At 35.8% G+C, this 72089-nt stretch overlaps 1 protein-coding gene across 1 annotated transcript; it reads right to left on the reverse strand.

Annotated features, from left to right (window-relative positions):
- Positions 1 to 2869: 2869 nt before the first annotated feature.
- WASL (WASP like actin nucleation promoting factor) lies at positions 2870 to 57136 on the reverse strand. Its single transcript, XM_084229198.1, has 11 exons — positions 56846 to 57136; positions 30672 to 30806; positions 28992 to 29078; positions 27766 to 27862; positions 23881 to 23904; positions 18028 to 18196; positions 17096 to 17138; positions 15440 to 15593; positions 10251 to 10771; positions 7295 to 7403; positions 2870 to 3185 (listed from the first exon to the last, which is right to left on the reverse strand). Exons 1-11 carry the CDS (start codon positions 56960 to 56962, stop codon positions 3124 to 3126), a joined length of 1518 nt encoding a protein of 505 aa, XP_084085324.1. The 5' UTR covers positions 56963 to 57136; the 3' UTR covers positions 2870 to 3123.
- Between the last annotated feature and the right edge of the window lie 14953 nt (positions 57137 to 72089).

Consider the following 72089-nt stretch of genomic DNA (forward strand, 5'->3'; position numbering starts at 1 on the left):
CAAAAACTGAGTTTCCTGTTTAAAGCAAGCACTATCCTTGATATTGTTTATGAAGAACTATTTAAGTCCCACATGGAATGCTACATTTGGTTTTTACTGAAACTACCAGTAAACTCCAATTTCATTCTGACTTAGGAACCTCAGTGTTTTTGGCATGCGAAAGAGCCGGTCGCAGTTTGACCTTGCAGTGTGAAAGCTCTGTCCACCGCAGCGGCGGCTTCCAGGGAAGCTGCTGAGCAGCTGTCATGTTTCCCTGCAGAACAGGGTGTGACATTCCTTTGCTCGCCATGTTTATTAAACGGCACACTCCAACAATCAGGGCGTGCAGTTGGCTGAAACCTTCAACCATTACCCTTTACTTCTGTGTACCCTTTACTACACAACTGAAATTTTTTTAATCCATTTTAATCTCTTAACAATAAACAAATGAAAACACACTATTTTATACTATTTGGGTCAAATTAATTTTATTATGCTCCATGATGAATTGCCACCAGTGCAACATCCTATTCACTATACATTTCAAAAAAAAAAAAAAATTCACATACTAAATAAAATTTCAGTTGATAAATGGAAACGAATGATTGAAAGTCTTTATGAATCTCATACATACAATATGTGGCTAGCTGAAATTGTCTATCACATAGCATTTAGATATAAAAAGCCTCATGCTAGTTTGTTAAACGCGAAGGCTACTAGACAATCATTTAGCTGTAGTGTATTGTTGGAGGCTTTCGGACAATGCACAGGTACAGAGCTGCCCACAGTGCAGGTGGTAGAAGACTGAAACATGCAACCTTTACATCAAAGTGGATTTAGTCTTCATGCCGACTGAACTCCACAGCAGCTGCGTTTCAACCAATAGTAATTTAGACTTTGTACAGCAACAACAAAATGTCTTTTTTTAAAAAAGGAATAAACTCAATTACTTTTGGCAAATTTTATACACATCTTACATGTTTAAAATCGTGTTTCCACCTCCAAGAATTGATATCATGTGCTCAGAGCAGCTTCTGATCATTATACTAAAGTTAGCTGGAAAACCCTGAATTGCTTGGCCAAAAGTTAAAAGACATCTTAAATTGGCAATACCTTTAAGACATTTCTAAGATAGAGGTTTTTTATAACGTTGAAAGGAAAAATAATGGAAAATGTCTAACGTTGTTTAAAATATTTATAATGTTCTATTTTACCATTTGCACAAATTCCTAACTTCATTAGTTAGTAGATGTCCAGCCTCATCCACACCAGACTCACTGAGCTGAAGCCACAACAAAAATGATAGTAAGCAGAAAAAGGTTTCCAGCAGCAGAGGGCACTGTTTTGCAAAAAAACAAAAAGTCTAGAATCTTCCCCATGTGCTTAAATTACTCTTGCAAGGAAGGTAACATCTTTGAATAACTTAACTATTTTACTGCACCACTTACTGCTTTCAGCAACAAAACCTTTTAAATTATTTCTTATGATAACTAGATGCATGATCACTAGAGATTATGTGATAACTGGTTAAAATTCAAGCCACATCTTGCAGGTCCAGCCTGTCAAGATCATGCCAATACTAGATTTTGGTCGGTACAACAATTCTAGAGAGCTTAACTTTTAGTTGGATATTGTGACTACAGTAATGAAATACATTTGGAACTACATTCTGCTATGACTCAATGTGAGAAAAATATGTCTGTATTTAAATCAGATCATTTTTCTACCTAAAATTTAAAGTAGGTAGGTTTGATAATTAGGGCTATAAATATGAAACAACCACCTTCAGGCAGATTAGTGTATTGCAGAGAGGCAAGGAAACCCTAATTTTAATACATCATTTAGTATACATAACATATGTACAGGTTATAACATTTAATTATTTTTTTTTAAGTCTATCATTCAGTTATGTGTTCCAAGAAATTTGACATTGGGACAACCAATTTTTTAAGGAAAATGTGACCCCCTTCACCTGACATTTAAGAAAAACCTTGAAAAATTATCAAAATTAAGAAATAATAGCATAACAGATAGTATATACTGTCTCCAACTAGATTAGACTTTTATAGTTGGTATTTCTGAATACCCCAATGAATACAAACTGTAAAATTAAAATACTTAACTTTGTACATTTATAATGTTCTGATTTTTATAGTGTTTTAACTAGTGATGTAACCACAATGTATAACCTCCTTAAATTCATGTAGAACGAAAATTACCCCCCTCAACTCAAACTTAATTAACTTTTTCAGTTCGTTTCAGAATACTATCAAAACATTTTTCCTTTCGTTTTTGCCATAAAGAGCTTGTCACATTTGCTATAGCATAAACATAATTTCAATCAAAAAAAAAGAAAAAAAAAAAAAGGCAGCTTTTCCCCCCTGTCCACTTGTGTCTATCTGTGCAAGCTTCCTCTTCTTTCTTTTCCCTTAATAAACTTGTCTTTTTAAAAAGTAAAAAAAGAAAAATTCAGTCAAGTACAGGTATGTAAGGGCTCCTTATAATTCCAGCCTCCAAATACCACTGCTGTCTAATACAGGCAATACTGCTGTAAGGTGTTACTGACTATTCCCCAGTAGCATCTCCAAAGTGATTTTATGTAGAATATATTGCTAAAATTTATGGAACTGCATCAGTGTAGTGATGTCCAGAGAACTGTGCAATGTATAAGCTTCAACATTCATGTAGCATTGTGTTCAAAATGAAGGGGCTAAATAAACTACGGTTTGCATCACTTCAAAAAGAATGTAGTGCTATACTAGATTTTAATAAGAAAATTTAGGTACAGAAAAAGTAGGGTATGAAAATAGTGTCTTCCTTCTGGCATTATAACTAAATTACATTAAGGTTTTTGTCAGTCTCACACATAATATTTAAACTCCCTTGTTGATGGAATGGAAAATATTCACAAATTAAGTGAGCATCCTGGTGTAAACTTGCACACAATTAACAGGGAGTAGCTTTGTTATGAAAAACCTTTACAGATTAAATGAGGTATTGCACAGATTAATTAAAAAAAAAGCAAAAAAGGCAACAAAAATATACAGCAAATTGGTAGAACATTTACATGATAATTTTACAGAATCCATAGACAGAAAGTAGTGTTTAGTATTTCACCTTAAAAATATATATATAATATATAGATCAGTCTTCCCATTCATCATCATCCTCAAAATCTTCTTCATCATCTTCATCCTCATCTTCATCTATAAGAAAGTCATCAAGAGAAAGCAATGAAAACACATGTATAAATAAAATAACCATAATTCATGGGTGACAGCTCAATTATTCAATTTCTGAAACACAAAGCAGCTGAATCTTGGAGGAATCTAGTTACTTAAGTCAGTTTAAAATGAACCTAATACAGCTAAAGAGTATGATGGTGAGTTCAAGGTGAGTTCAAGATTAGAACAGGATCAGAAGGCTTGGGTTCTTGTCCTTAATATCTATGTAACAATTTTTAACCTGTGTGTTTCTTTATGTGCAAAATCACATCTGGGTTGGTGCCTCTGAATACTGGGCTCACATAAGGCAAAAAATCAAACTACCTTCTCCTATTCTTCACATGGATTCTCAAACTCCAAACTTAACTTTTTTTTTTTAAGATTTTATTTATTTATTTATTTATACAAGCACTGGGTACAGTCAGAGTGCGAGAAAGTGAGAGAATTCACCAGAGCCAGAGCAGAGAACAGAACAGGCAGAATGACGAAACACGCTACTGAGGGGAGCAGCGGGTGGCAAGAGAGGTCTGCGCGCCATGTGGGACCTTCGCCCGGTGGCCAGGGATCCAATCGGCGATGCAGAGGCTGTGGCAGCATCGCAACCCAGCAACCCAGCGCTCAACCCCTCCGCCACCGGGGAGGCCCCAAACTTTTATCTCCTTTGCCAACATGCTTTTTTCTAATCCTGACAACCTCAGTGAGGCCCTCACAATTACTATTACCATTTTCTCATTGTTTAAGCCAAAAAACCTAGAAATTACTTGATTGTTGTTTTTTTCACCATCCCATTTCTAATCCATCATCTGCTCTTTCTCATCACTTCCATGCTACTCGCATACCACCATTGTATCTTACTTGGAATATTGAAACTCTACAGTCCCATTTGTTTCAGAGCAATGGGGTGACACCTAAATTCTAAGTTTCAAAAATACCATGTTTCTATCATTCTTACAATCTTTCAGTAATTGACCACTGTTATTGAATACAATCTGCTATTACCTAACTCTATAAGAATGTGTAAGATTTTCCCAATTACAATCTCCCCCAAGCCTCTACCCAAACCCTCATAACATTGCCATCAATTCACGGTTTATAGTAACAACACCTTCCTTCTACCCCTCAAACATGCCAAGCTTCTATCTGCTTTACAACTTTTGCAGTAGCAATTCCATCTAGAAGAGCCTTCTCAACTTTTAGGGTCACTCAAAAATCATTTCCTCCAACAGACCTTTCCTAACCATCATATGTAAAATATGAATGCCTCTCATAACAGTAACCACTACCTAGAATTCTTGTTTTATTGTAGATTTACTGTCTTTACACTAGAATATGAGCTCTGGTACAGCAGAGTTATTGCCTGTCTTATCGCTGAATCCTCAGCACCAGAACAGTGCTTCACAGAAGCTTCCAAATAAACACTTTAGTAAATGAAAAAAATATTTAGATGTGATCGAATTTTATGAACATACTTCTATACTATACCAACTTTCCATAGCTACTAACCTTTAAAAAATATATACCTCATAAAAACTACAAAGATCAAGTTTGTACAGTGAGATAATAGCTGAGTAATCATACTTGGTAATGCTTCAGTAAAGAGTCAGTAAGAACTGGATATGTGGACACAGAGGAACAGTGTACAGGACAATCTCTTTCCTCCTGTAAAGAGATTGTTTGAAGGCTTCTACAAAGAAATACTTGGAATTCTGGCTATCAGAACATGGAAATATACAAAAGTGAAAGAGGTACAAAGATATTTTCCCTTAGTCCCAAGCCAAATTTTCACTTTAATAATGACAACAATTTCAACAGTCTTCTCTTACCATCTCAAGCTTCTGCCATATTTCTCCACAGTTCAAAAATGTCCTCCTCCATGCCAGTCATTGTATTCATTCTGAGAGACACTGAACACGGATAGACGAGGAAGAAATTGTCCCTGCCCTCAAGTGTCCTGAGTGGTGTGGCGATACTACTTTTGCTCAAATAAATGCTGAATGTTTTCTGACACCCAACCAGGTTGAAAAGGTAGAGTAAGAAAATGTGTTATCAACACTATCAATTTAGGTAACCGTATTTTTCTTTTTCATTTTTTTAGTTATTTGTTCGTTTTGTTTGTACATGCACTGGGTACAGTCAGAAGCGCGGGAGGGTGAGAGAATTCACCAGAGCCAGAGCGGGGAGCAGAGCAGGCAGAAGGACCGAAGTACACTGCTGAGGGGAGCAGCGGGCGGCAGGAGAGGTCTGCGCGCCATGTGGGACCCTCCTCCGGTGGCTGGGGAGCAGCCGGAGATCGAACCGGTGCTGCAGAGGCTGCGGGCAGCTTCGCAACCCAGCGCTCAACCGCTGCGCCACCGGAGAGGCCCAGGTAACCGTATTTTTCTATAATTATTACTATTAATTGCTATGTCTTGATAGAACACTTGAGCACCAAACAGATTAGAATGTCATTCTAGAAGAAAATGTGGTTACTTACTGATTTGACTAATGCAAACTAAGAGAATATGCTTTCAAGCTCCTGTTAATAACTGTCTTTAAAGAAAAGTAAAAAAATATAGCTCACATTGTTAGGATACCAATTCCAGTTTTAATTTCAGTGACAGGGAGAAACCTCTCTGGGACAAGGCCAAGGAAAAACCAGAGCAGGCCATCCCGATACAGCCTCCTTTGCTGTGCTTGATTCCTGGCTCTTGTTTGCCTGACTGCTCAGACATTCGCCCTAGATGGTCACCCAATCCTCCTTCAAATATTTCATCATTTGGCCCCTAAGATACTACGTTTTCTAGCCCTCAGGCCTTGTTACAACTCTTTTCTACATAAACCTACTTCTTCAGGATTTCATCCAGTTCTGTAACTTCTAATATTTTGGATATGTTAATGACATGCAAATTTACACTAACAACCCAGAATGCGCCTCTGAATTTCAGACTCATAACAAAATGCCTACTCAACACCTACATTTGAAAATGTATAACTATTTCAAATTTGAAAAGCATAAAACCAAACTCCTGATCTTTCCTCTCAAACCTGCTCCTCTACTCCTTCACTGAAGTTAATTAAAATTTCAACCTTTTAGTTGCTGTCAGGCCAAAAACTTTGGGGTCATCCTTACTCTTTTTTTTTTTTCCCCTTCAAATCCTACTTCCCGCCTATCAGCAAACCCAATATGATCCTCACATTTAAAATATATATAGTAGCTAAGTTTTCATGGGTGTTACTAACCTGATTCAAACCTCCGTTTCTTGCTTGGATCATCGCCACTACTTTGGGAAGAATCTTCTACCCTTACTACTCTTATCCTTGCACAATGACCTCATTGCTGTTCCAGTTTTAGGGACTTTGCACTGTCATTGTCACCTGAACAAATCTTTGAGAGTTTTCGACACCGTTCACTCCATTCCTTCTGGTCTTTTCCCAAATGTCACCTCACTTAGGCTTCATCACCCTATTTCAAAAACTCAGAGATCAGACAAACCTCTTGAATTTCTTGTTACAAGAATGCACAAGAATGAGATACAGGAATCTCAAGACTTATTTAAAGATTCTTTGCCAGGTAGTCTATTGGTATATCCTAGTATAAGAGACTGTTGTTTTCCTAAAGTTGTTCTTCTGATTTATAGTGATTACTAATTTTTGGTTATGGTGTCCAGACATCATTAAGCTTCTGACAGATTCATTACAGTGGAAACAACTTTTAAAAGTATACTCTAGGGCGTCCCCGGTAGCGCAGCAAGTTGAGCACCATGCTGCAAAGGCTGTCCGCAGCCTCTGTAGTGCGGGTTCGATTCCCAGCCCACCAGGGAGAAACCCACATGGCGTGGCAGACCTCTCCTGTCTAGCCTGCTGCTCCCCTCAGCAGTGTCTTCGGTCTATCTGCCTGTTCTGCTCCCCACTCTGTCTCTGGTGAATTCTCTCACTCTTTGGCACCTCTGACCTGTACCCCAGTTCTTGTATAAATAAATAAATCTCTAAAAAAAAAGTACACTCTAGAATCGATAAATGTTTATAGGATGGGGAAAGTGAGCAAAGAATGGGATATAAAATAAAACCAGTAACAAACTTTATTAAATACAGATATACATATGCAAATATACCTGAAGAATGAATGGCTTTGCTCCTTTTCTGCATCACTTCCATTAATGCACCCACAATTCCTGAAGTGGGTGCAGGTGTCGGTGGTGTAGATTCTTGGCCATCAGATACCTTGAAAAAGTAAGTCAGCAAAATTCAGAAATATATCACTAGAAAATTCTTCTTCTTTCTAGTAAGCTTTATTTTCTTAGAATTACTTATTTTGTAAGTAAAGGAAAATAAACAAGACAAGCAAGTCCAGTGCAGGGGCAACTAAATTAAGAAGAAATAAAGTGCTGCCTAAAGAGAGAACTATGAAAAATATAATTCCTCTCCTCCTTAATGTATACCGTTAGTATACTTCCAAATTTAGAATAACAATCAAATCCTTTCATGAATAATACTTGCCTGACAAATGAGTTTCATCTGTTCTTTTCAGTGCACAAAACCCTAGCTGGTGAAACGATATAGCTGTTCACACAGGACATTTTATTTTGTAAAGTTAAGGTAATATTTAAATTCCTCAAGTTGCTGGATGAGAAACACACTTACTATATAGCTAGGTGCAACTGAAAAGTTCTCCTAGAGAAACTCAGCTTTCCTAATAATTCAAAATGAACCTCCCTTCTCCCTAAGGACACAAGTTAGGAGGCTTTCAAAATGTGTCTACTACACCAAGCAACTAACTTACTTCTATCTACTACAAACTACATGGGGGAGGGGTAAGGAGAGGGGGTGCTGAGGCTATCAATATACAAGTTTCTCATTAAAATGTAAATTCAATACAAATTTATTCCTAATTCCAAGACTCCTATTTAACGAGAGAGAACATGGAAGTCCATAGACATTCAAGAAAAAAAATATTCAGAAAGTACCGTTCTAAGTAGACTAAGTTTTTAGACTGTAGATTAACTATTATTGGTATAGAAGCACAAAAATGAAGACAACACAAATGGTTTCTGAGCTTTGAATTTCAATATGAGGCTTTCAAAGATGTATAACAGCAGCAAGCAGAAATATTTAAACTCCCTTTAAGCAACGTGGTAACACAGCAGAGAGGACTGCAGGAGAACATCACTGTCATAATGAATCTTTTGAAGCACTTATTTGGACACAATACTATCTGAGGTTCTATGGACACGGAATTCAAAATACATGTAAGTGAATACTTATGTATTTCCTGCCAGCACTTTAAAGTAAATCTGTGGTTTATGTTAGTCACATTCATCACAGGGAAATTGATGATTTACATAAAATATTTAAAGAAACAGAGATTTCAACTGTAGAGGGTTTTTTTTTTTAAATAAAGTATTTATGGACTCAGACCTCATGTGTAACACAAAGGTGATTTACTGGTTCTACGCTCTGACAAGTCTCTAATTACAACCAAAGGAAAATGATTATTTAAGATAAAAATGACCTATCATGCTAAATTTAGAATGAAAGACATTTTTCTCTCTAAAAGAAATTGAGATCAATTTACAGGGTTTGTTTTACTGGGGGGTGGGGAGGCTGAAGGGTTGGAATAGGAAAAAGTGATGGGAGAGTAGTTAGGAAATACAACTCACCAACTTTTTAAATTAAGAAAAAGGACACAACTGAATTAATTAAATACAAAGCACCTTCTTACAAGCACTAAATGAGAGAAAAAGAAGTTGGCGGTGGAGGAGAGAGGAAACAGAAAAAAGAAACAAAAAGGCAGGTTGGGAATGGGAACCCTGCACGGTAGAGTGACGCAGGAACAAGCACCGATTCTAAGGGAAGAGCTAAAATCAAGGGACCCCCGTTAAAACTGCTGTTCATCTAGGCTGTGGTCATTTTGGCACTAATTCTCCCTGCTAGTTATTTAAGTTCTTCAATTGCTCTTGAGAAAGCTTGGGAAAGAGGACAGGGTGTTTACTCACAGGCTGTCTAAGTGTCATCCCTAATACATACCAAGAAAAAATTCAGATACATTTAAATACCCGAAATTTCTTAAGCCTATGATAAAAGTGTCCCTTTTGTAAAAGTATGGAAGAGGTATCTGTTATTTATATTTCCAGAAAGATGTACGTGAATGCAAGCAGGTTAGGCTGAAGGGTAGGGGCCTACCACTGATGCATCGATGCAGGCTGTGGCCTATTTTATGTAACCTCAAAGCCAAGGATGATTTTCACATTTTTAAATGGTTGAAAGAAAATCAAAAGAAGAGTGTTTGAGACAGTGAAAATCACATGAAATGCAATTTTCTGTAAATAAAACTCTACAGAACATAATCATTCCCATTCATTTATGTATTGTTGGTGGTTGCAGCTTTTGCCATGAGATAGCAGAGTTACACAGTGGCAAAAAAGGTCATGCGGCCTGCAAGCCTAAAATACTTACTATTTGGTCCTTAAATTTAAAGGTTAAATGATGACACCTCATCCAATTCAGAGAATACAAAATTATCTACCATCACTGTCAAAAATCTTTTTCAATTTTCGGTAGAGTCTGATTCTCTACTAGTAATTTCAGAACAGAAAAATTTAGAAAATGGTTTACTTTTCATAAAGTTACTGGTTTGAATTTACCGAAGTGATAACATTTGTTTTCAATTTTTTACTTCTCCATAGCTTAATAAAGATTTTTCTTTAAATTAGCTTTAATTTTAAAGGTAAAGCCTAGAACAATGAATTGCAAACATACTATAAAAAGTTCCATTTATATCAAGTTCTAGAACAGGCAAAACTACTCTACTGTGACAGAAATCAGATCAGTGATTCTTTCTGGGAGGGGGAATAAACAGGAAGAGGGATGAGGAAACTTTCTAGAGTAATATTTTGATACAAAATTATGGTTACATTGGCACAGGTATAAATTTGTGCATTTTATGGCATATAAAAATACCAGAAATTCATAGTGAATACCACGAGAAAAAGTAAAAACTTTTCAGAGATGTCTTGTAGGTTACTTAAAAATTCTATGACAGATAGGCTAAAATGAAAAGAGATTACTTACAGATTTCAGCTGAATACCCTGTCGTATCTGGTCTAAAAGTGCATCCCTTCCAGAGCAGGACACCGGTCGACTGTTCTGTTCCACTTTTTTTAGCTGAGCACCCTCTCTAATTTGATCTAGAAGAGCTGCTTTGTTTCCTGCAGGAGCTGGAACTTGATGGTCACCATCAGAGGGGAGGCCGGGAGGCGGGGGCGGCCCCGGGGGAGGCGGGGGCGGGGGCGGAGGGGGTGGTGCCGCTGACCCTGGCATTGACAAGGGTGGGGGCGGGGGTGGAGGCCCGGCTGGTGCTGAGGAGGGAAGGGCTGGAGGTGGAGGAGGATACATCCTATTTGGGGGCAGTGGGGGGACGCCCACACCCGGCCTGGACGGAGGCGGCGGCGGAGGGGCAGCTGTGGGAGCTCGAGAAGGGGGTGGAGGAGGGGCGCCTCTCCCCCGGGCAGGAGGAGGGGGGGGCCCTGAGCTATGTGGGGGGGGAGGCGGGGGAGGTGGCCCCCCCCTGGACGGTGGTGGTGGAGGTGGTGCTGAAATAAAAACAGAAAAAAAAAAGCATGCTTCTTTCTTCCCCCACAAACATACTGAAAAAGCATCTCACTTCAATACACGTGTGTGTGTGTGTGTATATACATATAAACTAGGGGAAAAAAGAGGACTCATCTTTATTTTACAAAGATATATGAGCATAGATATCTTACAATCCTACTTGGGAATACTCAGCTTAAAGATCACTTTCCTGTTGTTTCTTGGGAAATTTTTGGTTAAACTGCAGAATTTGATTTTTAGGAATCAGCGCCACCTCCAGAGGCAGGGAATAAATGCTTAATTTAACAACAAAAATATAACCATAAAATCAAACATTTTGGTCAATAAGCATTACTTTACACATTAATAAAAACTAATGGATACCTTCCTTCTATAAAGAATCAAGTACAGTTTTTTTTTTAATAAATTTACCTTCAGATTTAAATAGTATAATCTCACCTAATTTACACTTGTACTTTATAGTGTACTACATTTCTAAAATATATATAATAAGATATATACATATATCTAGTATGCTAAAAATGTAACATTCTATACACTATCACAAATAAATGTCCTATATTTCCAAAAGATGATCAGCAATTCTAATGATGGTATTAAGGGAGACTAATTGTTTCATTATATTTAGGAGACATTAAGTGATTTTAAACAAATTAACAGAATTAATATACTGCAAAATTAAAGTTATTAATAAAATATTATTTCAGTAGTATTGATATTTACATTCTTATTTTACTTAAGTAAAAATATGATAATAGGGAAATAAAATCTAAGTACAAATTTATTACATTTCTGGAGACATGATTTTACCAATAGTATAGAGAAAATGATAAAACAATGACTTCATTATTTCTCCACTCATTTAAAGACTGAAAAATTAACTATTTTTAGGAGACACCCTAAACTCCATAATAGCTATTTGTATTATTGATACAAACTTTAATATTTTATGGCTGGATATTTATACAATCTATACAAATAGACCTACTTTAATTACAAATAACAACAGGCTTATTGATGCTCAATAATTCAACACCAGACAGGAAAAAATATCCCTCACTTTGATTCAATCACTGGAAACATTAGAAAGATGCAGAAAGGCCAACAAAGGCATTGTGTTTTGGCATACAAACTTAAAATTGGAAATAATATATAGCAATAAACAAAAGCATGAATCCTGTTAGAGATAGGTTAACTCAAAGGGGAAGCTCCTGTGATTTACACAAGACATACTGGAGATCTGGATGTTGCAGCTAAGGTAATTTTTTTTTTTTACCAGATCCAAAATAAGGAGACTTAAACGTCTTAAAAGCAAGGTCTTTTTTTTTTTTTAAACATATTTTATAATAAAAGGGTAAAACACAGAAGATAGGGCACATATATATTGTGTATAATCCCTGAATAGGACAAAACTTAATTTTAATCAGCTTTAGATTTTTACTTCAAATAGGAATACTTATCTAAACTGGCATTTTTATGCCAGTTGTTTGTTAAGAGGAAAAAGATCCACCATATTCTACTACATTAGTCAACCATGGTTTTACTGAGGACTCTAGATCCATAATCTTATATGCAAAATGATAAATTTCTCAGTAGATAGAATTAAAGTTCTTTTGAACTTGCAATGAGTATATTTATTAGTATAATTTGGGGTCTAGCTAATACTCATTTAAGTAGACAGTTGCTGTGGCTCAGGGGAAGGGTGAGCCTAAATTCACAGTGAATAAATTATCATCTGCATCCAGTTTGGGTATGACACAATTTCAGCATTTACATTATCTTTGAAAAGTGATTATAAACTTCTCTATTATATTCATTAGAAGAACATCTATTACCAATTCTCTTTTTAGTCTCTAATATGTTGATATGAAAAGAAAAGCATGCAAAAGACATGCCATATCCCAAAGCAAAATGTGAAGGGACTAAAAACAGAGAGGAAAGGACAGATGGTGCAGTGTTAGTCAGGTTTACATGCACAAAGAAAACCTCCTAAGCAGACACCACATACACCACTCTAAGAAAATCTGATGGCCTATAGATTTTCAAAATTGTAAGTCACCACAAACACCAGTATCACAATGACAGTATGTCTGAAATTTTTTCAAAAAGAAAAAAAAATAATAAGCATGAAACAAAAGCTATAACAAATAAAAGCTGATTTTACTATAAATGCTTTGTTAGTTACAAAGAAAGATGAGGTTTACAGAAAAACTTGTCTTGATGTACACTATAAAGTTCAATGTACTTAAAAATAAGGATTATTTCAGATCAATATTAAGAGTAATTGGTAGATTACTCTAGATATTTGATTATAAGAAGTATAACCAGAAATTATAAAATAACACTTGAAATGTATTATAAAATTAAGCAAACATTAAAGCACTTTCATGTACTCTAATAAAACAGAAAAGTGCTATTCAACAGAAATTTAAATTTAATGGAATTCTGACAATTCTTTGAGTTATAGAACACAAGGTTTATAGTCTTCCCTCCTAATCCCAATGTAATATAAAAATGTAAGTACATTTTATATAAGTTACTGAAATAATAACAAGCATAACAAGCACTAAAAGTAATAATAAAAACAGTGGTGCTGGAAGAGAGGTGTTGTTTTTCAAAACGCCACGGAATTTCAATCAAATTATCTAAGTTATAAATGAAATATGAGCTATAACTCATAAAGAAATAAATTTTCTTTTTACTTTGGTATCTTATGCCCAAAACACTGGTTTAAATTGAGGGCAGAAAAACTAGCTGGATGTTAGATTTGGAGGTATGATAAATGAACTCTAGCTTCTTTCAAAATAAACACATCACAGCATGCATAATTTAGGACACTGGGTCAAATAATATCCCACATACATACCACTCCACTGTGGTGGACCTACAGAGCAGATTATTAGGAGTTAATGGATTTAAAAAATTGCAAAGACACACAAAAAGAAAAACAATGGAAATCACAAGCCTACCACTTTATATAACCTGATTACATGATTGTGTAAAATAAGTTTTAAGACATTCATTCAGGTTTTACAAAATGTATTTTTAAGACAACTTCATAAACTTCTCCCCTTCTAATTTTTTTTCATACTTCTAAAAAATGTTCTTCCTAGAAAACATTTCCTTAATAAACTACCACATCTCTCACTCTTCCTTTTTAAAAAATGTATCTTCTATAAAATCCTTCTTTGGTATCTAGTAAGGCTCTGCAACAGCAGTCAGGTTCTTGAGTATGACAAGAAAATAACATTGTTCTCAAAGCATGTTTTTCAATGACTACGTTTGTGTTTTGTTTGTTTTAGGTAATTCGACAAGGAAAGACATGCCTATCTTGATGCTTTTAAAACAGTTAAAGTAAAAATCAATAATAAAGTTTAAAAAACAGGCCCAAATTAATGTAGTCATCTCTTAATTACAGGTAGTTCAGGTGAGAGAGCAGTAGTAAGGACAGTCTAATAACTGCCAAGAGTAATTTATAAACTTATAAATTCAGAGAGCTCAGAAAGACCGAGCCTTCCAGAAGGTGATAGTGGGTGTTAACAGCACAGAAATAGCAAGGAATACAGAGCGTCCTCAGGACCTTCTATCACCTGCATTTGAACAGTAACTCTGACCTACTCCCTGGGAGCATTTAAAAGTGTCTTGTGCCCAAGATGTTTTTATTAAAAATCCCTAGAAGAAATTTGGAAATTTTCTTATTTTTTCAAAAAATTAGTAACACACTGTATTTAGTTAAATGAGTACATGTTTCCACAACAGCAATTGTGACCACCTAATGATTTACATAATCTGTTTCCACACCAGATTATAAGATTTCTGAGGGCAGAAACCATATCCTTTTATTAAACATCCTAAATAAAGATGAGTGCTGGGATAATGTTTACTGAATGTAAGAATAAATGAATGAATTAGGGACTAAATAAACATCAGCAGTGAAAAAGACACATGGAAGTCAAACACTTAATTTAAAAAGATAGTTAAAAAGAATGTTTTAATTTTTTGCTTTGCTATACTGAGCATGTAAAAACTAGGAAGAAGAAAAGCAGCCCCTAATGACTGAAATGGTTAATACATGACTGCCTTATTGGAAAATTTAAGGTTACTATATTTGTATTTTATTGTGATAATGATTAAGACGTAACTACAATACAAGGTGCTATAAGTAAAGTATCAGATCTTAAGCTGCAAGTTGTTTATTTATGCTCTTAGGTACCAAATGACAAATTTTATACTTAAGTCAGGAAAAAATATTTGTAATTCAAAATACAATACCATTTACATTCTGAAATTGTGTATTACTGATTAAATAATGATTATATTTAAGTGACTACTTACTAATAATAACTTGAAAGATGGCTTTTAAGATTCATTAAGTAAAATATTAGGCAGCTAAAATTTTTTTCTTCTAAAATACAATCACCAGACTCTGTATGGATTTTCATGAACTAAATATAAGATATTTTGTTAATATGCAAAACATTGTCAAATTATAGCAAAATAACGTAAAAACAGTATACTTGGCCAAACTAGCTATCTATAAATTCAAACAAGGTTCACATGAATGTGTATACAACTTCTTCCATGAAAGTGACCTCAAAAAATACAAAAGAAAAAGTGGATCAAAATGCCTAAATAAAAATAAAAGTTACCTTGCCTTCGCAGTTCATTTTTAACAGCTTCAACACCTCCTGTTTTTTCAATGAAGTCATATATAACTTTTGATGTTTCTCTGTCCTTAAGTTGTGCCTCTGAGATTCCACACATATCAAAAAGATTCTTCAATTCTGGATCCAAATTATTCAGCTATAACAGATAAAACAAATGCTAACTATAAAATCTACCCCAATTTTTAAAATTGAGCATAATGAAATTTAAATGCTAAACTTGCTTATAAAAAACAAAACAGAGGGGCCTCCCCTGGTGGCACAGCGGTTGAGCGCTGGGCTGCAAAGCTGCCCGCAGCCTCTGCAGTGCTGGTTAGATCCCTGGGTGCTGGCGAGGGTCCCACATGGCGCCCTCAGCAGTGTATTTCGTCGGTCTGCCTGTTCTGCTCCCTGCTCTGGCTCTGGTGAATTCTCTCACCCTCCTGTGCTTCTGACTGTACCCAATGCTTGTATAAATAAATCAATCAATCTTAAAAAAAAAAACAACAAAACACAACAGATAAGAACAAAGAATAGATTTTATATTTTACCTATTATCTTTTTGTTTCCCATCTTCAAAAGAGAGGTCATCTATTTCATTTAAATTTTTTTTTCTAAGTCATTCATGATTCAGATAGCTCGAAGGTTCATTTAGTTTACTTGTCCAAAATAAGATTTAGATGTAATCACTAACACCAAAAATAGGTAAATCAAAATTTGAATATTGCCAGATTTTTAAAAAATCTTTTTTTTTAAAGATTTATTTATTTTTATACAAGAACTGGGGTACAGGCCAGAGTTGCAGGATGGTGAGAGGATTCACCAGTGACAGAGCGGGGAGCAGAACAGGCAGACGGACCGGAAAGCACTGCTGAGGAGAGCAGTGGGAGAGACAGGAGAGGGTCTGCTGTGCCATGTGGGTATTTCCCTGGCCGGGTAAAAACTAAACGCGCACTGCAGAGGCTGTAGACAGCTTCATAGTGCTGCGCTCAACCAGCTGCGCCATGGGGGAGGCCCACTAATATCTATATAACCCCAACCATCCTGTAGAATGTCCAACACAAAAATGTACTAGATAAAATATTTGTGGAATACGTAGGTTTAACAAAATAACCAAAAAGATTTTTGACATCACAAATATTTCTCTTCAAAATAATTTTTCAAAACTCTGATTACCTGTCAAATGTGAAATACAGATTATTTTGGTAACCAAAATAAAGATATGTTGAAAACACTAATTTTTACCAGCCGTTTTACCTACCTTGTCCATAGTACTACAAATTAATGAAATGAACTTGCCATAAAAAACAGTAAAATAAAAAGACCAAGACAATTTAACAATTGCATATTCAGAATTTGATTATTTTCCAATAATTCGGCACATTTCCCCTGAAATGATCACTTATCAAAAATAATTTTCTTCTCTTAGCTTTTAAAACACAAATATTTTACTTACACCATATGTAAAATCAAAATCTTTGTCTTTAGAGACTTAGCCATGAATGAAAGAAAATTATATTTTCAAACCTTAGTGGTATGTTTAAATAAATACAAACTGTGAAAATACATTCAAATACACACTAAAATTAATATAAAAACCCACAAATCTCCATAAAATTCCTACATAGAGTAATAATGTTTATGACCTGAAAAGACACTTACATCAAAGCCAGTATTTGGATCCCAACCAACATGTCCAATGTGCCTAAAGTAGAAGGCAGAAGAATTAAAAAATAAAAAGCATAAGTAGCATTAAAAACATAATATATATGAAATCTAATCCATTCATTGAGTATTTGTCTGAACTAATAGTTCTCATAAACAGGGAAAAACTGTACAGGCACCCAGAAGATGAGAATTCTTTTCATCTTTCTTCTAAATATTAACATTTTTGTATAATCTTTCTAAGCATCCATTTCCTTAATTGTCAAGCAGTATAAAAATGCAAGCATTTATAAATAAGAGAGGACAGGAGTTTTATAATGAGCTAATGAAATAAAGCATACAAAAATGTTTGAACTATGTCATATAAGAGCCAAAGGACCGATGCCAGCTACAGACTGAATATTTATGTTCCATGAAAATTCTGTGTTGAAACCCAATCCCCAGTGTGATGGTATTAAAAATGAAGTCTTTGGGAAGTGACCAGGTGATAAGGGTAGTTCCTTCATTAATGGGATAGGTGTCCATTCATGTCCCAGAGAATTTCCTTGCCCTCTTCCAAAAATAGCACAGCAAGAAAATGGCAGCTTATGAACCAGAAAGTAGGATCTTGCCAGACACCAAGACTCACCAGTGCTTTGATCTTAGACTTTCCAACTTCCAGAACTGTGAGAAATAAATTTCTGTTCTCTATAAGTCACCCATTCTATGGTATTCTGCACTATAGTCCAAATGGAGTAGAACAATGCTTTTAGGCAATTTCCAAATATCATTCATAGAGAAAAGTGACAAATCGTCTTATGCCCAAGAAATAACTATTATTTCCTAAGAAATAACTTTATCTGATTTTTCTTTTCTGATGGGTGAAAAGGTAAATAAGCTAAGATTCATGGAAAATCTAATGAGCAGTAACAACGAAAGTACTCTCTTACTGGAAATTGCTTGGTGTTCCAATATCTGCCTTGGTTAATCTCTTCTTTTTAGTTTTTCCTTTTTTCTTTTCTTTGGTATGGGAGATGTTATTGACTTGTGGACCATAAAATCTATTTGTTGTGATTTCTGGATTTTTTATATCAACTGTTGCCATTGGTAGACTAGGACCTGCAAGTAAAGTTAAAATAATGTGAAAGCAAAATAATTTAAGACTGTTATTACTATAAGATAGTTATCTTATAATTTATAATTTGAGTATCTTCTGAAGTAGAACCACTTCATTACTATAGTTTAAATTTGAATGCTAATTAAAAAAAATGGAAAAAGTACTGTCCGATTTTCAAAAACCTATTAATAAATTCTTAAATACATTAGCATAGATAATTTCAAAGCAAACTAGTGTTTTTATAACATTTAATCTTATGAAGAATATGAATTTTCGACAAGAACTTAATTGGCTTGATCCCTTAAGTTTTGACTATAATAGCCTCATATCTAACACACTACTCTTTGGTAATGTGGTATCTATCATAAAACAACAGCAAAAGAAAACAGTCACCTACTTTGTTTTATTGCTAACAAAGTAATTTAGTTTTAACATTGTTCAAATTAAGCAGTACATTTAGGAAAAATGTACTTATGTTATTATCACTATTGTTTTTCCCCCAAACTGCCATATTTAAGTCCTGTAATATTTTCCTCATCAGTATACATACACTTTGACCAGCAGAAGTAGAGATACCAAAAACTTAAGATGGAGAAAACTTGCAAAATACTCATCTTCCACAGGATCAATATTAACAATACATATGGCACCTTCAGACATTATTAATAGCATCTTCAAGAGTGACACTAAATGCAGCACCTGCTTTATAATTCATATAAATATTTTTGATCTTAAAAAGCATAAGTCTGAATGAAATCTATTCAACTTAAAAATTTCTTAAAATTAATCTAAAGAGAAATGCATATTTCTTATATTCCATTTTAATAACTATATCTCTGACAAAACCTTCTATTAGATCAAGTTCCTCTAACACAATTAATGACAACTTTCAAAATATTGTAAAATCATCACTGTGCAGAAAAACATCAGGCCTAAGACTACTATTTCTAGAAAAGCCTGCTTGCAAGTTGGTCCTTACTGACAATCAGAGAACGTGGATTTTTAGAATGTTCCCTTTATGCTCTAATGTGAGGTTCAATATGCCTAAACTGTACTAACAGGACAGTTTATGCTCAATGACAGTTTTTCTTCTGAGAGTTTAGTCACTTGGTATGTGCTGGACAGGGAATGCCTTTGTGACTTGCCCCTAATAAACTGGGCAATGAGTCCCTAATGAGCTTCTCCTTAAGACAACATTTCACATGTGTTGTCACAATTCATTACTGGGAATTAAGCACATTCCTTGTGACTCCTATGAGACAAGACTCCTGGAAGTTTGTGTGTGGTTTCTCTTAGACTTAACCTTTTGTACATTTCCCTTTGTCGATTATTTTATATTCTTATATTGTAATAAATCTTTGCCATAAATGCCACTATATGTTTGGTCCTTTAAGTCTTTTCATCAAATGACCACCTGGCAGGGTGTGGTCTTGGGGACCCCAACACAATCACAGAAAGGCAAAAAGGAGCCCCAAGAAAGTATAGACTACTGTATATTAAGTGATTACTAAATAACATTTTGATGATAATTCTTCAAATTGCTGAAAATCTCAAATGTATCCTATTCATTAAAGTTTTCTAAAAGAAAATTATTTATGTATATAGGCAAATTATACATAACCCATTTTCTCTTGCTCAAGTCCACTATTAAAGATAAAATAGAGCTAAATCATGAAAGCCATCTGCCACCCTGTTGGACAAGCAAGCAATTTGGAAAGATACATATTTTTAATATCTCCAAAATTCAGCTATTTTCCCACACTAATATGTCTGTATAATATATAAATGTCTAAAAGTTTATTAATAATGTCATGCAAAATTCCATGGGAAACTGTTCACACTGGCAAAAACAAGTTCTTTTTGGGAAAAAAAAAAACTAGTAAATAATAGGGGTAAGATCTTTACATACTTATTCAGTGTCATGAGATACTCTGAAAATAATCTGATCAAGAATTAAAGGTCAGTTAAGTAATACACAAAACTTAATAGTAGATAAAGACTTAGATTTCCAAATCTTTTCAGATGTCAGCATTTGCTGTACTTTCACAATTATAAGGAACTTATTGAGACTACCTAGACTTCTGAATTGGGATCATACCCGTATTTTCATAGATTTACCTAGTAATCTGCTTCTAGTTCTTCTTTTTCCCTTTCTGCCCTCTTTTACAATTTATCTTTACCAATCAGCCACACCATTCACAATAAGATGGAGGGAATTACAATTTACTCTTATGTTAATACTTAATAGAATTAAGAAATGATGTACAGATTTGGGAGCAACAGATTTAGGGATTCTATACATACCACCATTCTGAAATAGGTGTCTAAAAGCAATTAAAAAAGCAGCAACCAAATTCACCATTAAAAATAATTTAAAAATAATTAACAACTACAATGAGATTTTAGGAAGAAACAAAAATATTCTTACGCTGCTGTAGCTTACATAAAAGCAATCTCATACTAAGGATGTTCTAAATGGTTGTAGAATTGGGTAAAGTTATGTTTACTAGTTCAAATTATTCAAGTTAGTGATCTTTTCTGAGAAACAAAGCTAAGGTTCTTATATGCTTGATTCATAATACACTAGAGAAAATACCCAGTCATCTCTGAAGAATATTCAAGAATGAAGAGACAAGAACAAAATTTACGCCTATATAGGAAAAATCCAGATTTTAAAGATATATAGAAAAAATGCATTAGAATGGAAATTAGAGAATTTTTCTAAGTCTTTCATTTTACAGATGAAAACTAAGGGCAAAAAGGGTCAGGTGACCTGCCTAAAGTCATATAGTTAGTGACAAAGGCAAAGGTGAACTCTGATATCTTCATTCCAAGCCTACTATCTAAGTAAATATTACAATTTTTACACAAAAGTCAAACCATAAGGTGATTGAGAATGTTAATTTTACAAATATTATCATATGTAATTGGTCTTTAGACCAAGAATTACCAAATCTTACAATCTGTTTATCATTCAATAAATATTAGTAACTTTCCAAAATTAGGCAAAAGGTTTTAACACATTCAAGAGATTAGACACTTGGTTATTTATATTGAAAATAGTCATTTACTTCAGCATTTAAGCAGTAAGTTTAGGAAATATGCTGAAAGCCATGTTCTAACGTCCAATTAAAAGTTTGTTTCAAAAGTGACACTAATAAAAGGATAAGCTGTATAAAGAGCAGACTCATGGTTTAATAAAGTTAAGTTTGTGGAAGATATCATAGCAGATATACTCTCAATTAATTTCTAATACAGTTTAATTATTCCATTTGTGAAATTACACTCATCCTAAGAACGTGTATTAAAATACAAAATGGAGACGGCTGTTTACCTTTTTTTTTTAAAAGAACAGTCAAATGACAAATTACTTTCTTCTGATCACTGTTACTGAAGTTTTTATATTCTCAATGAATAGCATTTCTAATTAATTTTAAAGCTGAGGGAACAAACTAAAGTCTTCCCCTTAATTACATAAAAAGCAGAGAACTCTCACCAAGGTAAAACAGTTGAGAAACAGGTGGCCCAGAGGCCTCTGATGTCATTCAGTCATGAAGCTGAGAACAAATCATTGGAAAGCATCTAAACTAAAAGGTGAGACTGACCAATAAAGAAAAAAGAAAGATGTAGGAATTAGGAGTTAGTGAGGAAGACACTGAATTGCATTTCAGGAATATGTCACTTTACATAATGTGACTTTTTAATAGTTACACTTTGAAAAGGTCCGCTGAACTGACGATCTAAGCAAGGATCTGAGGCAAAGCACCTGCATGGACACTGCAAGGTGGTTAAGGTGTCCATTGCCACCTAGTGGTCATGCACCAAATATGGAAAAGTAACTGTCAGCTCCTAAACAGCAGTAGCCACACAAGACAACCCAATGCTCAGCAGGAAAAAAAAAATCAGACTTTTATTATTATTTCATTCTTTATTATGTATGTAATCTATAAATACCACATTATATATATGTTATAAATAAGTAAATAAGAATACAAATTGTTGGCAATACATGCTATCTAATTTTGCCCTTATTTAAGGATACTATTTTCAACTCTCCATAAAGTTGGGACCACTCCACCAAATGGTTAAAACTACAGATCTAAATCAAAAGCAATCTCAAAGAAAGCACTAGATTAAAATCATGAGTATTTCCCTCAGTAGGATAATAAAACAGTGAGATACCAGTATCACTTAAAGAATATCCACATTCTATTTATTCATGGATTAGATGTCTCTTCAGAAAAACATTCTATATGTACTTAAAATATTAAATTAAAAAGTATCTACTATCAACTTGAATTATATCATTATTTGTACATTACACTTACAACCTTAAATTATTTTCTTCAAAGATGCCATCACGGGAAGCCTTCCCCACAACACTCCACATATGCTCACCGAGTGCAAAATAATTTAATAAATTCAAAGAGATTAACATACTGAGCACACATCAAGGAGAAAAATCCTAACACCACATTAAAAGTTCACAGATGATTGACTTCTAAATTACTTCTGCTTCCTTTGCCTCTGCCACATACATATTAACTGTGTAAACTGAGACATCCTACTCTCCCTAGGTCTGTACTTCATCAAAATCACCGACATAGCAAGTGGTGAAGGAGCCAAACTCCAGAGTTAAGACAGCCTGAGCCTAAATCCTGTTCCACCCTTACTAGTTATGTGGCCTTGAGCAAGTTTTACATCATTGTGTCCCAGTTTGTGCATCATAAGTTGGGGATAATAGCAGCTACTTCATAAGCACACTTCACTGTTGCTGTACAGTGCCTGGTAGATAGTAAATCATCCTTAAGTAGCAGCTGCTATCATTGTCATTGTTTTCTTGATAACTAATATTAAGTAGTAGACAAGCACTTTAGTTACTTCATTTAATTTCTGTAACAGCCTATAAAGTATTAAGGTTTCCATTTAAAAGTACTGTAAGTACTACTGATGGTAGACTTTAGTCTTTTAATCATAAGGTAAATAAATCAAAATTTAATAAAGCAATATTTGGTTCATGCTTTTATATCAAGAAAACAAATTTAAAGGCAAAATCAGAAGGTAACAGATTTGTTTAAAAAGCAACAGGAATATAGTTATTTCCATGTAATAAAGGGTCCTGGGGCAATGGGTCAGGGATAGTATTAAAATACGAGGAAAGCCATGGATCCCCTCTCCACAGAGAAAAGAATAAAACCACTTACACCTTTAAAATGAATGAATCTATAAATACTTCTAATGTCCATTATCAAGTCACAGAGGACTACGTACTATTACTATTAATTCTAAACATACTATCATAGTAAGTGTTTCATTCTGAAAAGGGCTAGTTTCGTATCACCAGTGTGAAATCTGAAGTAAGGAAAAAAATTAATTCTTAAAGTAGTAAATGAACAAATACACTAGATACAAGTTATCACCCTTAAGGAAGACATTAAAACCAGACTGTATAATTTCTAAATTTAATCAATTGTGAATACAGAATTAAAATATAAGTAATGGTAATCTTCATCATATGTACTCTCTCTAGAAATAAGTTAAAGTCTATTACATTTCTAAGCCTCACCTATCATGTTATTTTAAAAAACAATAAACTACAGTACTTGATGATAGATATTACATATTAGATATTATAATTAAATTATAATCCAAAGTCTTTTTGATCAATAATTATCAAAGAGCTTACCATTGGGGGGGTCTCGTCTTTTCTCTGTTAGAAAACAAATTCAAAGAAATATTGTTAGACATATATAATACAGTGACCAACATAAAAATTAATTCACTTAAACTATCTAATTTCTAAGTTTATGGTCAGGTGGTTACAGAAGGTTTCTCTGAGAAACTGACATCTGAACAGACACCTGAAAAAAATGAGAGAGAACAACGTATTCAAAGGTTCCACGGAGGAAACTGAAGGGCCATCATGAAGACTAGACTGGACTGAGTTAAAGGCAGAGCAGAAGGAGGTTAGTCAGGAGAACCAGGAACTGGGTCATGCAGAGTTCCACAAGCAGTATTTAAGCAATACAGATTGCAGTCCATACATAACAGGAAGTTCTTAAAGAGTTCTGAATAGGGCAAGTGACATGATCTGAATGAACTATATTCTGAAAGTTAATTCCAGCTTCTATGCGGGAAAGCAACAGCAGGGTGCACAGAGTGCATAAGGGAGACAGGGAGTTAGTGTAGTTCAGACAGTAGCCTGATTAGGGCAGTAGCAGCAGAGCTGGCAAGAAACAGATTCAGGACATGTTTTTGAAGGCAGAGACAATGGGACTCACTAAGAGAACTTTTGAGGGACCACAGTGAGCCAAAGTATCAAGGTGGAACTGAGGTGGGAAGTATCAAGGCCTTTCACTGAGGTGGGAAGAACAAGTAGAGAACAGTATGACTAGGGTTAGGGAACATGGATTAAGTATTCTGCTCAGGTAGATTAAGTTTGAAAGCAATTTTGATATTGGATGGGAGTAAACAGTTTGACAATCAGGGAGAAGTCAGTAGCAGAGACAAGAAAGTTTTAGGAGAAATCACAGCTACAGAACCGAATGAAAGCACAAAGGCAAGAAAGGTAATGAGAATACCCACAGACATCTGAGAAAAGGGACACACCAAAAAGTCTTAACCATTTAGCTTGAGTAAAATCTGGAAAATTTCTACCAATTCATTGCATTCATGCTCTTACATATAGTTTTGGGTTTGAGAATATTCAACAATTATTGAAGAATTTTAAAAAAGTGTTACTTGGGGCCTCCCTGGTGGTGCAAGGGGTTAAGTGTCTGCACTTTGAAGCTATCTGCAAATACTGCAGCACGAGTTCGATCGCTGGTCAGGGAGGTGACCCACACAGTGCAGCAGACCTCTCCTGTATCTCCTGCTGCTCCCCTCAGCAGTGTTATTTCAGTAGATCCACCGGTTCCGCTCCCCACTCTGTCTCTGGTGAATCCTCTCACCCCCACCCTCCATACACCTCTGACCTATATACCCCATTTCTTGCATGCATAAATCTTTAAAAACAAGTGTTACTTTCACAGATTTTCTAATACAAAAATTTCTAAAACTGTAAGAAAAATACCCATAAATGATTATATAGTAATTGGTTATAAAAATCATGAACTAAAATTAATAACATTTGATTGGGGGATGTTAAAAATCCTGACAATGAGACGTGTAAATGGATCACTCCATCTGGTGGTCTAATAAAGTAACTTTCTAAACATCTGAGATATCTAAGTCCTACCCATGTCAATCTCCAAGGTGACATTATCTCTGCCTCCAGAGAGGAAATACTTCCTAAACTGTTGATGGTACAGATAGAGAAATGATATTGAGATAAATGTAAAGCTCAGAGTACAAGTTCTAAAAAATATTTATGAAATATGATACCCTCTTGCCTTGACGACCATACAGGTGAAAAAATGAAGGGTTTGACTGAACAAAAAATAGAGCAAACAGTATAAAGTACTTGCTACAAACATTTGCAGAACAATGTTTAATCAAATCAAGGAATGTTTTAGTACCTCATTACTAGTCAGACTATTTTTGGAGTATAGTATTAAAAAATCTAGAACTCACATTTAAATTCTGGACCATTTCCTTAAATCTGAACCATTTGAAAAAGATGTAAAAATCTGCAGCAGAATGAGTCTAATAATCAGACTAATGAGGGCAGAAACTATATTATGTGAAGAAAAGAAACTAGTACTGATCAGCATAAAGAGGTGGAAGTATAAGAAAGACAAGATGGACTACTTTCAAGATTAAGTGGCTGTTGGGAGAAAAAGAAAACAGACTAATTATTTGTTACTCCCCAAATTGGACCCCATGCATCTCAGTTAAAGAGAGGCAAGGCTGGAGATTGACTTAGTATATAAGGTCATCCAAGGATGAATCAACTGCCTCTCTAGCTTTGTGATCCTTCTGCTTTCAAACACTTTACCTAAAAGCCTAGGAACTACATAATACAGAATTCTTTTACTAAGTCAAAGACTTAGTACCAATTTAAATGATGTACCAATTTCAAAGTCAATCATTCTATATTTTAAAAAGATTTTTAAAATTCTTTAATACTGAAAATATCACGTATTATGATGAGAAGGAGCCCCAGAGAGCCTCTGGCCTAGCACTGTAACATGTAACTGGAACTGGAACTGAACAGTAAATCACTCTATAGCACCAATCTTTTCCTAGCATGGGGTCAAGTGGCAAATTCTAAAGAAGCTAACAAACGATAATGAGACCTCTAATAATTCTCCTATTCACTCATTATGAATAGGCTATAATAAGATGGCAATATTGAGGCAACAACTTTGTTCATTTTATTTTCATTTTTACCCACTACCCTCTTGGAAATCCATAAAATATAGATACATAAAATGAAAAAAACGCTTTTACATTCCTGTTTTCCAGATTCAGTGTCTTCCTTTTACAGAGCTTATTCCTGCTATTGGAAAAGCACATTCTTGAGTACTGCGATCTCCAAAATTGGGTAACAAGTAGTCCTGGATGTACAGAAAGACTTTTTCAAGGAGTGAAAACTAGCGCATGGCTAGTTTTAAGGGTATCTATTTGCAACTCTCAGCTCCCATATATTATTTTTCCTAAAATTATTCTGCTTAAGATGATTTTGGAGCGGTCCACCTTTCTTAAGTACCCTTCCCTCCATTTCACAAGAGCAAAGTTTGGTATACTGTTGCCAAATGGTTCTATACCAGTGAATTTAAAGCTCTATACTACTCTGTATCATCTTTGTAACACATTAAGTTTCTCAAGGTTTTACCACACTGGGGATAAAATAGAGACAAAGCCTGTTTACAAATCTTATTTGAGACTTCCTTTGCTTCTAGACTTGCTTAAACTTCTGTTCCCAAAGTACATTAAGAATCATAAATTATGGGCCTCCCCGGTGGCGCAGCGGTTGAGCGCTGGGTTGCGAAGCTGCCCGCGGCCTCTGCGGCGCCGGTTCGATCCCCGGCTGCTCCCTGGCCACCAGAGGAGGGTCCCACATGGCGCGCAGACCTCTCCTGCCGCCCGCTGCTCCCCTCAGCAGTGTACTTCGGTCCTTCTGCCTGCTCTGCTCCCCGCTCTGGCTCTGGTGAATTCTCTCACCCTCCCGCGCTTCTGACTGTATGTACCCAGTGCATGTATAAACAAAACAAACAAAACAAATTAAAAAAAAAAAACAAAAAAAAAACCATGCCTCTATAAAAAAAAAAAGAATCATAAATTATGAATAATGCCATTAAAATGCAAATTTAAAAGTTAATATAAATGGAATGTTATAGGAATGAGTTCTTCAGTAAATCTGAAAAAGTTAGTTCTCAATAAAAATATTTCTTTTAAGGTATTCTTAGCAACCTGTTGTTGTAGAGGGTGAGAAAGTAAACATTTTAGGCACTGTGTGCCATACAGTCTTTGCCATAACCATGCAACTATATTGTGGATTTAAGCAGCACAAATGATATATAAAGCAACAAGCATAGCTATATTTAAAAAAAAAAAAAATTACGATAGTCTAGATTTGTCCCATAGTTTTTGACAGCAACTGTTTAAAGAAATTTTAAAAAAAGTTTACCAGATTTCCTTTGTCGTCGGCCCAACAAGTCTGTGACTGCTTTTCGGAATTTTTTTGCTTCTTCTTCATTGGCAAAATTAAAAGCAACTTGACAAGTCTGAAATATTTTCATCAAGAAGGTAAACAAAAATACACAAGTTTACAAAGAACTGATTTTATGATATGAATAACTTAAGGCAAAAAGCATGAAGAATGTTAAGATAAAAGATGACTATTAGAAAGGTTACCTATCACAGTACATAATGAACTATTAATCTGAATACTTTATCTTCAACAGAAAAACAAAACAATAAATTAAATTTGGTCCCTCACTTGAAATGTACAAGTAATTTCAACTAGAAAAGACAAAAACTGAAAGAGTTGGTGAAAGACAGGTTAACTTTACTAGTTTATGTTTTTTTAACTCACTACAAGAATTTAATTATTACTTTAATTCAGGTAAGCTTTTTAAAATGTGAAAACATACTGACTGTATTTGTTATTGCTATAATTAATGTTATTGTTACGATTAATTACATTTGTATCCTATCAAGAAAAATATGAAAAAAAAAATAAAACAGAGCAAGATAATTCTCAAAAACATAGATATATCATCTAACCCAACCTTTCGGTTTCATTTTAGGAAGTTGCAAATATGAAAACAAAGGAAACTAAAATCACCCATAATCTTCAATTAGTCAAATCCCTATGAATACATGGTATAGAACACCTCCTCACATTTTCCCATTCTTCTCCCCCCCCCCCCATTCTTCATTTCTTATTATATTTCAACACACTTTCTAGGTCATGAAAGACCTAGAATATTGTTTCACAGAATAATTTGAATGGTAATATAGTATTCAATACTTAAAAGTCATCACGGATTAGTGAATAAATAAGATTTATATTTTCAGAGTAAAAACTAAAGCTCACAGAGGTTAAAATACTTGCCCAAAGTAACAAGAGAGGTTAAACTATCTTTCCAGAGAATGGATGAAAAATAAACCTCTTTTCTACCTAACAAATTATATTGACAGCACTCTTTAATAGCTTTTTACTTTGACCCTTAAAATAGTAAAACATTAGCCATTTCTGCCTATTTAGCTACCACAGCTATGAAAAAGCTTTTTAGAAGTAAAATACTTCTTTGTATTTTACATAATATTTATATGAAAAGTTCACAAATGCTTTCTATAAGTGTAAAAGCAATTATATTAAACAGAACAATATAGAAAAATGTGACTTACATCTCCAGCAAAGGTATGAAAATATCCTCTAGGACTATTATATACAAAGTTATTGTATAGCTCTTGTTCCCATAATAGTTTCCCATCCTAGACAAAAGTTAAAAGAAGAATTACCAAAAAGATCATCTATAGGAATAAAACAAAGCGGATAACTTGTATTAACTGCTTAAATTAGTAATAGCTTTTACATACACATACACAACCTATTTGTAGTAACATCAATTTAATCAGTAAATTCTTATTAACAAAGCAATAAATACTGGGAGCAATAAATATTTATCCCAATAAATACTGGGATAGTGTTTCTTTCATAAAAACTACATATCAAATGAGTTTTCACTATGCTAAAATATAATCTCATTAGTCAAGAATTCCCAAATACAATTACCTGGTCAAATTCCTATCTAGAAAAATTACTAGGTCATAGTGTTAGCTAGAAGGAGGCTACTTTTGTATATGCACTGATTACTACTGGACAGCTCCATCAGCAGTATCTGACTGTGTGCTATCAAATATTACAGGTACACTTCATATTCTTTTCCTCAATTCTGTAAATGCTGGGAAGGAAAAAATATGCCTGTTCAATACTGCTTATTAAGGCTCATTGAATTTCTAACTTTTGCAGAGTGGCTTCAATAAACACTGGATTAAGTAGTACCAAATCATGTGCAGAAAGAGAGGGATGATTAAAGTGCACCAAGGTTAAAACGATGGTTAAAACGAGCCAGGGATGACTGTCGTCATAAAAGAAATATAATTAACCTTAGCACCAAAGGAGGCTAATTACATGTATTCAGCACTGGCTATCCACAATTAGAAATAAGTGGTTAAAGAATTATAATCATTGCCCTATTCTAAAATGCAAGGTTCAACCACAATTTAAAAATATTTAAAATACATTGTTCACACATACATCATGATCACCACAATAGAATTCCTTTCTTCTCACAGAGTTTTATATATATATATATATATATATATATATATATATATATATATTCCTTTTCTAAAGAGTGCTTATAATGGGAGATGAGAACTATTTCAAAAGGTTTAGGGGTTTCTTTCCAATTATGCAAATGTTCCTTGTTCTCCTGAATCACCGCCATAGTAAGCCTCTGTTATTATTAACAGGAGTATGCACCATCTCTCATCTCTCCCAGTTGTGCAGGCAGTGGATATTAAGAAGCACTCATTTACAAAGTCTAGCAACTCAAATCTCATTTAATTTTAGGGACAAACTGCAACAAATTCAAATGATCCATCGCATTTTACAAATAGATAAGCCAAGGCTCAGAGGAAGTAAAACAATTTGACTACAAACTATCTGACCACAAGTATTCTCCAGGAGTTCTAAGTCATTTTTGGCTTTTTGTAACTATAATCCCATTATACTTTTGCTATATATAAGCAAAGGCATAAAAAACAAACAAACAAATAATAAAAAATCTCCATTAATGTGTGATGGCAGTAAAAAGATAAAAATAACAAACAATTCACATTCTGGCTTCGGAACTGATGTAATTTGGTCACAACGTCCATGTTCCCATACCTAAAGTCAAGCTTCACTCGCCTAATATTAAGTATAATTTAAGTATTACATACAGCATAGACAAATCTATATGTAATTATAATTGAGGCAGAAAAATGATTCATTTTTAAAATGAATCAAGCAAAACTTACCTTGATATCAAATATTCTTAAAAAATAAGATCTCTGTGGATTGTCCTTAACAAGACAAGCAACACCACTGCACTTCTTTGACCACATACAGTTCCGATCCGCGGCATATAACTGCACCACTGCTGAAGACATAGTCTGCAAAATGTAAAATGTAAACCCATTAGGTTCAAAATAATGCTCAAGTGACCACAGTCCTGCTGATATCTTGCCTATAACTTCATAAGAGAGATGGCATCAGAAGCAATTAGTAAAGCTGCTCCTGAATTCCCGTTCCACAGAAACAAGGAAATAATAAGCATTTGCTGCTATTTTAAGCCACAACTTAAAATACAAGTCACAACCCATTTAATTTTTATTAGTATTATAACCTTATTTTCCATGAAAAATCTAAGGTTAAAGAGGATAATCTAATATCACACAACTAAGCAGCACAGCTGAAATTTTAATACAGGCAATCTGTTATTTCTGGTCTTGTATTCTAACTCTCAGATAGTATGGTTTCCCAACAAACTGAATATTTAAGCAATGAAGTAGCAGTAGTAAAGGCTGATTTCAATATGGCGTAAGCCACTTTAGTAGAAATGAAGTCAACTGAAAAGCAAGACTGGGTTACTAGTGATAGTGATGGACCCTTTAAACATGTAATTCGGGAAGATGAAGTCTAGCATTCCTTTATGAGATATGTCAAAGCAGAGGAGGAAAAAAAGTTGGTGACTTGCACATGGCCACACAGCTTGAAAGTTATACTATTTTAAAAACGAGTTGAGCAATGATTGTTCCATTTTTCCCAAAGGATATATACTAAGCTAGTACTCTCTTAAGTGCATAGGTGAGGTCCTTCAAGCATTAAGGCTTTCCAGTATACCTGGACACCACCTCCCTGAAGACTGTATCGTGAAACAATGGACACTTGCATTAAATTCTAAATTGAGTTTCTTTAATATTATAGTCTAGAATGTAACTAACTAATCTAGTTTCTGTAAAAGTGACAAACACATATTGGGATAGCATTTACAAATCCTCTGAAGGTAATAATCTTGTTTTCTAATTCCAGTAATCTCATTCTTAAGCTAGACACTGAAGGAAATAATAAAAAATAAAACAAAGTTGTTAATATAAATATAAAAAACAGAAATATATAACATATATACTAATTATGTTTTTTAATTATAGATTTTAAAAGAATTTAAATGATCAGAAATAGGAGATAATTAAGTAATTATGGTTTATCAGTTTAGTGACTACCAAACATTATTTGAAAATAGCTTACAGTGAGATTGCAAGATATTGCCTGGGGAATGTCCTCCTTCCATGAGGATTCCAAAAACTATTTTATATATATGAGTCTTTTAATAATAAAGCCCAAATGTAAGATCAGTGTACTATGGGGGATCAAAATTTCATAAAGAATTTCCCAGATAACAGTGCACCATGCTATGTTTTTTAACTTTGCAGACCAAACTCATCTTTAAATTCCACGGACAAGCCACAAAAGAACAGGAGAATTTCCACAAGAGCCATTAAAAAAATTAACAATATCACTTTGAAACTAACATGATGAGTTTAAAAAGGAGATTGAATAATGTGGGTAATGCCTTCTGCCTGCTAAAAACATATCTGTGTTGGGCCTCCCTGGTGGCGCAGTGGTTGGGCGCTGGGTTGCGAAGCTGCCCGTGGCCTCTGCGGCGCCGGTTTGATCCCTGGCTGCTCCCCAGCCACCGGAGGAGGGTCCCACATGGCGCGCAGACCTCTCCTGCCGCCCGCTGCTCCCCTCAGCAGTGTACTTCGGTCCTTCTGCCTGCTCTGCTCCCCGCTCTGGTGAATTCTCTCACCCTCCCGCACTTCTGACTGTACCCAGTGCATGTATAAACAAACAAACAAACAAATAAATAAACATGCCTCTATTAAAAAAAAAAAAAAAAAAAAAAAAAAAAAAACATATCTGTGTTCTTCTTCAAGTATACAATCTCAATATTATAGCTCCTTAACCCCAAGTCCTTAAAACTTCAGAAGAATTGATTTTGTATATGTCATCCAAAGGTATTAAAGACCAAGTTGAAATAAAAATCAGGTAAGAAAATTCATTTTCTAAGGAAAATTCATTTAAGTTATGGCACTTTTAATATGGTGCTCTAAAAATGCATTCATTTCTAAAAGAAAAAGTGATCAGAAAACTAGATACCAAGGAAATGATCTCAAAATTCCCTTTCTTTACTTTTTAACCAGAAAACACAAATAGCTGACAAAAGGGAAAAAAGTGTGTTATTAGAATCTGATATTCCATTATGGAAATCCCCTTGCCAAGGATCAAGTATTAACATTGGGAAGCATTGCCTGAATGTATATGTGAACTTAAAAAAAAAATGATTAAAAAAAACACTTAAAATCCACATACAACATTGACATAAATTTAAAAGGAATTCTTAAAATGCACACCTAAGAAATAAAAATCTATGAAATAGTTCTATAATATTCCACACAAACATAGCTGGCACTATAAACCTATTTTAAAGAAATTTATAAAATTTTAATACTAAAGAATCCAAGTAAGCATAAGCAATTTTCTGTGGCTGGATTTTTAAAATTCTACTACAGTCTTATCAATCTAAGTATGTCCATTTTATTGGCAAAATCTGAAAATAATATACTTTGGTACCTTATAGCCTTTTCTGAATTTAGAATTCAGAAAAGAGTATACACTAACATTTAATATATAAAAACAGTGACTATCCCTTAAACCCTAGACTGACAGTGGCTTAATTAAGTTTTTTAAAAACATTCCTTCCATTCCTTTAAAGTAATTACAGCTAATCAACACCATTACTTCTTGTCTTTCATAATCAAGAAGATATTATTGAAAAACAACCAAAGAACAAGAGCTTAGGAAAGGAAATCTATCCCTTATTACTCATAATATTAGGGGTAAAATCTGTAAACTCTAAGAGGAAAAAGTACTGTATCAACTTTTTCAGAAACAGAGCCCGTCTTATGCATTCTGGTGTTTCAGTATTGAGTTACCGCAGTAACACATTCATGCTCAGAACTTCCAAGGGCAGGAATAAGATGGAGGATGAATTCTAGGATGTGGATCCTTCCCACTGTCCTTTAGTAGAGCACTGCTCTCTCTCCTGGGTTGACTATGCAACAGACAAGTAGTATTTCTCTGAGTCCCTCGGTCAAAATGACTATATTTTCTTTGTCTTTTAAGTACCTTTTTGTGTGTGTTGTATAAATCTTGTTACATCAAAAATCTCATTCTGAGAGTAATTGTTTTTTTAATTTACTACCCACCAAGTAAATAGACTAATTCCCTCAAGCTTAACAGTTTTGCAAGTCTGTGTTCTCATTTCACGTACACTTAGCCCCATGAAAGCAAGTATTTGTGAAATCAAAAACTACAGTCTGATTTCCGTGACAGTATTTTAATGACTAGGAGAATGCCTTCAAATTAGGATACATACCATGAAGTATATTTAGGGGTATCATACCAGAAGCCCTAAAGTAACTCAGGAAAAATTAATATTATATATGTGTGCATACATATATACATAACACATATACATATATATATGAAAAAAGCAGGGAAACACGGTAAAATATTATAAACATCTGACAACTCTGGATAGGATATATAGGAACCTGTATATATCTGCAACTTTTCTATAAGTATGGCAATAGTATAAAATAAAAAAACATAAAGCACAAATGATTCATAAAAATGTCAGCTCTTATTAGTCCCTTTCCACAGTGATGACAGTACTGGGAAGGTAGTTCTCTTCTCAGTATCATCACGACTTCCACATACTTTAGCTACCATCACACTGACCCAAATTAAGAAAACTGCCACGTTCTTCTGGTTCCCCCTATTCTTACACCAACTCTGTTAAAAGGAACTTCATACTGAGTAAGACTTAACTCTCAAACATCCAACACTTCTATAGCTTAATTCCTTCCACGTTTTCAAAATAGAGAACAAAAATTTTAAGTCAGGAAAACAGATGCTTTTTTTGGTATAGAACCAATTAATAACAGGGACAAGACTGGAAAATACCAGGACTTGAAGATTCTAGCTTGACAATCAACTGCCTACAAATACAAGATGAGTTAAGACTGAATAATTATCTATAATGACTATTATTTTAATTATATAAGTACACAATGATGTTAAAGGAAACAAATTTGAAAGGTTTATCTTTAATAAATATTCAAAATAAACTGAGTGTGGAAAAATATATAGCTGAGTCTTTTTTATAATCACAATGACTTACATTAATAATCAAAGCACTCCAGTGTGTGTGTATGTGTGTGTGAGTGTGTGTGTGTGTGTGTGTGTGTGTGTGAGAGAGAGAGAGAGAGAGAGAACACATTTCACTATTTCTTTTTTTAAAAAAAAAGATTTATTTATTTATTTATTTATTTTGTTTATGCAAGCACTGGGTACAGTCAGAAGCACGGGAGGGTGAGAGAATTCACCAGAGCCAGAGCGGGGAGCAGAGCAGGCAGAAGGACCAAAGTACACTGCTGAGGGGAGCAGCGGGCAGCAGGAGAGGTCTGCGCGCCAGGTGGGACCCTCCTCTGGTGGCCGGGGAGCAGCCGGAGATTGAACCTGTGTCGCAGAGGCTGCAGGCAGCTTCACAACCCAGCGCTCAACCACTGTGCCACTGGGGAGGCCCACATTTCACTATATTTCTAAAATCAAACCTGGGAAAACGCATCCCAAGTTTTCTTATTACATAAAAGCTTAGCTTTAAAAATGTCCCTAGATACTCTGAGGTAATATAACGAAATGCCACATTATGATCCTGAATTTTGCCATGAAAAATTCTAAAAGGAATTACATATTAAGAAAAAGATACAAGAATTTTCTTGAATTCTTACAATTAATTATATAACAATCTCAAGAAGCAATTTTACAGAAAACCTAAAAAACCCAATACAAGCACCAGCAATTTTTAAAAACAGAGACAAGACTCCAGTGTGATGAGTACTAAGTAAAAAATCATTCAGGGAAAGAAAATGCGAATAATTCACTCTTGAAAGGAGAGATTTTCATATTGGTAATTTCCACAATGAGAACCAGAATTAGGTAGAAAAAGGTAGATTTTTTAAAAAAGATTTTTTTATTTATGCATACAAGAGCTAGGGTACAGGCCAGAGATGTGGGGGGTGATTCACCAGAGACAGAGTGGGGAACACAACAGGTAGACAGACCAAAATACACAGACGAGGGGAGCAGTGGGAGAGACAGGAGAGGTCTATCTGGCCATGTGGGTTTCTCTCTGGCGGGCTGGGGATTGAACTCATGCTGCAGAGGCCGTGGATTGCTTCATAGTGTGGTGCTTAACCCCTTGCACCACCAGGGAGGCCCAGAAAAAGGTAGATATTAAAAAAGACTGCATCAAAGACAGAATACTCCACAAGAAAGAGTTAATTTTTAAAAAAGCAAAACTGGAAGAGGAGGAGGGAAAAAGCAGTAAGACACAAACAGAAATCCAAAAGCGAAGAAAAATGGAGCTGGATTAAAACTGCTGTCTCAGGGGCTGAGCACAAGCAATCTTCTAGGTCTTAGTAGTTACTTAAGAAAACTACCGTGTCATGCATATTCATCTGCCAAATGTTTACTGAGTGCCTTCGATGGGACATAGATAACGTGGGGTTGGAGGGGAATGAAAGTGGGGTCAAATATAAAAATGACTTAGAAACACATGGGCCTCATGAAATGTGTCCTAATGGCCAGACATTAAATTATCACAAACGTTATACAGGAAAATCCAGTATGCAAGGAAAATGTAAAACCCGCCTAGTTTGGGAATGCTCCCCTCGGTGACACTGTACCTAAAGAATGAAAAGGGATGACTCAGGTGAGCATGGGAGTAGGTGTGGAGGAAAGAGAATTCTAGGTAGACATAGCAACAAAAACCCACACAGGAAAGTGCTAGGGAAGTTTTAGGAATCTGTGGGGTATAGAATAAGAAAGAAAATAGGGGTAATGAAAGAAGTTACAGATATAATATTAAAGTAACATCAAACATGGCCCAACTCTATGGTTTAGAGAGATAGTCCTATACAGTTTGAAAAAGTTGACTGGAAATGTGTATATTATTATAAAGCACAAATGATTCATAAAAATGCGAGCTCTTATTAGTCCCTTTCCACAGTATATTATTCCTGTAATGGAATGCCTGATGGATGCTGTAATTCCTGTAATGGGTGCTGATGCCTCTCAGCATCCCAGTTCTTATAATACTCTCCTCCCCCCAAAGACCTTAGGTTTGTCCACATTACTTGTTTTAACCAAAGGGACCTCAGCAAGTAGAAGCAGAAGCTTGAAATGCACTTGCACGTAGTGGCTTGCCCTCTTGGAATTACTGCTCTAAGACCATTGGTGAAAGACCACATGGAGAGCAGGGCCCCAGTCGGCCACTGTGTCCTTAATGAGTCCAGTTTCCATGACACATGCCAGCTACAAGCACTGCACGCATGAGCTTAGGTGACAGGAGCAAACCGACCACCCAGTCATTCCACAGAATCACAAGAAGTAAGTTGATAGTGCTTTCAATTATAAAATTCTGAAGTAGTTTGTTCAAACTGATAGGTAACAGATGTTGGGGGTTATTTTAATATACTACTAAATATATAATGACCTACTATACATGATTTTAGTTCATTCCTCCATTATATACAATATATATATATCTGATAGATAATGTGTATATCTACACACACACATATACTAGAAATTGTTTTTAAAATTATCAGTGAACAAAAAAATTTTAACTGAAAATCAAAACAATTTTAGAGTCCATTCTCATTACCAACACATTTTCTTTTCTTTTTTGGAACCATTTTAAAGATGACATAATATTCAAAAACTTTACTAAAAGTTGTGCTGGGCAACAGGTTAAGGTCACTCTAAACAACTTAAGGGACCAGGTCAATTTACTTGCCAAAGATCTCGTATTGCTGTTCATTTTATATTATACATATACTGGTTATGATACATCTCAATTCCTAACTTATCATAGCGACATGTTAATCTATATGATACTGTGATTAAAATTATAGATCTAGAAAATTGTTAACCATGTGGTACAGACCTATATAGCATTACCTGCAAACAGTCAAAATTATGGCTAAAATTACAAATGGCAATGCTTAGTGTAGTCTTACTTTTCTATCTGAAAGATAATCATATACAGATAAAGATAAGAAGGATGCCGATCTTGTCACAGACTGGTAATATCTGCAACAGATGAGGACACAGTGTTAAAAATTAAAAGCACAGTATATAGGTATGGCTTGCTCTGTTTTTCCTTTCCCTGTAGCTTAAGTGAAACTGCTAAAAAATGTTTTTTCTTCTCTTTTCTTTTTTGTCTCCTGATCCCTCTGCTTCTTCTCTCTTGCAAGGTCAAATGAATTATGGTAACAACTGTAGTTTGGATCTAGATTTTCAATGAATGAGGGTGGAAAGAGGTCCCTTAAGATTCTCACCTCAGCTCACCAAAGTCTGATACTGCCAGCTGACACCCAAGCTACTACTTCCCTGTACAAGTCTGGGATGAGAGGATGTAAAGGTAGGTGCTTTGATCCCTGATGGGATCTGGATATTCCTGAATGTTAAGAGAAAATGCCATCTATCATTTCATTGGGATTTTGCCCAATCCCATCTAAATGACCCTCTAAGAACTATATATTCTTAATAAAAACTTATTCTTCTGATCGCATTTGGTTCAGGTTTCTTACCTCACTTGGGGGGAGAGGAAGAAAAGGCTGGCAGTAGTGGTACTTGTAGAAAATAGAAGACTGCCAGTGAAAGAAAAAAGAGGATCTTTATGAAAAGAAAAATTTCAAACATTTATGTCCTAGGAGCACAGGGAGATTTACCATGGAGTAATTTAAGCTTAAGTTTCAGGGACTCTTCCTTGGAAGAGCACCTCACAGGCCTGAATTGATGCCCTTGGAACATCTGTACGGTAGCAGCAACCCCAGCCTCATGCTGAGGGGGCTCTTCTCTGGTTATCCCTCAAGATGATCTGGGATTTCCATCAAGGATGCACTGACTCTGTATTGCCCAACCTCAGCAATAACCTGTCCCTCCTGGACTATATGGCACATCCAGACTCAATCTCAAATCCCAAATGAAAAGGGTCTGAATGAGTGCTGTCCAGTTCCCTGAAGGGAGTAGGAGGAGATGGTATATACTCTGACCAAATTTCATGGACGCTTTGGAGCAGGGCACATGGTCCAGACAATTCAGATTAAAAAGCTGTAGTTTTCCCCATGCAAGAAACACACTCTTAGCAAAGTGAAAGAAATCATAGACATGCCATTACCAGTGATTGGTTTTTAAATTTTTCTTTCAGCTTCACAGCTATCCATAAGAAAAAATAAGTAAATTTTGACCAAATACACTTGAGTAGGAACCTTTGGCCTAGGACATAGTTTGCTAAGCTCTGTACAACAAGAAAAATCCTCTCTATAGAAAATATAGGATTTTCATGTAAAGAGGCAATCCGTGAATGTGGCCAAAACAGGTAAAAAACTATTAAGGAGATGTATCAGTCAATTAATAACAATAATACATTATAATAAACTGTCTTCTGGATTTTATGATGTTTACGGCATTTTTTTATTTAATGTGATCTTTTCCATACCAACAACCATTTTTATACTTAATTTTGAAATTTTTCATTTAAAGAGAGTACCTCTAAATTGTATAAGCTTCGGGCAACTAAACCTGGATCAGTCTGACTTGGGGTGAGAAAATGCTACGTCAGTTAGAGCAAAACAATTTTGCTAAAGATAAATGAACTACCTAAGCCAACATATTCCTTTTGCCAAACCAAACTTAATGCAGTACACCTTTTTTTTTAACTTACAGTGATCTTACTAATTTAACAATTTAAAAAAAAAAAAAACACTGAATAGTCAGGTGGGTGGAGGGTGAGCTGTGAGGTCTTTTATAGTTAATCTTCTATTCAATATAAAAATGCTTTCCATAAAATTTTTAATAGATGAATGTTTTGATGTAATGGGGAGCTCACAACTTTAGGGGAAACTATCTTATTGCTGAGCAGCTCAGTTAAAATATTCTTAATGCTGAACTTAAATCTGTTTTCCTAACAATTCCCACACATAAGTATTGTATTCTTAAGTCATTCATTTAAATATCTGTTGTGCATTTTGCTGTGATAAGCACAATGCTAAGTACTGTAGCTCCAATGATGCAAACCTGGAGATGTGTACTGCCCCCACTAACTACAGCACGCTTATTTCTATGTAGCGGTAAAAACATTTTCACTTCCATAGAGATACGGTCCCAACAACTCTACTTCTCAGTATACCTATTTTTCAGCTAAAATTTATCTTGCTTTTTCCTTATCTGACTTGATTTGTATGTAAAGTCCTTGTTACAGTCTGGTTGTCCCTGATAAAACAGAACAAATGATATTTACAAGTGGTCTTGTCAGAGCAGAATTTTAGAAAAATGATGGGGGAAATAATTTGTTCCCGGGGCCTCCCTGGTGGCGCAGCAGTTGAGCGCTGGGTTGCGAAGCTGCCCGCAGCCTCTGCAGCACCGGTTCGATCCCCGGCTGCTCCCCGGCCACTGGAGGAGGGTCCCACATGGCGCGCAGACCTCTCCTGCCGCCCGCTGCTCCCCTCAGCAGTGTACTTCGGTCCTTCTGCCTGCTCTGCTCCCCGCTCTGGCTCTGGTGAATTCTCTCGCCCTCCCGCGCTTCTGACTGTACTCAGTGCTTGTATAAATAAATAAATCTTAAAAAAATAAAATAAAAAATATGTTCCCAATGACAAAAAGAATTGTATGTGCCGCCTCATCGCATCTATCACACTATATGCAGAAGACACATGGAACTCTTGTCTTCTCTCACATCTTCCGTTTCAATTTTGTATTCCCAAAAATGAAACACCTTTTACCCTTCTTTTACCTGGCTAACTGCTCACTTTTCAAATCTCAGTTCAGAGCATCACCTAGTGGCTAAAAAATAAAATTTAAAATGAAGTAGCCCTGTAAGTAATGATAAAGAGCCTCAAAATGCATATGTGGAAAAAAGCAAAAGGTAAAATGTACATACAAAGTGAATGTAAAAATGAAGGGTACTGTATGCCAACATTTGTCACCACCACACAACAAGAATAAATAATTTCGATTTTCCTAAATATGCATGAAACTGTCTGGAAGGTGAACAGAAAACTAGTAATATCTGTTAGCTGTTCAGGAGTTTTGTGTGTGCACATGTGTTTTATCAGGCAAGGACTAAGGTAAACGTATGACAGGGTGGAAGGTAAACATCTCATTTTCCAAATTTTTTTATTTTAAATGATGTGATATAGTAACTTTTCAAAAAGTTAAGTATTGATTTGAAAAGTACACCTAAGAGAAAGGGGAAAAAAAATTCATTCAATTCACAATATGGTATAAGTCTGGGAGAAAAAAGATTATCTTTGATTCAGACTGTAGCCCAGGAAGAATTTCCAGTAGCTTTCAGAAGACTTCCCTTTAAAATTTAAAAATGAAATTGCTAAAAATAACACTGTAGTATCTAAGAGCATTAAGTAATAAAATAGCAAACTCTGACTACCACAGGGAAATATCTTATGTCGGGAATGAAGGCCAAAGTCTGTAGTCTCTTTTACAAACTTTCTGAGTCTTTTGAACTCTTAAACATGATCAAGCAAGCTTAAAATTCAATCTAATTTGTCTTCCACATCTATTATTCTATATGCAGCAACTCATAATTTTCCAAGTTTTTAAATACAGTCAGAGATGAGCATATTATTATTATAGACAAAAGCACATTTACTTTGCCTGACTTTCTTATGTACAGTCAAGGTGGGAGAAGATATGCAGATAGATAATCTGAGACTATAAAAAGTTGAAATTCAAGGTACAACCTAAGTGAAGTTTTTCAGTACAACATTTGAGACTCTCCCATATATTTTATGTAAGAACTAGATATGGAGCAAAAAAACAAACAAGCAAAAAAAAAACAAAACAAAAAACGGCAAGAGCCCATATGAAAATATCCATAAGCTAGTCAATAATTTGAGAAATAAATTATTCAATACCTAGGCTTTATACACTTCCTCAGAAAGCTCAATTTAGTTGGTTCTACAGGCAACTTTTATACAAAATGTCTGAATCAGTATTTCTAATTCTGGTTATCATTAGTGAAATTAAATGAAAACTGCAAACTCCATGAAGTGAGGAAACTTTATCATCAATAAATCACGAGCATGAAGTTTGAAGGAACGTGAGGATTTTATATACCATACTCTGTAAAATCCCTCCATGTATTATTAAAAGCAAAAACAATCTGAAGATTTTCTTTTTTTATGGAAAGAGGAACTTGTAGAGTCGAGTGCATATATACATTTAATAATTTGAATGTTTTATATTTTTTATAAGTGCAAATTATTTGAGAACAAATAAATAAAACTATTTGCGTCAAAGAGACCTTTCACAAAGTTATTCTCCTTTCCAGGCGTGCCCCATATTTGGGTGGCTAGTCAGGTGGGAGGGTGCTATTAGGTTCAAAGTCCTCTTCCTTCTGCCCTCTGATGCTGTACTGTCTAAGGCAGTCATTAGTCATACACAGTAGCTACTTAAATCTTAAGTTGAAAATCTGGATCCTCAGTCCATATTAGCCACATTTCATATGCTCAATAGCTACACGTGATTACAATACATATTGTACTAGTCTGCACAGACACAGGATATGTCCACCTACATAAAAAGTTCTGTTAGGGCCTCCCCGGTGGCGCAGCGGTTGAGTGCTGGGTTGCGAAGCTGCTCGCAGCCTCTGCAGCGCCGGTTCAATCCCCGGATGCTCCCCGGCTTCTCCCGGGCCACTGGAGGAGGGTCCTGCATGGCGCGCAGACCTCTCCTGCGGCCCGCTGCTCCTCTCAGCAGTGTACTTCGGTCCTTCTGCCTGCTCTGCTCCCTGCTCTGGCTCTGGTGAATTCTCTCACCCTCCCGCACTTCTGACTGTACCCAGTGCTTGTATAAATAAATAAATAAATAAATAAATAAATAAATAAATAAATAAATAAATAAATAAATCTTTTAAAAAATTAAAAAAAAAAAAGTTCTGTTAGACTCTACTGCTCTGAAGTCCTAGGGAAGAGATTTTATACAATTACTTTCCAATTACTTTCCAGAATAAGACTTAAAGTTTATAAGGTCAAGAGTAGGACAGAATTAGGATCATTCACTAAGGAAAAGTCATAATAAAAAGAATTAACAAAATCATATTTATTCATAAGATGTCTAGTTAACTTAGAGACTAAATTTGAAAGGCATTAAGTTCAATCAAAAAATATTTCTTAATGTGTTGAGAAAGATAGTTAAGGAATGCTCCCTATCTCCAAGGAGTTAATGACCTAGTAAGAGAGAGATGTGTAATAAAAAAAAGCTTTAACAAATTATGCTACAAGTACCAAATGAAAGTAGAAATAAAGTTGTTCTGGGAAGGCTGAGAAGAGAACCCTGTTTTTTCTAAATAGGGTCAAGGTGAAGGCAGAGAATTAGGAAATGTCCCAGGGAATAGTAAGAGAATTGAAAACACATTCTGGGATAGATTCCACCAGTTATAAGCCGTATGATTTTTAGGAGATTACTTAACTTTTCTATCCATTTCCTTATCTGTAAAATGGGGATATAATATTACTAACTTCATCTTGGGTTATGAAGATAAAATTAGTTAATGCTGCAAAATGGTCTGAACAGTTCCTTCATCAGCAAGATTATCAGAATTAAATAACATAATGAACAAAAAAATGCTCAGAAAATTGCACAGCATTGTTGCACTCACTGAATGGTAATTACTGATATCAGATTTATCAATTGTTGTATTTCCAATCGGATCATCTTAAAGCTGTACTACTAACTTAAAGAAACTAGGGATAGGAGGACTAGTATTTTCTCTGTTCCAACTAGTGGGCACTGCCTCCCAAGCTCTCATCTCCTTCCGCAATACTTCTAATGTTAAAGACCTACTGCCTCTTCTCCAGAGACAAACATCTGTGCTGACTCAAGTCAGTTAAGATTCTCTCCCAGGAAATTAGAATTCCAAACCCAGTCACAAGCCTGCATGGTTGAGGAAGAAGATGTCCAGGGTTAAGAAGTACCACCCACTCCTATGGTTCTCAGTTTCCCAAGCTCCAACAGGTCCTTAAGTTTTATTGTTCAATTCTGTTTCAAATTCCATGGGATTCTCTGGTAGTCAATAAATTTCTTTTTGCTAAAGCCCAGTCACTCTAGTTTCTGTTATTTGTCCAAAAAAAACTTAACAATACACTTGCAAAGTAAATGTTTATATTCTGTATATTCTCATAGCTCTTTAATAGCTTAATGGAAATCAATGAGAAAGGACACCATATGTATATGCTATTATACAGAACTATATGAGATCTGAAGTTTATACCTACCTTTGGCCTGAAGCATTATAAAAGTCTAAGAGGAATATAATGCCTCTATTTTATTCCCCTTCATAAATTCTATGTGCCAATTTTCTTTTAACATATAGATTCATGTTTAAAATTGTAATAGGTTCCAATTTGACAAGAATCAGTTTAAACTCTTTTGCAAGGATTCAATTTCTTTCTTAACCTGAAGCAATTAACAATTTTATTCTTCATCTCCAATTAATCCAATATATCTGAGAGACAGGAGCCAAATAATCTGCAGGTACCTTAAAATACCATACTTCTCATCTTAACTTACATAGTGTTTGTTTGTTGTATTACAATATTATGTCTGAAACTTTTCAAATTTTACATACCTAGAGTTTGAAATATCATGCTCTTGATCAAGACTTTTCTGTATTTCCTCAAGCATACACTTCTTTCCTCCGTATTCCTTTAACATTTCATTTATACAGCCAAAGAAGCAGTTATCACTGACTGACTTGTTATTCGTTCCTGTGAGGGGGCTGCTCACTGATACACCGTCCATCCTCTAAAGACAAGGCTCATGTATCCTTCAACTATGTGCTCTTAGCCCAGGCCAATATTTTATTGCACTCTGAACTCACTTATTGGCTGAACTAAAGTGAAAGAGGTATCTTTCTTAAAATCATACCATTACATTATCAAATTTAAAATACCTTTTAGATGGGCAGATTGCTAACCTGTGGTATTAAAATAAATTTCAAAACAATGATGGTTCTTTTCTTGGCATTTTTAATTAACCATAAACATCTATATGACCTGGTAAAAATCCTCAGGTAATGCATCCCCATTCCCAATATTTTAAATGCCACAAACCACAGGAATTTGCTTCCACTACAACCGCCACCCTCAGAAAGGGGGAGCAAGAGTTTAAGGACAAAAATAGCACACCAAAGTACATTTAAAGAGAATGTACTTTTCCCACTATTTTAAAAGCACATCAAGGCCAGTAAATAAGACAGGCACAGAAATAAGAACATAATTTTTAGCACATTCAGTTAACTAAACAAATAATTTTGTGGTTTTCGAATCTGTCTTAAAAATAGATGGTGCTCCATCTTTTGCATATCATTATGGTACATACACTGTATATAAATGTAATGTACTTGTTAATTGCTCAATAAATATTAAGTACTCCCTCCCATCACTGTGGTGTTAAGAAAACATAAAGCATGACTTTAAACTCAAGGTATTGGCCTTTAAAGAGAAGAAAAGAATTTGAAAACTGGCAAGACATGCAATGACAATAATTCGAAAACATGTAATATTGCACAGAATTTACACCCGATTCATACTTTCTCTAATTGCACAACGTTAAAAACTTTACTTGCATCTTCTCATTTGTATCAACCCCAAAAGACACCAACTTCATATAAGAAGAAAGCAAAACTGGACAGATTTAGGAACTGCCCATTGTGATAGAAGTAGCAAGTGATGGATGTGGGTTATAAATTCAATTTCTCAGTCCAGAAAATATTTAAGTGTTCCATTAGCTTCTAAACAGGAGAGGCAGAATTTTAACTGCTTTTCTACCATAAAAAATTTAACTGACAATTAATTAAGTTTGTAAGAATCTCTGAAGTTAAGTTTTGGTCACAGGAAAGGAAGATAAATAGTTTTAATAGCTATTTAAAGGTCCTATAAAGCCAGCATGACCCTATTAACAAAAAAATCCTGATAGCAAAAATACAACAAAAGATCACTATCTTTTATGAACATGGATTAAAATCCAAATATCGAAAAAGTCAAATACAGCAATCCATAAAAGAATCATCACAACCACATGCTAGCTTTAACACAGTATATACGCAATGTTTAACATCTAAAATCAAAGCACTTCACTATGCTAAAAGAATAGAAAAAAAATCGTATGATCATCTCAACAGCTGCAGAAACACCTGACTATAGCTTACAGCTAAGAGAAATGAACAGCAGCTATGTTATAAGGGATGTGGATAAACTGGGAATACTGTGTTATAAGGTACCTTTATTACCATGAAGCAATGTAGTGATACTTGAAATTGAACTTTGATTGTAAAATGTACACTGCACACCGTAGGGCAACCACGAAGAAATTTTTCAAAGAAATATAATTGTATGTTAAAGAGAGGAGAGAAATGGAATCATACAAAATACTCAAAAGAGTGCAAGGTGAGAAAAAAAGTAGCAAACACATGAGAAAATAGTTTACAAATATACCAGTATGAAACCAATCATATCAATAGCTCCTTTAAATGTTCTGAATATAACAATTAAAGACAGTAAATTGAAAAAAAAAATCCCCAACCATATGTTATCTACAAAAAACCCCTTTTAAACTATAAAGATAAATTAATAAGAGAATAAAAAATAAAAAGAATAAAAAATACTGTGCTAACATTAATTGAAAGAAAGCTAGCATGCTGCAAGCAAAGCATGCTTCATAGCTAGGAAAGTTATGAGGGATCAAAAGGGCATTACATAATGATAATGAGATTAATTCTCCAAGAAGACAGCAATCCCTAATGTGTAGGCATTTTAACAACAGAGCATCAAAATACATGAAGCAGAAGCTGATAGAATCGCACGGAGAAATAGATGAATTCGCTAATTTAGATGGAGACTTAAACAACCCCTATCAGTAACTGACATATTAGCAGGCAGAAAATCAGTAAGAAAAGAGATGAACTCGGGCCTCCCCGGTGGCACAGCGGTTGAGCGCTGGGTTGCGAAGCTGCCCGTGGCCTCTGCGGCGCTGGTTCGATCCCCGGCTGCTCCCCGGCCACCGGAGGAGGGTCCCACATGGTGTGCAGACCTCTCCTGCCGCCCGCTGCTCCCCTCAGCAGTGTACTTCGGTCCTTCTGCCTGCTCTGCTCCCCGCTCTGGCTCTGGTGAATTCTCTCGCCCTCCCGCGCTTCTGACTGTACCCAGTGCTTGTATAAACCAAACAAACAAACAAATAATAAATAAATAAATAAATAAATAAGACATGCCTCTAGAAAATTAAAAAAAAAAAAAAAGAGATGAACTCAACATCACACATCAATCAAGAGGCTCTAAGTCCACACTGACAGTATACTTCATCCAACTACAGCAGTATATACATCCTTTTCCAGCTCACATGGAATATCACTGACAGACTACACTCTTGGCCATAAAACACAATATATTTGAAAGACCAGAAATCATACAAACTATGCTCTCAGATAACAATGTAAAAATCAATAAAAACTGAAAATTTCAAGATATTTTGAGAATAAAAGTACTTCTAAGTAATACATGGGTCAAAGGAGTCTCAAGAGAAATTTAAACACATTTCATCTAAATGAAAATTGGTCCAATGTAGTAAAAGCAGTGCTTAGGTGGAACTTTATAGCACCGAACGCATTTGTGAAAAAGAAAATAGTAGTACCGAGTAGTACTAAGATATACTTTAGAAAACTAGGAAAAAAAGAAGAAAATCAAAGTAAAAGAAAAAACAGAAATCAACGCAACTGAAAACAGGAAATCAATATTAGAATGAAAAGATCAATAAAATTGATAAATTTTTAGCCAGACTAACAAAGAAAAAAAGAAGGAAGACACAAGTTAGTAACACCAGGTCATCATTACTGCAGACAAAAAAGGATGGCAAAGGAAAATTAACTGTATGTCCATTCATAAATATGACAGGTTAGATGCAGTGCACCAACTCCCTGAAAGATACAATTTACCACAAGGAAAACTAGATAATTAGACGAGAACTCTATCTACTAAAGAAACTCAATCATCCTCTCACCGCCCTGGCCGCCACACACAACCATCTGGCCTACACCCCAGTTCTTCTATGGAAAAAAAAAAAAAAAAAGAAACTCAATCAATAATAACCTTCCAAAACCGAAAATAGGTCCAGATGGTTTCACTGATGTTTTTCACTAAACATTTAAGAAAGATGATATAAATTGTCTACAACTCGTTTAAGAAATAGAAGCAGAGGAAATGAAATACCCCTTAACTACTCCGTAAGGTCAGAATTACCCAACACTAAAACTAGATAAAGACATAACGAGAAAGGAAAACTATGGATCAATATTTCTTAGACAGAAAGGCAAAAATTCTCAGCAAACTGAACCTAACAATATATAAAACATTATACTTCTATGATCAAATGGGAATTGTCCCAGGTACTCGAGGTTGGTTCAACATTCAAAAATCAACTAAAATAATCCATCATGTAGAAGGAAAACTTTATTATCATATAAAAAAAAAAGCACGTGACAAAATCCAACAGTCATTCAATGTAAAAACTCAAAAAAACAAAGAATAGAGAGGAACTTCCTCAGTCTGATGAAGAATATCTATAAAACCTAGGGCTAACTTTATACTTAACAGTGAAAAACTAGATGCTTTCTCTCCTAATTAGAAACAAAGCAAGGATGCCCTCTCTCACCTCTATTCAATTGGAAGCCCTAGCTAACACAACATAAGAACAGGAAACAAAAGGTAGACATATAGGCCTAAAAGGAAGACTGAAACTCTCTTTGTTTTTGGATGACATGAATGTTTATGTAAAAAATCCCAAAGAATGAGAAAAAAAAAGTCCGGTCTCCCTGGTGGCCTATGGGTTAAGTCTCAGCGCTGTAACTGCTATGGCCTGAGTTCGATCCTGGCCAGGGAGCTGACCCACATATGGTGCAGCAGACTTCTCCTGTCTCGCCCATTGCTCTCCTTGGCAGTGGATTTCAGTAAAATCCACCGGTTCTGCTCTCCATTCTGTCTCTGGTAACTTCTTTCACACACCCCCCCCCCGCCACCCCTCCCTCTGTTTTACACCCCAGTTCTTCAATGCAAATAAATATCTTAAAAATAAAGAAATAATTAAAAATGACAAATGGAAACATGTACTTGAATGTTCACTATAGCAATGTTTTTAAAGGCAAAAACTTGGAAAGGGAAAATATCCACTTTTACAAGTTATGTTCTTCAGAGATTATGCTGAAGTCCTAACCCCTGTATCTTTGAATGTGACCTTTTTTGGAAAGAGGGTCTCTGTAGATATAACCAAGTTAATATTAGATCATTACATTGACGCTAATGCAATCACAGGTGTCCTTATAAAGGAAAAAAGACATAGACAAGTAGTAAACACCATGTGATTGCACAGGTAGAAAATGACTGAAGTGGTGATATAAACCAAAGAGTTTCATAAATTTTAAACAAAGCTAGCAACAAGACATGAGATAGACTCCCTCAGTTCCTACAGAATCAACCCGGCCAACACCTTGATTTCAGACTTCTAGTCTCCATAAGTGTGAGAGAATAATGTCTTTAAGCCACCCACTTTGCAGTTGTTACAGCAGCCCTAGGAAATAAATACACTTATCAACAGAAATTAATGCTACAAGAAACTCATAAACTGCAGAATGTTGTAATAAAAAATGATACAATATATAAAAAATACGGAGTAAAATAGATATGGAACCATATGAAAGACAAGGGAAAAATTGCAGAAAAATATGTATAGTATTTTTTTCTCTCTCTCTTTTTTTTTTGTAAATTAAAGCGAACACCTATCTCCCTCCCTTCAACTCCTCACTGAAATTCATCCTTTTCAATTGCTGGTCAAGTCATATATGAGCCAGACAACCTATCTCTGTAATCTCGACCTGTGTGACACTTCATAGATTTATTTCACTTCTAAAAGTTCAATAATCAATTCTGTACAAAGGATTTCAAGAGTTCTAGTCCTTTAATGCCTGTTATCTTGTCATTTCCACTAAGAAGTTCTGTTGTTATCTGGAATTCAGTCAACTACCATTTTGCCAAACTTTTCTTCAAATGTTTCTATAGTCTTGGAAGGGCAACTAGATTTTATCTACTGTGAACTTGGACTGACTTGTAATGGCTGCCTGCAAGGATATGTTGAGTATTCAGAAATCAAACCTAGACTTAGGAAGAATAGATGCTGTGACAGGTAGTATCTGTCATGAAAAAAAGACCAAAGATTTAGTATTCCTCAAAACCTTCTTTTTGTTCCAGATGCTGCTACAACTCAGGTTACTTGGGCCAGGTCTACTGAGATGATGAATAAGAAAGTGTTTTAATAAACACTGTAAAAATATTATAAAAATAATTTCCAGTTCCTCTCATCTGGGATCCTTTCTATCTTGACACCTTTTGAATCAAAAATCTATGTGATTTCTTACTATTTTCACACTAAAGTTTAACCCCAAAGTCTCAAGTTCAAAGTCTACTAAAATCTTCAGACTTTTTGTTAACTGTCACAAGCAAACATCTTTCTCAGTTCTAGACAAGCACTCCATGCAAATTTTCTACTCCAAACTTTTGCTCACACATTTCCCCATACCTGAACTGAGATGCTTCCTTGATACTGACATACTTAAGGTCCAAACAATTATATATCAAATCCAGTACACAGAAGATCTATTATTAAAATCTTTATATATAAATATATATTGACTTGTAAGATATATTTTTTTCTGTATGTGATTTTTGTCTTATTGAGATCTTGGCAATCTTCCTCAACATTGCTTATGTCCATGATATTGGGAGGTTGTCGTATTCTCAGGAAGTCTTCAATACTTGATCATGATGATCTTGCATTAATAAAAACAGAGGAAATTATTTGGGTTTCTAACTAGCTTTATGCACTGCAGACAGATCATTCAGTTCCTTTACCATTATGAAAAATGCTTAACATGTATTTAGGTATCCCCTGATAATTTCTAGCAGCAAAAATTAGTTACCAGACTGAAAGGAAGCATTCTTTTTTTTTTTTTTAATTTTGGAACCAAAGCTATGAATAAAAAAAAAAAAAAAAGCTTCACCTCTATTTTTTAAAACTGTAAAATGTTAGTTTTAACTTCTCCAAATCCAATAAATAAAGTTGAACTTTAAAGCAAAACTTGAAAAACATTTCCTTATCCTAAAGTTACTGTGTATTTAGTCTAGGGAATTTTCAACTTTCTCATACCATTTTTACAGCATTTTATGTTCCTGGATGTCTTTCATATTTTGTTTTTGTTTCCATTTATCTGGTCTTTCACAAACACTCCTTTTAATGAAACGGATTCCTACAGAAATCTTCAGGTCAAGTTAAAAATAAGTTTTAAAAAACCTCTATGACAGAGGAACCAAGAGATTAAGGATATTGGGGAACTATAGTCAGAGTAACTGAAATATGAAGTAACTACAAATTTTTCATTGGATTCTGTTTTCTGAAGAGTTGTTTTCCAGATTTGCTTCTTAAAACATTATTTTGATATATTTGATAAAAAGTACAATTTCTCAGCAACACATTAAGACCAAAGTGAAAATGACATTTTCTAGTGAATTTCACTCTCCCATATTGATATGATAGTGATACAGTCTTGTACTACTTCTAAGAATACTGTATAGATACAGTAAATGAAAACAGGATATATTTTTGTTATATTTATGAATAATATTAGGCATGCAAACATCTTCTAATTACTAAACAATACTTAATATTTTAAACACTAAACTAGTCACACCAATTAAGACATTTATTTATAGTTCAATATATATATATACACATATATAATGTATGTATGTATGTATGTTACTGTGGTCAAGAAGGTCTGAACTTGTTTTGCTTCCAGAATCTTTATAATTAAAGTGAACTTAATTAATATTGCTAAATTCTTGTTTATTGGATCAAAGTTCTGACTCCTGAATAAAATAATTTGTAATGCAACTCAACTCTATCTGATCATATTAACTCTCAAGTTTGAATCAGTCTCTAAAATGACTAAGTCAGCTCACTGTAAATACTGACTAACACTTAAACTAAAAACTTAAGGAAAACACTTTAACCTTAGAAAATAAGCAATAAATGCAACATTCAATTATGGTATCATTCATACAATTTCATGTAAGAAATAGGGTTCTAGGTGGAACTGGTTAACATAAGAGAAATTCTTCAAATAACTTCATCTTCATTGAAAGGCACCATACTTCTACTAAGTCAAAAAAAAAAAAAAGCCCAGCAAGTACAAGGAATAATAAAAATAAATCAAAATTAGTTGAGAATTGATTATTCTGTTACTAACATCTTTTAACTCTGTTTCCTTTATTTTTGTTTGTTTGGTTGTTTGTTTTTGGTGGGACCCTCGGTGCTGCAGAGGCTGCAGAGCCGCCCAGCACTCAACACTGCGCCACCAGGGGAGGCCCCCTTTGGTCTTTTTAAAGCTGAAAACCCTATTAAATTATGATGTCCCAAAACAGGTTAGAAATGGAAATTTGCAATGATGATTTCAGATTACCTAACTTTCATTTAGATATATACTATCCGTGTCTCCAATGTGCAAAACAGACACAAGCCAGTGTTCACAGAAGGGCTACAGAAGGGCCACCTGCTACAGAGATCTGAGAAACTACACAGTCAGAATGATAGCAGGTTCAAGCTGTAAGACTGACATTATTTTGTCCAAACACTCATTTTAGATTAGTGAAGAGAGGGTCTAGAAGGTAGATATTTTTGTCCACATTTACAATTGATGGCAGAGCACGGACTCAAACTGGGGAATTCCTAACCTTATGCCAGTATCTCTTTTTTCCTCGTAGTCAGGAATCAGGAAGGTTAAAGTTGTCCAGAAAGTCCCCAGAGGGACCTAATAACTGACTTTATTACATTATTAAAATGGTTAGAATTTACATAAATCAAAATAAATACAATATAAAGTTCAAAATTTTACACTAAAACCTTCCTGCCAGTAAGAGGACAGCTAAACTGAGTAGTGAATATCATTAATGACAATGGCCTTGCACATGTTTCTCAAAACTCCCAGAACACTTTGTATCAGGTACGCTAAGTATGCTACATACTTTACTGCATTATTCTCTAAAATCTTTGACTAAACCCACTTCACAAACCAAACACTAAGGCTCATTGCTGTTAAGAAATATGCCTATATTACAGAGCTAAGAGTAATAAGAAACAGGATTTATAACCCAGATCTGCTGATACATCTAAATCACATCACCTCTTGAGCTTTTAGTCCACCTTGTATTTTTATACAACAGGTCCTTGAATCATGCCATTCATTCTAAGTCCCTTGTTAAACTCTAAGGGGAGAAAATAACAATCCCAGCTGATTTAGAAGGAAATTACGATTCAAGAACCTCTTCTTTTGTTATGTCTTTTTGCTTAAACAATTTCCAAGAACCTATCCCCATTATTTGGGGACTTTACTCCTATCTTTCCTCTGTACAAGACTGCCTTTTCATCCTTGCACATTCCAAATTCAGTGAATTTTATCCTGTTTTCTCCTTCCACTAATATTACCCAAGGTGAAACAGTTACTGGCCATGCCTTCCCACCAATACTCCTTACTTTAGGCAGTCATCAAAAGAATGATCCCTCTGGTTTCCTGTCCCTTACTTAAGAATTAAGAACAGAAACAAAGTAATTGTTGGACAGCAGAACAAATCCGCTTTGTTCTCCTGACAAGTGAAGACAAATCTAGTTACTACCTGCATTAAAAACTGAAGGTTTCAACAATCTGATGAAGCAGTGAGAAATGTTGAATGAACTCCTACGGCATAAACAAGCTGGCAATTATAATTACTCAATTTGTAAGTACTCAGTGATGTATGCGAGAGGTTAATAAAAATTACAGAAGACCACATGGGCATAAATCCTAATCTCACGAAGTGAATATAGGGTGAGTAAACAAAGAAACAAAAAGTAAGTAAAGAATATAAGAAAGTTAAAACAAAGGCTGAGGAATTAAAGAAAATATAAGATTAAAGTTGGTTATGTCCCCTTAAATATCACTGAATCTTGAAACAAACCAACTAGGTGAGTATGGCGGGAAAAGGTGACAGTCACCAACATTACTAATAACTTCCACAATGATATTAAATTTGAGAACCCAAGCAGAAACCCTCCTCCTCCCTTTTCCCTTCCCAAGTTGCTTCATACCTCTCATCAACCTGGACGTATATACCTATCTTAAATACTTAGGTATTGCCCCTTCTAAACTTTTATTCATTCTCTTTCCCACCAGCCTCTCCTTTGGTTCTCTAAATCTTTATAGAATTAATAGCATCCATACATTTCCATGCAGTGCTTCTGCTCTACACAACCACTCCATGAACAAGTATCCCTATTTTAGAGATAAGAAAACCAATCCTAGGGCAAGGAAATTAAGAAATGTGTCCAAAGTGACCTGATGAGTTTGAACCCTGGTTTGCTGACCACAAAGCCAAGACATTTTTTCACTGTGACAGTCTCTTACACATCACTCAGTCTCACATGTACTTTGAAGTATTGTTTCTTACTCATCAGTTTACACATTTGTTTCCCTTGTTAGACACAGTAAGCTCCACGATGGCAGGCATCAAACCTGATTTCAACCTCAACATTTAGTTACTCATTACATATTTGTTGAGTGAAAGAAGGCATCTCCTCATAGTTGGTATAACTATTTGTTGCATTTCTTCAATTCCTAAATAGAGCTTTTATACATTTCTTCCCTAACGAATTTAATCTGACCTATAAATGTTACTGATGGATTTTTTTGGAGACAATGTATTTCAGTTTTGTTTTGAAATACACACCCACATGCACAAGCCTGGTCAGCAGAGAAAATTGCCCCAAAATATTAAAATATCATTTTTACTTCAATCCCTAGTAATGGGAGAATTCATATATTAAAGCTAATCTTTGCAAAACTTTTTACCACAAGAGCAGGTAACTATAACCATGTGGTTTTAAATGACACATGCAAAAGGTAACGCTGATTAATAATAGATAACATAAAGAAATTAAGCAGTGAATACTAGCAACCTATTTGGCAATCCACTTATTTATGTTAACCAGTAAGTAGCACTATCGTTCTCTTCACAATATTTTTCCACATCTGTCATTTTTGAGACCAATAATCATTGCAGATAAGCACAGGGCAATTAGTAAAATATTTGGGTTAAATTTAATATTCTTCTTGCCTAAAGTTCAGGTGTGGTATGTAAAACATAGTGAAACTACTTGTTTTCTGATAGAGATTAAATACCAAATATAATAAGCCAGCAAAATTTTAATTTTTTTCATCTCAGATACTGTAACAATCAAAAGTGCAGAAGATTTTCCTTAAATGAAAATAGACAAAAATTAGCACTACTTTAGGAACATTTTATCAGTTTTTGGTGAAAAAAGAAGCGATTATTCCTGTAACACCATTTTTAGAAAAACTCAGTAACAAGAAAAAACCCTCATATAACAATACGAAGTAATGGAAAGCACAAGGGACGAAACGTCAGGCGTCCTGGTTTCCTAGTTCTGATTACATTCCTATATTGCTGTGTGACTTAGGGCTCACTGGCTCAGTTTTTTCATTTGTTAAAAAAAGTTGAGGGGGGCAGGGACTTGGTTATCTTTAAAGTTGTTTCACAAAATTCTGATTTTATGCCACTCCTCTTACTTCATTCGTCTAATCAGTAAACTCAGACTAGCTTCTTTAAGGTCTAACTGAGATATGAAACACATTTGAACTGAATGTAGCGATTCCATCTCCAACTGGACAGTACAGGATACAAAGGGTAGGCTCCTACAAAATGAACAATGCAGTAACGTTCCAGAAATTGTGTAATCCTAATCTCTGAAGCAAGCAGGTGTAGGCTAGCTTGACATATTTAACACTACGAAGACGTAAAATGGTGCTGCTCTGTTAAAATTTCTGTAGGGGTTTCCCCGTTTCTAGTGGCACATACTCTGCAGGTGCCAAGGAGCAAAGAGGAAAGAGACCCCAACTGCGTTACAAGGAACTCGACCACAGCTCACCCCAGCCACCGCAGAGAGATGCAGCCTGACAAGGCCTACACCACAGAGCAGAACCTCCCCACCCCCAAAAGTGCCAGCAGCCAATGTAATGAATGCTTCCGTCAACAACACACATTCCCCTTCCCACAGCAGAACTGCTCGCTCCCAACCGGCCATCTGGGAATGGAACAGGCCGCACAGAACCAACCTAAGAAACATTTTGGGGCCCAAAAGGCTCATAAGAACTACCAGAGATTGCGCTTCCCCGGTGCAAGGTTGTGGGAGAGCAGCACCTCCGCCCAGCAATGCAAAAAAAAAAAAAAAAAAAAAATCAGTGGGGAGGAGAGTAGGAACCAGGCCTGAGCGAGACTGCTGGAGAAATCAACCCTGTTCTCAGCAGTGGGGAGCGGGAGCATTTCCTGCCTCCGTTCAGAACCGACTTCATTCCCTCCTGAGATCCCACAGAGGGATTAAAATCCACCTTCTGTTCGCTTTCATTCATATCTGGGCTTCCTCCCCGCACCTCCCCACCCCTGGAATCCCTAGCATTGTGAAGCAAGGTGTCCCCCCCGATCACGGGTGGTGGTGGCGAAGCGAGGGCCAGCGCAGGGTCCCAGGATCTCAGATGCAGCCATTCTTGCAAGAAGACTATTCCCCGGTGGCCTCAGAGTAAAGTTTGAAAGAGCCGAGAGGACCCGGGCCCGGCCCCTGCGGAGGTGACACTTCCCAGCTCCCCGCAGCTCCGGGAGGCGCGTCCGGGCGCCCCGGCCGGCCCAGCCCGCACCCCGGGAGCGCGTCCAGGTCGCAGATCGGGGGGCGGGTGCCCGGCTGGGGGAGGCCTGGCCGGCGGCTGGACCCCGCGCCTCCTTCCCCACTCCCACCCCCCCGCCCGCCCGGGCCCGCGAGACAACACCGGGGCGGCGGCGCGGGATGGGCCACTGACCACACATTTCTTGCCCAGGAAGGTGAAGAGGGACTCGTTCTCCTGCGGGGTGAGCAGCATGGACCCCACGTTGGTGACCCTCCGCTGCGGCGGCGGCTGCTGCTGGCCGGAGCTCATGGTGTCGCCGGCGGGGTGGGGAGCCCGGGCCGAGTCCCGCGGCGGGCGGGCGCGCGCGTCCCCTCCTCGGTGACAGGGCGGGGGCCGGGCTCAGGCGCGCAGCATCCCGCAGCCCCGCCGGCGCGGGCAGCAGGAGGCCACGGGCAGGAGGAGCCGACCGCGGGCCGCCTCCGGGCCGCGCCGAGAAAGGAAGCTCCCCGCTCCCGCCGGGCTGGGCTCCGGCCGGATGTCCTCGCGCTCCGGCGACTGCGCTAAACTCCCAACTCCTCCTCCCAGCCTCCTCCCGCGGCGGCGACGGCGGCGGCGGCCGCACAATCCAACATGGCAGCGGGGGCGGGCGAGACCACAGGACGCAGGGCGCGGGGGAGCGCGCCGGAAGCGCGCGGCTGCGGCCCGGCCCGGAGGAACTCACAACCCCCTCCCCGCAGCCGCGGTCGGCCTCGCCGCGCCGCCGCGGCCCCGCCCACTTCCGGCCCGCGCGCTGTGAGGCCCGGCCGCGGGTGCCGGGGTGCGGGCCGCGGGGTGGTCCGTCGGTTTCTCGGGCCGGCGGCAACTGCGGGCGGGGAGAGGAGGCCCGTCTGCTCGCCGCCCGCCCCCCCCTCTGCGGACGCAGCCTCGGTGCGCGCCCGGGCCCCTTCCCGGGAATAGTTTATTCTTTAGGCGCCGAAGCTGCACGTTCACGTCGCAGTCCAAAACGTCTGGAAGAAGGGGGCTGGGAAATGGGGAGAATGACGCGCTCCCCTGTGCGCCTCGCCAGGTTCGGCCCGAGGCGCAGGTGCCTGGGTTGCCCGAACTTCGGCCGAACGTCGGCCGTGGGCGTGGAGGACGCGCGAGCCCCTCCCGGGGATTGGGGGGGCGGGGAGCTTGCTGCTGGATGGTGCGAAAAGCAAACGCACTTCCAAAAATTCCAACCCCTGTCGGCGTGTCCCAGGGGACGAGTCTGTTTGTAACATTTCGGTTCTGCAGAATTTCTTTTAAGGGGCCTGAATGTTTGGGGGGTTTGGTTGGGTTTTTTTTTTTTTTTTTTCCGTGTCTTGTGAACTGTAGGATAGTCCTTTTATCCCCCTCCTCAGCTTGTTTCTCAAATTACGAAGACTTTTTCCTGTTTTCAGAATTGAGTGTGCCCATTTGGGGATGTAAACCAGGAAAACACATTTTCTGGTTTAATCCTTGCGTTGTAGAGCAACCCCGATACAAAACGGGGGCCTGACTGTGGGTCCTCACCCGCGTGCTTAAAAGGACTTATCAGTGCTCTACTGCAGGCACACGCGAAAGGTTAATAAAAGGTTTATTTACAAGGGAAGGGGAAATGAGGAAATGTACAGCTCTGGGAGAAAAGTGGGAGACAAAGTTTTAAATGAGTCCTACCCAATCCGACGATCAGGAATCCCAAAATGGCGCTCTCAGAGTTCGCCGCCAGCCAGGAGCGGTGAAGTCAGGAGGCAAGCCATCACGAGCCAGAGAGAGAGCCCAAGGCCCACATGTTTGGTTTTTTATATCCAACCTGGCTGCCCAACTCCACCCTCAGGTCCCAGCCACCCTCCCTTTGGTGGTGATGGGATTTGTCTTTCCCAATGTCTTGATGGCTTTAGTCTGGAGTAGGGGTGGGGTCCACAAAGCCTGTATGGGATTAGCTCAGGACATCATTTCCACCTAACTCTTGGACGTAAATCTTGGCACTTTGTTTGTAAATGTGTGTACCTGAATATTAAAAGTTACCTAAGTTACTGAACTTTAAAATGGATTTTTGGAATGCGGAAACAATTATATCTGCTGCCATGAATTCTAAAATATGTATCTTCCTACGTTAAGCAAATTAGTGTCTGTTGCATAAACCATGTCTGCTGATGACAACTTCAATAAAGAAAATGTAAATGTCTATGTTAAACTTAATTAAGACATCATCCTGTGACAGAATTTGGTAAAAATACTTGATACTAATCTATGACAGCTTTCATTACAAATTTTGGATATACTAAACAGATTGATAAACCACATCAACGCACTTTGAAAATGTGATGAAAATTAAAAGTTAAGGCTGTCCTTAGTAAACTTGGTTAAGCAGGAAAAAAACCTACAAAAGACCGTGAAATCATGTATTCCTGGAAGGCCTCACATAAAATGTGAATATTTCAAAATCAAACTTGATTAATCATAATGGGGGAAATGATTTTTTTTTTAAAAGCAAGTGGACTGTTTATAAAACAGTTTTGGAAAGGCAGTAGTAGACATAAAACTCTGAAATTGCTCTGAGTTACAGAGATGAGATAATAAGCCTAGAAGCTGAATCCGTTGTCTCATACATCCAAAGTGAGGGGGGTCTAGAGTTCGAAACCACCATGATGAGAGAAATCATTACAAATTCTTGAAAAATGCTAGAAATTAGACCCCTAATATTTTCAAATCACGATAGTAGCCAAAGCATAAACATAAAGGCCCAAATTGGATTTCGTCTACCTTTTAGAACCTTATGGACTTTGGACAAGTCGCTTCTCTGAGTCTCTGTTTCCTCATCTATAAAATAAAATAATTCCTATGTCATGAAAGTAGCAAAAATACATTTACTTATACCTATTTCAAAGTTGTAAAATTAGCCAAAACAGCATAAATAAAATGCCTGATACATAGTAGTTACTCAAATATGTCTTGTCTGTCATTGACCTTTGTTTTGTGGTCTGCTCCTCCTTGCCTTCTGTTAGTTAAGGGAAGAGTTAATATAAGTTTTACCTTTTCTATGACTACATCCTATTTATAATTCTGTAATTTTCTAAAGATATAGTGGTGAATTTGGGGCATACTTTATTAGCAGAATTTCTAATTAGGCTATTATGCCACATACACTGTGTCCAAAATAGCAACTTTTTAAAAAAATAATTCTAGAAAGAATTATATTGGTCCCTAATTAATAATACTGAAAGCAATTTTTATGCTAGAATGCCAGCTTTTAAAATTTGTAGACCACTAAATGATTTTGAAGATGGGAGAGAAAGCCATGTTCAGTCTTGGGAGGACAGCAGCTGTGGGAGGCTGGAGGGTAGCTGAGTGGACAGTGGCTATAAGATTTGGGGTCTGCCCCATGCGGAGAACCCAAGGGTTCCAATCATTTGACAACAGCTTTGTGAGCCTAGACATGCTAGACCCATTGTTTTCATTATTTTGATTTATTTCATGCAGGAAATGTTAAATATTTTACCTGTTTTTACTGTAATTTTATGACTTCTTGCCCGTTTTGTATTTGGGAATGAAGGTAGGAAATTACCACAACAGACAATTTTTTTTTCTCAAACACAAACCATTTCTTTAACTTTTCCTCAAACGTTTAAATAGGACATTTTGTCCACATAGCTGCAATCTAAGTTCTTATTTTCTGCCCCTTCCTTGTTAACTTTTTTTTTTTCTGGACATTTTCCAACTCCTTAATGTTTTCAAAATGTGGAAAAAATAGGCCTGAACATTACATTGGAAATATGACTTCCTTTATTTTTTTTTTTGAGCATGTGAATAAGCAATGTTTGAGGTTATCCCCCTTATTATGTGTCCTATTTTCCCATGGTCCACCTATGACCAAGCAGTATAGTACTACTGGTATTTGTTTCAAAAGTTTTAGCGATTCCCTTCTTTCCTTCATTCTTGATAGAATATACTCTCTTTGGCAGAACACAGGACATCTTTCTGTTTTCTTTGGCAAGTTATTTTTTATCTCTAACTCCTTTTACTGAGTTTGAGAGATTGGATTTGATCCAGGAACTAAGAGAGATTCTACTTCCGTGCAAGTAAGTATCTTGAAGGTTGTAGCTAGGTTAAAAAGACTATAAGAATTTTATCTTCGTGAACATATAAGTGCATGTGCTGTTAAAATATCCATGAATTTAACTGATGATAGGGCTTAAGCTTAATTTCTCCCAGTTGGCTTTCCTTAACACTGTTAGAATCTATTCTAATACTTTTATTTTCTTTGTTTGTTATGATCTTTTAAGGTAAACAGAAAACAGTAGGGCAACTTATTTATGGAAATGAGAACATATTTTCAGATGCATTCCCTGCCGCTATCATTATACCTTGTAAATTTCTCTTGTCCTGGTCCTTTGTTAAACAGTTTTCTTCTTTACAAGTGTCATTGTTTTTTGTACTATTACAAGTCCTCTGAACATCTTGTTCCCCATGCTAATGTTAATAATTTAAAATGTGGTGACACCCTTCACTGCAGGGGAATGTAAAGGTAGCTGCACACAGGGTTCTATGGCATTCAGCAGTGCTGTAGCCATAATTACTGACATAGACATGAGGCTTGACTGACACAACAGGGTTATAGAGACAAAACAGCAAACCTGCAGCAAGGGTGATATCTATCACTTCTTCCATGCCACCTCCAAATGTCATGGGCTTAACATAGTCATGTTGTAAAGTATCTCTGCACATTTTTATGTAAATGTTGCATGTAGCAGTGTTTCAGAGAATTTGCCCTAGTACTTGTTCTCCCAAGTTAAATGTTGATCTTTTGTTTTTCATCAACTAAAACTTTAAGAAGCAAGCTAGCAAACTATTTTTTGCAGGGCTTATATTTTTAAGAATAGATAGCTTATTGATATTAGTGGAAAACTGAATTCTTAATCATGATAGTGAGTTAGCACTATCTGGCCTTGTCTCCAGATGCAGAATATATACCTTTAAGAAATGATTTGAAGACCTAAATTAGAGTTTCCAAAATGCTGCTCTCTGGTTTTCTTGCATTGCTTTTTAACTTCAATGAATATTCAATGACTCTTAGCTTAATTATTCCAGATGCGATGGGGGAAAATATTGACTTCTTTATTATAATGTGCTCATGGTTAACCTATGTTGTGGATAAGCAGGCAGATTGGATACTTGTGAGGATTTGAAGATGACATGCCTCACTGAAAATATTGGGATAAACGATAGAATCTCCCCTACCATGTAACTTTAAAAATCAATTTTCAATTTTATAAAAGATCATTTTACCAATTCAAATAATTTAAAAAATAAAATAGCCCTGTAAAATTAGTAACAACAACAAAAAACCAGAAGCTCTATGTTTCCTTCTTGATCCCATTTGGTCCCTCAGAGACAACTTCTTTGAACTGTTTCCTCTAGTATTTCCATATGTATTCCTAAATAATATGCTAAAGTACTCTTTATTGATTGATCAATTTCAAGCATTATCTTTTCGCTTCCTCTTCAGCATGGTGAGCATTTAGCTCTCAAGCGACCACTCTCCCACTTTTCTTCCAATATAATTACAGCACAATTTGTATTTAAATCATTATCATACAAAATAATGTGTGTTATTCCAAGTCAGGTGTCACTTTTTCTTATTTAGCTTCTCTTCCCACCTTAGCTCTTTTGGATCTTTTCCCCAAAATGATTCCCTTAAATTTTCTTTTTTTTATTTTTTTTCTTTTCTTCCATAATGACTATTAAATCTCATTCTATGCTCTCTTTTTTTGCATAAATATATCAGGAAATTTATTAGATGAAATTAATTTATTGGTTTATTTAATCACAAACCTCTCTCCCGTTCTGTACTAATCTAGACTTGCTTTTGTGGCTACTTTACTGTTTTCTGGGATTTCCCTTTACCTGTTTTCTATGTGGGGTCCTCAGTTTCTTGGATCTGATATCATCTAACTTGGTTTACTCTTGTTTTTGTAGTATACACCCTTTAGTGTAAAGAAAGTGAAAATGTTGCGATTTTGCATCTCTAATAAGTAAGAGAATGTTTTGTTCTAATTTCACACTTGGCTGATGTTTTAACAGAGTATAGAATTTCAGATGGAATTGAAGATTTATTTCTTTGATTTATAATCCTCAGCATTGCTGTTGAAATATGATATAATTCTGATTCTGATCCCTTGTTATTTTTTTTCCTCTAGAAGTTTTTAGGATTATCTGTTTACTTATGGAATTCTGACATTCGATGTACAGTAGTGGGACCATTTTATATTCCTGTACTTGGTACTCCAATATCCTTTAGTACTGGAATTTTTTCTTGTGTTATTTTCTCCACTCAGTTTTTCTCTTCTCTTCCTTGAATTGTCAGACTTCAGTTATTAGGCCTCCTGCTTCATGCTGTATGTAACTAGAAAGTCTCCAAGTTTCACTCTGAAGTTGCTCCAGTAAACTCTCAACTTGTCATCTCTGGACACAGAACCATAAATCCACTGCTAAAGTTGAGAACTTGAAAGTAGAATATCTTCTTGTTTTCTAGAAGATGTCTATTTCTCTTGCAACATTTGCCAGAATGGATTTCTTTGAAATCACAATCACCCATGACTTTAATTAGAGAAAAGTTACATACCTGTGCCCTAGGTGTAAAAGAGTCTGAGATTTCAAGCTCAATTTTAGGGATCTGTAGATTCATAAGGTCAGAAAGTCCCTGACCTTCAGCAACGAGTTAATTCCATTGGAAAGAGGATGACAACAAACAGTTGGAACTTTAGAACACTGAATGATTGGGGAGGAAGTCTTTTTAATGACAAAAAATAATATATTGAACATAAATAATATGTCCTTGCTTTCCAGTTTTATCAAGGTGATATAATTTTGTGTGCTGCATGACATGTATATTATATACATAAAAAAATTATAGCAATGGCTTATTGTGGAGGACTATGTGTGCCTTCATAGTGGGTGTGGTGTGTTGACATACATATGGAAAGGTGTGATCCTATACCTCTGAATCACACAGCCTCATAAACCAATGTTGCCTCACACTCTCCCATACAGTACTAAGCCTGCAGCACCTGGGGAGAAAATGCAATGCACAGAAAGTTAGACAATCTGAGTTCTGATAGTAACAAGCCACGTAGTCTTAATAGAGTCACTCAATTTCAACTAACAATGTAATCTTAGTACGTCACTCAACTTCTATATGGTTCTATTTACTGATTTGTGAGATGAAATGATGAATTAATGATTGCTAAAATCCTTTTCAGTTCAAAATTATACAATTAATTGCAATTGTTTTGGTTTACAAGACCTTACCTTTTAAAAAGTAGTAAGTAAAAAATTAGTTCATAAGAGAATACAATTTTTTAAATTACTACAAATACCTTTTTGTTGGTATAAAAATGAATATATAAGCCTTATTATAAACCTGCCTCTTTTGGAAGAGGGTTGATAAGCAATACAATCCCCTAACTTAAAAATCCTGCTTTTAATTACCTCAGCAGAAAGGAATGGGTAATTGGTGACAACAACTCATAGAATTATAGATCAAGTAGTTATCATTTATATTCAAAACTAAATTGTATAACTGTAAACTCGATAATTGTTAAATCAATAATGTCTTTTACTTCCCCATGGCTGGAAGTTAATATTTTATTTATTTATTTTTTTAAATAGATTAGGAAAAACACTGAATGCTTAAAAAAAAAAGTCAGAATCAATGGTCACATTAGAATAAGTTCCTATTTCCTTGTTTGGGAGTCATTCCAATAACTATCTTTACTTAGAATCAGTGTACTAAACTGGAGGGGAGTTTAATCATTACATAATTTAAACTGTTCATTCACCTATGTCTAAAATATGAAAGGGCAAAAAATATATAATATGTGGATATAATTGGTTTGTTACTTAGCAATAACTGTTGGTTAAAGGATCTAAAAATTTCATTGAGAGACATCATAATGTAATGAAAATAACACAGACATTATAATCAGACTATAATGGCCAGCTTGACTATGATCAAAATAACTTCACTATACAATGGTTTTCTCATCTATAAAATGGAGATAAGACCTCCCATATCTCATGGGATTGTTGGAGAGAAAATTGAAATAATTTAATTATCAGAACCTGCTGCAAGGTCTGGCACTTACTGGTTGCTCAGTAGTTCAATAACTTAGTAACACTACTAAATAAAACCAAACCTCAAGGATCTTATACAAAAAAGACTTTCTAGAATGTCTGATCAAACTACTCATTCATAATTATATGTACTTTATACATACAAACATAAATAAACTAAAAATCCTGTAGCGTGTATGTAGAATATGTTTTAAAATGTAATTCCCTGCTGTTTTCTCAGTTCTTGAGTGTCGATATCAAAAGTATTTTATCCCATCAATAATTACAAATTTGCCTACTATTCTAAGTCTGAATCTTAAAATCTTAACACTAGGTTATTGGCAATTAAAAATCCTGAAAAGTACTTGTCTCAGTCATCATCCAAGCAGAAAATCATAAATTAAGTATTTAAGACAGAATTAATTTAATACAGGAAATCGTTTTTTACCAATGACAGGAATGCTAAAAAAAAACCAAGTAGGGCACAGAAGAAACAAATGTTAGTGATTTTGAAAATCACCACATCTTTGAGGGTGGAGGAATGAAGGAGAAGGTGGAGTCAGGGCTGGACTGTACCGTAGATGTGGGAACCACAGAGCATGGAGCAGCAAATCCTCTGTTAAAAAGAGGCCTTTTTAGGAAAGAAATGGGTGAAACTTCCTGACATTCTTTCTCCAGTCCTCCAGTATCCTGCCGGTGCCTCTCATTGGCTGAACTTAGCAGGAAGTCAGCTGATTGCCAAATGTACCTTGTCGAATTCACCCTCCTACAATAAAGAACAGAGCAGAGGAAGGATGTGAAATAGCCCATACTCACGCCAGTACTCCATAGGTGCAACACTGTTTGCTAAAATTACCTTAGAAAGTTGTATTTAGGCTTCCTTGTTCCTGGTTCCCTAGATGTCCTGCAGAGGCAGCGGCCTATGTGCATTTCCAAATTCATCTCCTCTTTATTACTTTTCTCAATTCAGAGTTTCTGCCCATTACTAGTTTTCAAATCATTTACTGGTAACTGGATTCCAGTATCATCTTTACTCTTCTCTGTTTTCCTGGAATAGATACCTACACTTCTTCAAAAACTGATGTTCTTGCTCCAGAATAGTGGTAGCCACATTTATATTTGAGAGACTGCCCTCTGGCCATAGAAGACTGAACCCAGACTGAGCAGCTAATCTCACCTGAGCCTGCTGAATTTGTTTCCTGGGATCTGGGATAAAATGTCCTAGATGTTAATGTGTGCTAATTAATGAACAAAAAACATATAAATGCAAGGGATAAAGAGTGGCTATCTTCTAAAGTGTTGGAAGAGAAAGCAAGTTGCAGAGAAGAATCAGAATGAAGCAGACTTACAGAAAGCAGCAGAAATGAGAGCTCATTTCACTGCCCAGAAAGGGAACTACAAGGAAGTGTGGTAACCTGTGTCCATGCTACCTTCCTAGTGCCTAGTTTCAGTCTTTTGGGAGGGCCAGTTTTACTTCCTGCTCTTGGATTCTGAATAATACTCCATTATCCTATATAAATTCCTCTTTTTTAAAAAATGTTATTCCAGGGAGTTTCTATTACCTGCAACTAACATAAAATTTTAAATGAGCCCAAACAAGTGGCTTAAAAATTAAATGATGCATTTGTTTTTTCACATTTCCATTTCTCCTCCTTTAAGATAGTTAGAAAGATATATATATATATATATATATAGCACTCAAATATAGTTATAAATACTATATATATGTTATGTATATAGTACATATATTGAATTCATTTCCCACTTAAGGTTTTTTTGTATAAATTTATTTTTTTAATTAGATGACATTAGGATCCCCCCTGATAATTAGGAAGATATAGTATGAGATATTGTTCCACTTTTTTTCTCCTGAAGCTATAGTAGTTTCACTATATCTTCAGTTAGATTGGGACTTGAATTGATGAAAGAGGAAAATTCTAATTAGCATTAAATCTTCATGTATCATGTTGACTCAGTTTCTGTCTAATGATAGTGTCTATAGGCATGCACGCATTAATGTTCTGACACACATAAGAGGTTGTGTCACCTTGTCATAACTTGTTACAACATCCCGATATTTCTTAGGCTCTCCAAGCACAATTAGAGGGACATTGTGTCATGAAGTACAAGATAAACATTTCACCTAGTTCTAAACTTATTAGAGAAGCTCTTTTACTCTTGGCTCCATTCCAAAATAGCAGATTTACAGCCATTGGATATATATGTGTATGTGTGTTGTGTGTGTTATGTGTGTACATATATATGCATACACATATATACATACACACATCACATATAGGAATAAGGCACTCAACTATACCTATTATCAGTTCCATCTAAGAGGTTCATCAAATCTAATTCTTACTAGAAAGCCCCAGAAAGAATGCAACATGTTCTTCATTTTGAAGAAGATATTTTTACATGTCCCCTAGGAACATTCCTGAGATATCAACCATGAGTATCTCATGATATTTATCTCTGTCAAGCATTCATTGATCGAACCAAGGCACCTAGAATACTTATAACTTCCTGATCTACATTATTTTAGTGTGATTTTATTTTATGCAGTGAACTAGTATGACATCAAATAGAAAGGGAAGATGGTCTAAGAGAGTTGACCTACTCTTGAACAATGAACTCACCTTTAATAAGTCCCACAATATCTTTCCAATAAATTCCCTTTTGCTTTAGTTATAGGAGGTAAGTTTTTGTTTGCAAATGAAGATACTAGGTGATCCTGTATTCTGTACCATGAAGGTGGTTGCAAGTAATAGATCTGCATAGAAGATGAATGATTTGAATTTGGTCACCTGGCTGTGATGAGACAAGAGGTAGTTAACCCTGTCTTTTATATTCTAACATGGGGAAAACATTGCTTTTTTGCAATGTTTAAGATCTAAAATCTACTGAGATAAGACAAAGCTTTAGGGCAGGGGTCAGCAAACTATGGCCAGGACTCCATCTGACCTGTTGCCTGTTTTTATGTAGAAAGCTTTATTGGAAAACAGCCACACACATTCTTTTAAGTACTGACTAAAACTGCTTTCAAGCTACCAGAGCAAGAGCTGAATAATTGCAACAGAAACTGTGTGGCCCTCCAAGCCTCAAATATTGACTCTCTGGCACACCACAGAAAAAAGTTTGCTGACCCTTGTTCTCGGTAACTGTGTAGTTTTTTGCAATCAAGTAATAAAGGTATGAGGAATTCAAGAACTGTGAGATAATCATTGGATAAATTAACCAGTAAGAATGACAAACGCTAGTCTCTAAATTCCTGACTCAAAGCACAGCCTGATAAACAAGGACATTCTATAGGACTGAGATAGCCAGAAGTGAAATCCACAATTTTATCCAGAGTTCTCAAACTAATCATGCATTATAGAACCCTAAAAAATACTTTTTAAAGAGATAAGGGATGATCTTTAAATTTACCTGAATCATATATAGTGTTGTAAACCAATGTCATTTCAGTAAAAAAAAAAAAAAAAAAATACTAAAAGAAAAACTTTCACAGGTAAAACTCAACCTTCTAATTTGTTTGAAATTTTTCTAAATAAAAAGTCTTACAGGGCCTTCCTGGTGGCGCAAGGGGTTAAGACGCAACCTATGAAGCTATCCGCAGCCACTGCAGCATGAGTTCAATCCCCGGCCAGGGAGCAACCCACATGGTGCAGCAGACCTCTTCTGACTCACTTGCTGCTCCCCTCAGCAGTGTATTTCAGTCAATCTGCCTGTTCTGTTCCCCACTCTGTCTCTGGTGAATCCTCTCACCGCTTACACGTCTGGCCTGTACCCAATTCTTGTATGCATAAATAAATCTTTAAAAAAAAAGTCTTACATTTGGCAAAAGTGAAATATTTCTCAGTGTATAAGAAATTTACTGTCAAAAACTCAATAAATTCATAATAAGTGGATACAATTTGATAATATAAATATACTGGTTTACACGGAGCTCATAGTACACTACTTCCATTTCCATATTTTTTGTAAAGTATCCTTTTCAGCTATGGTTATTAAAGTAACTTTTAGCCAAGCCTCTGGATCACATGTTAAAAAGTATTAAACCAAGCATATTGCATGCATTAAAATATATTTTCCTAATATTTTAGGGAAAGCAAAATAAAAATTTTCCCTGTTTTAATCATTGGTCTTTTTAAAGAACCATCTACTGTTATGGATTTTCTTTATGATTTTTCTGTTTTCTATTTCTTTGATTTCTGATCATTAAGAATGTTGTTAAATACCCTCTACTGAGTTGAGGAAGTTCTGTTCTTTCCCGGTTTGCTGTTTTCCCTCACAAACGGATAATAAATTTTTTCAAATGTTCTTTCTGTAGCTATTAGATTTTCCCCTGTTCAGTCTTTTGATGCAGTGAATTACACGAACAGATTTGTGAATGGTGAAACAGTTTTGGATTTCTAGGGTAACCCTACCAAATAATGTGATATACTTTTTAAAATATAATCACGACTTCTATTTATTAATATTCTGTTAAAGATTCTTTCATCTAAAGAACATTGATGTAAGATCACTGCTACTACCTATATCAGCTGAAGGACTTTTTCTGATGTCAATTTCATAAATTTTTAAGTAATTTCAAGTCCTCCTTACTATGACTCTAGACATGTTATATCATGTTGAATTCCCAAAGGCTGACCATTGTTCTAGATCATTATCTCCCTAAATATCAGTATCTGCCCTCTACACAAGAACTTTTCCATAGTACCTGACACTAGAATCGCCAGCTCCTATTCTTCCCAGTAGTGAACTGATTTCCTGTTGGTTCCCAGAAATTTAGTCTTCTCTATCTTAGCACCTTCCCAACAGAAAATCCAGTAATCCTTTAACAACCCTTTAAATTCTTCAAAAGGCCACGAAGATAACTCCAGCACCAATTATCTCTGGAATCTCTACTCACCCAGGCATAGCACTATGCCTGGTCTTAAGCCTTTTACTTTGCTTGCTCCGCCCCATTTTATCACCCTGCTTCATCAAGGATTTGCCTTCTTTCCTATATTTTAAATATTTTCTTCTTCATTTGTTCTTTCCAATCAATGCATAAATATGCTCAAATCACTTCTTTACCCCAAAATTTCTTCACCGTATCTCTTCACAGTCAAGCTTCTAAAAAAGAGTAATTTATATGAATTGTCTCCATTTTTTTCTTTCTCTCTCATTCATCAAGCCTTGTGAGCTTGTTCCACTCCCAGTGTTTCAGTGAGGAAGTTCACTAATAACTTAGTAACTAATAAATCCCTGATGGCATTTGAAATTTTACTTTAGTAACATTGGTGAAGTTTAATATTTTCTCCTTCTTTGCAGCTTCTCTAATATCAGTCAACATGGTGTCTATTCTACTTATATGATCACTCAGTTTTCTTTATGGGCTCTGCATTTTAAATATTGATCCATCCAGGGTTCCATCATTTTGCCTCTTTATCTTGAATAGAAAAAGTCACCTAACATGATTTAGTGATTTGATTAATTTTAATTTGTTCATCTTATCTATCAGTATGCTAAAATTAGCATTTACTGAATGTATTGTATACTATATACCTTGCTGAGTGCTTTAGATTAATTCTGATTTAATTGAATTATTTTTATTGTCTTTGCATGGGAAACATTACTAACACCACTTCTCAGATATAGACAATTTGCACAACATCAGTGAGAGAAGCAGATTCAAACCTGGATTTTTGACAACAGAGCCATGTCCTTAACAGTGACAGCATTAACATCCATGAATTTTACTGTCATCATCATGATTCCCAAATATCTTTCCAGACCTCTTTCCTATGGCCTAGATCTATTGCTCCAATCGATAATTCCTTAAAGTAATGATGCATGAATCTGAACTCATGATCTTTGTTACAAATCTTTCTTCTTTTGATGTTCCCTATCTTGGTAAATAATATTGGTAAATAATATTTTCCAATCAAAACTCTCAAAACCATCCTCTTCTGTACTGTACGCTGTCCCTGTCCTCTCATCTCCAATCCTCTCAATTTTATCTCCTATTTGTATCTACCACCTCTATTTCATCTCTTCTGTCTGCCATCACTGATTACCCTCCTAGTTTCCCTGTTGTGCTGCCAATTCATCCTGCACATAATTGACAAGTAAGACACTGACCACGTACCCACTCTACTAAAATTTCTTCAGAGGCTCCTCATTACTTACAGGATAAAATACAAGAATTCTTATTCTGAGGTATAAAATCTTTCAATATCTACCCCAACCTATTCAGTTTCCTGCTCTGGTAACTACTTAGCCCCTCACACTATATTCTCCATTACTTGCCTTATCAGGCCATATTTTTCACAGCTTATTCTCTTGACTTGGAATGTTCTCTTTCCTGCTTCTTGCATTTTGTCTGAGTGGTCCAACTTTCCTTCAATAATCAGATCAAGTATTTACCATTTTCATAAAGCCCTTTCTGAATTTTCTAGGTCAGTTGCCCTTTCTCCTTTCTGCCCAAATTGCAACTTGCTTGCAGTTCCATTTCATTATAGCTTAAAGTGAAATAATTTATCTTTTTGAAATTAATCCATTATGGCAAATATTTATACTAGTAAAAGGAAAAATACCTTTTAAATTCATAAAGGCAAAACTGCCTTTGTAGTCCATCTCTCTGCAGTCAGCATTACTCTGAAGTCAGCATTGCTTCAACAAATTCACTGTCAGAACAGTGCAGATCTTTGACTTAGTCTTCATATTGATTAAACTAAGACTTTGAATTTATTTTGTACATAAAAATGGAAAACAATATATTCTTCCTGCTGCCTTGGTATAGCAAACCATTGGGCCAAGCAGACTTGTTCTCTGGATAGATTCTCACTCTCTTCTGCTATATTAGTTTTCATTTAAAAATTTTTTTTACACTTCCTTGATCTATTTCAATTTTCTTCCAAAGATCTGCTTTACAAACAAACTACTGATGTTTCTTTCCTTTGCTTATTACTGTTATTCCATTATATTATGCATTCTTTCTTCAACAAATAGATTCTTAAGTTTTCTACTCTTCAAGTTCTATTGCTGTAGTTTCTCATTGAAAACACCTACTCAGTTTGGATTTCTAATAACCTGTATTGTGTTCCTTGGGACATTGTGTTGATATTTTACTTATTATGGGAAGGTTCCTAATTATAGCTGTTACAGAACTCTTTGAATTAAAAAAAAAAAAACCTTTTCTTTTCCTCATCAAAAACAGTTGTCTTTTGCTCTCTTGATTTTCAAAGCGTATGAATCCGTACTCAATTAGCAATATAAAACCCCAGTGCTCCAAATCACCTCAAAGAGCATAAGCCATAATTTTTTTCTA

The sequence above is a fragment of the Talpa europaea genome (assembly GCF_964194135.1).
Source record: "Talpa europaea genome assembly, chromosome: 3".
NCBI lineage: Eukaryota > Metazoa > Chordata > Mammalia > Eulipotyphla > Talpidae > Talpa > Talpa europaea.

Coding starts and splice junctions, on each gene's coding strand:
- WASL (XM_084229198.1), bottom strand. CDS start 56,962: ATGAGCTCCGGCCAGCAGCAGCCGCCGCCGCAGCGGAGGGTCACCAAC. Junction 18,197..23,880: donor AAGACGAGACCCCCCCAATG/GTAAGCTCTTTG, acceptor CTTTACTTGCAG/GTCCTAGTCTACCAATGGCA. Junction 10,772..15,439: donor AAATGAACTGCGAAGGCAAG/GTAACTTTTATT, acceptor TTTTTATTTCAG/CACCACCTCCACCACCACCG.